This window comes from Gobio gobio (assembly GCF_949357685.1).
Source record: "Gobio gobio genome assembly, chromosome: 2".
Lineage (NCBI taxonomy): Eukaryota > Metazoa > Chordata > Actinopteri > Cypriniformes > Gobionidae > Gobio > Gobio gobio.
Window position 1 is genome coordinate 44,989,610 of NC_137098.1, and position 72,089 is coordinate 45,061,698.

General features: G+C 39.5%; 1 protein-coding gene across 3 annotated transcripts; it reads left to right on the top strand.

Annotated features, from left to right (window-relative positions):
- The first annotated feature begins 6,172 nt into the window (after positions 1-6,172).
- smad3a (SMAD family member 3a) lies at positions 6,173-47,885 on the top strand. 3 transcript variants are annotated; one of them, XM_079844130.1, is made up of 9 exons: positions 6,173-6,643; positions 27,307-27,500; positions 30,961-31,095; positions 32,623-32,697; positions 33,079-33,129; positions 34,420-34,632; positions 34,733-34,870; positions 35,011-35,155; positions 45,406-47,885. In XM_079844130.1, the coding sequence occupies exons 1-9, from the start codon at positions 6,441-6,443 to the stop codon at positions 45,527-45,529; spliced, it is 1,278 nt and encodes a 425-aa protein (XP_079700256.1). In that variant the 5' UTR covers positions 6,173-6,440; the 3' UTR covers positions 45,530-47,885. The 3 variants fall into 3 exon arrangements, with proteins under 3 accessions (XP_079700256.1, XP_079700258.1, XP_079700257.1); XM_079844132.1 differs by lacking the exon at positions 6,173-6,643 and adding an exon at positions 27,052-27,166; XM_079844131.1 differs by lacking the exon at positions 6,173-6,643 and adding an exon at positions 27,053-27,184.
- The last annotated feature ends 24,204 nt before the right edge of the window (positions 47,886-72,089 follow it).

Here is a 72,089-nt window from a genome sequence, read left to right on the forward strand (position 1 = left end):
CAGCAGTTTGGCGGTTTGACACGCGATCCGAATCATGATTCGACTCGCTGATTCATAACGCTTCGAAGCTTCATAATGCAGTGTTTTGAAATCGGTCATCACTATATAAGTCGTTATTTAGTTTTTTTTTGCGCACACAAAAACTATTCTCGTTGATTCATAAAATTATTGTAGAACCACTGTAGTGAGATAGACTTTGTAACAAAGTCTTTAGTACTTTTTATGAGTCTTGAGTGTGTAAAAGTACATTGTGCCAATGGAGGCCTTTCTGAGCCATCGGATTTGATGGTCTTACGGGTGTCGAACGACATGAGGGTAAGTAATTAATGACAGAATTTTAATTTTTGGGTGAACTAACCCTTTAACTACTGTAAAGCTGGATTTTCCAGCTTGAAACAAAAATGCATTCTGAGTAGCAACTTCAACAGAACATCTTTGCCACCAGGTGGCGCTCAGGCGCTGACATGCTTGTGAATCTTCAAAGAACAGCTGGCTCTACTAAATACCATCTGTACAATTAAGTATAAATGTTGTACGACCAGCTGAGTTGTTGAAAAAAACAAACAATTGGGGGACAAGCTAAAAAGAAAGACTTTTAGTTGTGTGGTAACGTCCCCCAAGATAAGCAAATTAGATTATTTTATGTCTAACCCAAATGACAGGCCAAAATGACACGGGATAGTGGCATCATCACCATTTATAGTCTCTGGTGGATTTTAGTCAGCGCTTGCTGATCCATGTCATTCTGCCCTCAGTCTTTCCAACACACAGTTGGCTATTCGCTCTGACTCATTGGTGCTAAGACCAGTATGCATCACACTCAGCACAATAGAGGAGTCAGATCTCCAGCCTTGTGCACACATCAGCACGCGAATCACGATAATCCGCACAAGGGTGTGGAGTACTTTGGGCCCATATCAGCCACAAAATATATGCCCTCCATGCTGGGTCTGCAACTCTTTTAGTCCCTGTTACTCACATAGACAAATAAAACAGAAACAAACACTCGGGGAGTCACTGGTGATTTTGCAACGCAGCACACTCCTTCAATAATAAAAATCCAGAGCGTCATATTATGTAACGCCGAAGTGTGGGCTGGTGTTGACTAAGTGGTGGTGACCAGATTTATCACAGCCCTCAGAGCTTATCTGTGTCTTTCCATGATGAGTGACTACAGCATGCAAAATAACTCAGCTTAATCATATGTTTGAGGTTTTCTTGTTTATCTTTTTATTCCAATGATGAATTTTGCTCACAATGAATGCTTCAGAACAGCATTTCCTCATTGTTTACTTGAAACGGGATGAAACCGCTTTAATTTAATAGATGCAAGAGGTGTTGATAGGCTTTTGGTTTCCGTGTGCAGACAATCAGGTAACAATTATAGTTTGGGTATTTATGACTTTAAATAGCCGTAGCCTATGTGCTTTGGAACTATAATGAATCAAACTCTTAGAGCTGAAAGCAGCATAAACGAGTCTGAGTTTGACCTTCCCCGCACCTTTAGCATTCAATACACTTCAAAGAAATAAGTGACCTTCATTCTTGTGCAGTGCATAGGGACTAAAATATGTGTCTATATGACAACAGAGGATGGGTCTTTGGAGGTGACCGAAAAGGGACTTCTGCCTGAGGAGGTGTATGTGTGTTTGTTTGCACATGCCTGTTGTTCTGTTTTGAAGTCTGTGGACAGATTGATGGATTTAGAAGAGCAAAAACTTTTGTATTATGCTTTGCTGCCTGGAATCTTTATGCTGTCGTGGTGTGACGGCTCTCAACATAACACCCTATTTGAGTCTGCCATAAAACTTGCCTTAATCACACCCTATGGAGTTGGAAATTTCTCAAGTACACTCGTAAACATGCACGCACCCACACACACACACACACACACACACACACACACACACACACACACATACACGCACTCACTATGTACAGCTTATTATAAATAACCCAAACCCACATGCTAAATCTAACAGAAACATGTTTTGCCTTTTCATAATTAAAACAAAAACTTCATTCAAAAACTTGTACACTGTCATTCAAAAGTTTGGTGGAAATTGATACTTTATTCAGAAATGATGTATTACTGTACATTGATTGACATATTATTGATTGAAAAGTGAACAATAAAGACATTTATGTTAATTTTGTTTTGTTTTGTTACAAAATATATATATATTTTTTAAACTTTCTATTCATCAAAGAACCCTGAAACATTGTATCATAGTCTGCACAAAAATAGTAAGCAGCAAAACTGTTTTCAACAAGAATAATAAAATTGGTTTCTTGAGCACCAACATAAGTAATTTATTTTAAAAACATTAAACCATTTCCTGACCCCTACCTTTTTTGACGGGTATCATATCAATGAAGATCACGATGTCTCTAGATGTCTCCAAATGCAGGTTTGGTCAGATTTAGCTCACTTCCAGGAACAAACTTGAAGTAGCTATGTCCACACACAAATTTAGGCGATGCCTTTCATGCAGAAGTTTTGCATTCTGCATGGGACCAGACTGGGATAATGGTTGCTGGCTTTCTGGTCCCCAGCAAGGGAAGTGAGACTCTGTGGGAGTGCTGATGGACCTGCTAGTTTTCATAATTCAGTTTTGCTTGAGAACAGCATGATTATGTTGGTCTACCAGTTAGACAAGCACTATTCTAACCAACTTAAATCAGCCTAGACCAATATGGAATCCATGATTGTTTATGCTGGATTTTTCAGCAGGGTTGCTATCATAAACAACATGAATGTGTGCATGTACACATGCTAACCCTTCACACAAATATACATATACAGACACATACATTGAATAAAAGCACAAAAAACTAAACACAGATGGATGCATGTAAACAGATCCCGTCACACACAAACACAGTTAATCAGAGCATTTGCCAGCAATATTTGTTTATCTCTCCGTACCTGTCACTCACATGATAAGTCATCACGCCTGAATTGTTTACCAAAATGATTTAGTAACATTTATATCCAGATGTATCCTTCAGCAATAGAATTTATACTCTTTTATACACAGTATATATAAAATTATCTTGTGAGAACACTGAGTAAATAAAACACAGCAAAACACGCTACTCTAAAGAAATATTCAAATATATATACAGTAATATAAAATAAATTGTATCAGTATATAGTTACAGTACAGTTCATGTGCAATTTGCAACATTGCAGGGTTTTTACTTGATATAAATATATAAAAATAACTTCATCAGATGGTCTGACAATGATGCTGTCGTACTGAGATGCTCAACTGTTTTCAGTTCTGACGAATGTACATATGAAGCTGAAATCATTGCTATCGCCCACCTGTTCTTTATCACACTGATTCCAGTATTGTGTTAAACACTGTTGATTAGACATAAGCTTCATCTTATCACTCTAACACATGTCTTCCACTGGGACATAGTTCAGCCCCCTCAGACCCTCTTTACCACCTTGTAGCTCCCCAGGGTCTCTTGAGTCCAAGTATGCACAATAGCCTCATCATCCATCAGATTGTATAGGGCCATTACTCATTCACGCAGCCTTGCCTTTTGTGTGAGGCAATTCTTCAGACAAACACACACACACACACACACATATATCCTCAAATCCCCCCACTTCGCTGTTCTAGATCCCATCTGCCCCCTGCCCCCATACATCCTAAACTACAAGCCCCCCTAGGCCCTGGACTTCATCCCTTCCTATACCCCTAAACCAGCTGTCCGGGAGCTGAAACCCCTCAGGGAATAAACAGGTGCTGAGCTTGTGCTGGCCATTGCAGTCAAGCTGCACATTTTTACACACACAACCTCCATCCTTCCACACGCTGTCACACAGATGACAAAAACACACTTTTAGCTATAACTGAGGATATACATCCCATTCAAAAGTTTAGGGTCAGTAAGAATTTGTAATATTTTTTTTAAAGTAGTCTCTGCTCACCAAGGCTGCATTTATATGATAAAAATACAGTAAAGACAGATATATTTTGAAATATTATTACAAATTAAAAATTATTACACCAGTCTACAGTCACATGATCCTTATGAAATCATTCTAATATGCTGGTTTGCTGCTCAATATATTTTTCTTATTATCCATGTTTGAAAACAGGATTTCTTCAGGATTATTTAATGAATACAATGTTCAAAACAACAGCATTTAGTTCTTATTGTCACTTTTAATCAGTTTAATGTGACCTTGCAGAAACTACATTTAATGAACAAATGTGCAGTTTTTTTATCTTCTGTATTCCTGAGATGTGTCATGCTGTGCACAGAAGGGTCTGTTTATACAGTTTTGAGTATGTATCGACCATAACCGTGTGGGAGGACAAGAGAACAAAGGAAATGCTATAAAAATATACATCAGATGTTCTTTAAAATAGATAAAAGGAAGAAGCAGTGCAACATTGAGCTGAGGTCCAGGGTATTTTTAGCACAGCTAGTGAACTGTTTTAAAAGTGTACCAAGGGTTACCATACACAAATTTAACTAAATGTGTGTAGCTTTAATGACCTCCAATGTAAAACTTTAGTTTGAAGCTGTTAAAAATTCATGAAAATTGTCTTGATGTCGAACAGCTGAGAAAATCGAGAAATTGGCATAAAACGGCACACTTATTACTTATTGCTTCCTTCTTGCGTAAGGCCTTGTGTAGAGGGACAAAAATCTTGGGCTCAATCTGATAAGGATAAATCAAATCTGACTAGTGCACTCTCCCTTGTGTTTGCATTTTGTATGTAACAGCTGGCCCTTGGCTGCACACACTTCTTTTGACACTTATGACCTAAACTCCCTCTGGCATAGGCCTGTGTGTGTGTGTGTGTGTGTGTGTGTGTGTGTGTGTGTGTGTGTGTGTGTGTGTGTGTGTGTGTGTGTGTGTGTGTGTGTGTGTGTGTGTGTGTGTGTGTGTGTGTGTGTGTGTGTGTGTGTGTGTGTGTGTGTGTGTGTGTGTGTGTGTGTGTGTGTGTGTTCCCACAAGACAATGGTTAGTACTGACAATATACAACAAACAAACAAAAACCATTCAGGTTAAAAAGTTAGTGTAAAAACAAAAAATCAAGACAACATAAATAATAATGTTAAAATATCATCACAAGTCCACACAAGAACTAAAAGGTGGATCCGGATCGTGTACATTTTTATCTCCTCTATTTGCTAACACAGTTAATAAAGTGCAATAAAATTTCCTCAATCTTCCCCTCAAAATAAGCAGCTTGTTAAAACTTGTTTATTGTGCTCCAAATGAGTCTTGTACAATGTTTGTGTGTGAGTTTACTACTAGCCTACATTAGCTAGGGATGGATGTGTATGATTGCATGTTGTTGTCATGCTGAGGCAAGGCATTTGCATACTCAGCCATATTCACTCCCAAAGCAGCCCATGCTCAGTATAAGATTAATTAAACTCTGTATAGGCCTACTCCGTTTGGTGGGATAACCCCCATACTCACAGACAGTCTTATGGTGAGAGAAAGAGTGGGGGGTAGGAGAGGTAAAGGGAGTAAAAGGGAATGTCACTATTTTTGTCTTTTGAGACTTAAACTGTAATTGCTTTTACTGTGAATGATAAGAAAGCTCTTGTATGAATTGTTTCCTGTGTGTCACTGTCTAATAGTGGTTATCAGGCGGGTTTTATGAGCGTTTACAATAGCTCAAGAGGAAGGGAGCAATAAAACTGTTCAGTGTGACTGTTTCAATTGTGTGACATTGCGCCTAAATCTATGGCATACTGTATATTTTGGGAATTTAACAGCGTAATTTGGCCATATATGATGTCAACATGCCACCCTACCAGAAAAAAACCCCACTTTATTAAGATATTGATATGACTGAATCCTCCTCTCATGTGATTTTACCTCATTTTAAATATATTTCCGAAAGTACTACTAATTTCTTTAGGGGTAAAACTTTTTAATGAGGAAAAAATCACTGAGTGCATCTTTAAATGCAGACACATAACAGAGAGCCGCACCACACAGCACAGCGGATGACTTTAATCTTGAGTAAATCTGACTTTTTAAACGGTGCACAGAAACGTAAGCTATATTACAAACAGACGAGGTAATGCATTATTTAAATAAATATATCTGTTTTCTTTTCTTTACAACTTGTCCAGACGGAATGGAGGGGACTATTTTCCTGCGCGGAGTGATATGAATGGCCTGGCAGTTAGTAGTGTGTGTGTGTGGCGCGCGCTATGCTTGATGATCTCGGGAGACACAGACGGAGCTGAGCTGAGCGCTGAACTTGAGACCGTGTCTCAGTCCCGCCTTAAGTCCTTCTCACTTTCCTCCATATTATTATTAAGCTCTAAGAATTTTATTTTGATTTACCGCCTTCGGATTACACTGAAGATTAAAAAGTATCCCGCATTTCTCTCCGAGTTGCGTGAGAGACTGCGCAATAGAGGAACGTTGAATTGAATTCAACATGTCAATTTTGCCGTTTACTCCGCCGATCGTGAAGAGGTTGCTGGGCTGGAAGAAGGGAGAGCAGAACGGACAGGAGGAGAAATGGTGCGAAAAAGCCGTCAAGAGTCTGGTGAAGAAGCTGAAGAAGACGGGACAGCTGGACGAGCTGGAGAAAGCCATCGCAACTCAGAATGTCAACACCAAGTGTATCACCATACCACGGTGAGTGTTAAAAACATCCTCGACTTTACTGGGGGATAACATCGGGTTGTGGTGAAATGGGGCACTTTTACTGTCGTGATGTTTGCTGAACCAGCCCAGACTGAAGCTATAACACTGCACACATTCAAACAGCACAGTAAAGTTAAAGAAAGCAGAGCCCCTTCTGTTTAGAAATCAACTCTTGTGTTTCCTACATGGATCATTAACAGCATCCCATACTATGAGTGCAGCAGCTCGTATCTGTTTATATGATCAAATTCCGACACTCCTGTTGATTTATTATAACTTAATACTCTTCTGGCCTTTCACAAACCCACGTTTGCCTTGCCTGGGGTTGTCATTTACTCTCTGGTGAGGTTATATAACCCGACCTTAATCTGGGGAACGCTGTAGCTGCTGTATCTGGGCTAAACGACGTGTTAGGAATCCCGTGCTTATATGTTGGATGGCGGATCCATTTGGCGCAGGACGTTCAGCTCTTATTCTTCACAAGTGCGTGTGTGCATCGGTGGATATAGGATGGACGTTGCAGAACGAAGTTGTGGTTTTTCTCCTCAGTTTTGCAATGGTTAATCTTGTTATGTCACAGTCCTATGCTGGCAAACTGAACTGCTCACAGGTCTTGGCCGCATGAGCCACACTATAGGGCTGCCCGCAAGCAAGCAAGCCCCTACACTCAGCAGATCTTCAGTACAGAGAAACATAGCATTTTCACTGGTTCTGTCATCTTGTTTTGTCGATGTATACAAACATTGTACGAAATTAGAGCTCATTTACAGAGGCCATCGAAGATTTTTGTAAATTATGCTTTTTTGTTGTTGCTGTAAGACATTTTCATTTATTTGTTTATGCAATATCCATATGTCGACTTCTGAAACAGTTATATTTGTTATAGTATTTAGAAGGTCAGAAGGTTTTTCCTCAAAAATGTTAAGCAGCACGACTGTTTTCAACATTGATGATAATAAGAAATGTTTCTTAGAATGATTTCTGAAGGATCATGTGACACTGAAGACTGGAGTAATGATGCCGAATATTCAGCTTTGCCATCACAGGAATAAATCACATGGACTTTGGATTTTAATTCGACAAGGTTACTTCTAGTTAAATCTTTTTACAGACACAAATACTGTAAAGGTAAAGACAACAAAATCTCACCTCTCTGTAATCCTCTGTCTGAAATGGGACCAGATTCTTCAGAATTAGTACACTGGAGAACCTCACAAGAGAGTTTATTTATGAGCTATTTGCAAAGTCATTGTCTTGACACATTTAGGTTGCTTGACTAAATTTACTATATTTGCTAAATTGGGTTAGCTAACGGAATTTAATTAAAGAAGACACTATGAAGGAGTATGTAACCTTATAGTCATAACATTTACATTTATAGTCCCTTAGAGATTTCCTTTCCAAATTTGAAGTTTGCATAATGTTGTGGTGTTACAGGGCCGAGCAGCTGCGGTCCAAGCCTGCAGCGCTGTTGTATTGGTTGTTATTTCCAAACAACAGATCACTCAGTGAAAGCAGGGCTCCCAGCCAGAGATCTGAGCTGAGTCACCCCGGAGGGAGAGTGAGTTTGAGCCTGTGGCTTTGTGGTGTGACCCACTGGTGCTTCCCTGGTTGAGGTTGGTGGTGACAGAAACCATAGCAAGTGAATACTACAACTATTGGGATGTGAGTACTGGTTCTTGATTAACTGGGATTGACTGGGTTTGTGTCAGTTAAGTGCATAAAAACAGTTTCAGCTTAGACTTCAGTCCTTGTTGTTAGAGTAGTGTAACCTGAATCAGCACAGTGTCCAGTCCAAGGCTCTATTCTTGGCTAGATCTGTAGACGGTAGCCTTCGCATCTGAGATACAACACTCTGCCTCACCCTGCTGGAGGATCCAGATTCCTCAGACACACTCGACTCACCTCAGGCCACACAAACCTGTCTTGTCCTCACATGCAGCTCATGCTGGAAACCTGTCCCGGCCTGCTGGAGATCCAGAGAAAGAGTGATAAAGAGATAGTAGAAATCGAGTAGAATAGGACATCAAGTTCAAAAGAAGCAACGGAAAGAGGAGATTGAAGACAGATTGAAATTGTCCAAGACAGGATACCAAAAACATAATTATACCATAGTCACACTTCCTTCGCCTGCCATACACCTGTCGAGGACCTATCGGAGTCTCCACATAGACTTCCTGAGAGGATGTCTGTTCCACAGCTTGCCTATGTTCTGAGATGCCTGCTATATCTCAACCCCGCAGTCTTTGTTTGCTTTTGCACTTTTCGCACAATGACTTCAAAGGTGTCTGAACTGTGAATAAAACCTGTGGTCCATTGTGTGGGCGCATTCAACGGAATTCTCAAACAAGTCGCCTATCAGCTAAGAAATTGTTTGTGCTCTGCCACGGCGATAGAGTTTATTGTTGGCATTTGAAACTGAAAGTGTCTACGCCTTGAAGAGATGTCTGGCTTTAAGTCTGACATCCTGAAACTCTATACATATACAGTGATTCAAAGGCGCTTTTGATAAAACGTGGAGATTGGATGTCATTGGCTTGTAATTGATGTGCCGAGGGTTGTTTTGTTTCAACCAGGGTAATGCCTTCAAAGCGCCGCTCGTCTGAGGGAAGTGCATCTGTCTGATGATTCAGAGTTATTGTGTGGCAGCTGATAGAAAGAGAGTGAAAGACAGCGTGACAAAATTTCACAACCCTTTGAAGTGATGGCTGAAACTAACAGTAAAGGCTGGCCACAGACTTGTCGTAGTTTTATCTAAAGCACCTTACTGTACACTTATTACTGTGACTGTCCTGGAGAAGTCTGCGGTTAGGTGTAATAGTGATGATTGGTAGGGTGATGTAAAACATATTTTTAGTATTGTTTAGTTTGTGAGTTGACTGAACAAATAGTAGTATAATGGGCCTCAAAGAAACCTGGGGCTGATTTTGGGGTTCACCTGATCCTGATCGAATGTTTCATAGGGTGCAGAGTGCAGCTGAATGTAACAGTAGTGTGCAGAAGAGCGGACACACTTTTTAAAATTTGGACTATTTTTAACATCACCATCTTAAAACGCAACTTTCGTGGTGGGTCTCTGAGACGCAAAACGCAACACAATGGCCAAAGATGTCTGTCTAAATGTGTATGGTTGTAGCAGCGGTGCTCAAACAGCATTCGTGCTGCTCAAACAGTAAAATGTGGTGCTAGCAATGCCAAGGTCATGGTTTTGTCTCTCAGGGAATGCATAAACAGAAAATGTATACCTTAAATGCACACCTTAAAGTCCCCATTAATTTTTTTTTAACTTTTAGTATGAATATGTTAGCCTTAACAGGGCTCGAAATAAACTTTTTTATTTGGTAGCACTGGCGCTCCCAACTTCAAAAAGTTAGGGGCACCATCAAAAATTTAAGAGCACCACAACTATAATGTTGTATACTTAAAGGATTAGTTCACTTTGAAACAAATGAAAAATTACCCCATAATTTACTACCCTCAAACCATCCTAGGTGTATATTATTTCTTCTCTCTGATGAACACAATTGGAGTTATATTACAAAATATCCTTACGCTTCTAAGCTCTATAATGGAAGTGAATGGGGCCCACGAGTTTGAAGCTCAAAAAGTGCATCTATCCATCATAAGTGTACTCCACGCGGCTCCTTGAGGTTAATAAAGACCTTCTGAAGAAAATCGATGGGTTTTTGTAAGAAAAATATCTATATTTAAAACTAGGGCTGAACGATTTTGGAAAATAATAATTTTTATCATCGCGATTATTTTTATTAATATTGCAATTGTGATTTAATATGCAATAATTTTTTAAGCTCTTTATCTTCTGTATTATTCAACAAGGACAAGCAATAAATCATAAATTGTATAGTGGTGGGAATCTTCAGGCACCTCACCTAAATTTAATTATAAATGTAATTATAAGTAATTACACATTATAACATTTTATTAAAACAATTGTATGTCAAGAATTTAAATATATAAACTAATACAAAGTAAACCATAAAACATAAAAGCTAGTAAATAATAAAGAGGAACAAAAAAACAAAACATGAACAAAGAGTGCTTTCAGTATTTAAGAGTATCTGAACTGTGAGTGATTTTTCTCTTTCTCAGCTTTACTGTTGCTTGATCATTAATGATGACATCATAGACAGCGGGAGATCTGCATTCACACAAATGCACAGATCTCTTTTGAATTATAAGATGTGGTTTGTCCTGTCTGTTTAATTCCTTAAGGCATTACTGGCTTGTGTTTGCATTCATTTTGCGTCATAAAAGCATTTTGAGCACAGCCGCATGCGCGAGCACTCTTCATAAAGCGTCGCGCGAGGATTTAAAACTGAAAGCCTTCTGTCAGTGAGTTTCCTATTTTTAATATATCAGCAGTTAAGCACACTGCATTCCAAACGACATAAATGTGACAAACAACATGGGACCTTTAAAATAGAAAACAGCTATTTTAAACTGTGATAATATTTTGCAATATTGCTGTTTTTACTGTATTTTTTATCAAATAAATGCAGCCTTGATGAGCATAAGACTTCTTTCAAAACCAATAAAAAATCTTTGAGACCCCAAACTTTTGAATGGTGGTGTAGGTATACTAGTCATTAGTCAACTCGCTAATCAGCAGCAAGTTGGTTGTTGGAGGAGTAAACGACTATCGTGACCCCCCTCCCCAGCCCACCCCAGCTTTTGAATCTTTCAAGAACCTTTCAGTTTCCAAAGGATTTGTATGGAAAATACTGGTGGGCATAACATCAAGCAAAGTGCACGTTTCTCACAGCGCATATCCTGTGCAATGAAGCCTGTGAATGTCATTGTAATTCGCTTCAGCATTCCCGAACTTTATGAAATATTATTTTATGGTTCGAGTGGTGTGTGTGTGTGTGTGTGTGTGAGAGAGAGAGGAAATGGAAGCAAGCAGAATACGAGTGTTTCTAAGGCTGCGTTCACACTGCAGGCTGAAACGACCCAATTCCGATTTTTTTGCCCTTATGCGACCTGTATCTGATCTTTTCATGACAGTCTGAACGACACAGATCCGATCTTTTCAAATGCGACCCAGGCCACTTGGGTATGTGGTCCAAATCCGATACATATCCGATCTTTTGAAATGCGTCTTCAGTCTGAACTGCCAGGTCACATGTATCCGACCCGCACGTCGTTGATACGCGACAAACGTCATCATTGTAACTCCCGTTCCTTACTCCAGTCCAGTGGTGGCGGTAATGCACAAGAAATAGTTGCTAACCACCAATAAAAGAAGAAGTACGCACCTGTTCTGTTGCTAGCCAATACACTCCAACTCCAACGCGTTTCTGCACTGTTATGGGCCGCCGCAGACGTGTCTCTTCCCGTGACAAAGTTAGTTGAAGGCGCTCGCAAACATAATTGAAGGTGGATCTGGTCATTCTGAAGTTACTGACGAATTCGGTATCAGTAAAGCCACTCACATCAGTATCCCACCACTCCTGGCTGCGACTCCGCACACACACGTTTCTCTGTACCGACGTTGCTACCACTGCTCCACAAAACGCCATGGCCAAAAACCTTGCTCTCCTTCTCTTTTTTAATTTTCTTCTTAACATGAGAAGGTTGTAATGGTGCTGGCTCCGTTGCGAAAATAACTTTAATAAAGCTGAACGAACTCCAATGCTGACACCCATATTTGGCTACTTCCGTAAACAACAAGTGACGTCGTTGACCGTTGAGTACTCTTCTGCGCATGCGGGTCACTTCTGGGTCATTTCACGTTCACACAGGAGATCACAAAAGGTCGCATTTAATTGGAAATGTGAACGGCCTTGCAAAAAAATCGCATTTTTTCAAAAAATCGGAATTGAGCATTAAGCCCTGCAGTGTGAACACAGCCTAAAACACACGCAGCGCCATCGCACGCCTGCAGTTAAAAATTAAATCTAAGCTCAGAATCGACCCAGAATCGACCCAGAATCATTGGAGAGAGAATATTTACTCCCACCCCTATTGTATAGTATGACCAACTCAATATTTGATAGTTTAAACACAAACTGTTCTTTCCTGTAGGCCAGGCCTGTAGGCGTAACGTGCCAAGTTGATGCTCCTTCTGCAGTAGGCTTTACTTACTCTCGCGTGTCACATGACCAGACTGTAATCGCTGCTTTCCGGTTAAAAAATTGTGTTTTATCATATTGCAATATTATCGTTCAGCCCTATTTAAAACTTTATAAAGTACAATATCTATAATAAGTAAGTAAAATATCTTCAGCCAGACCGCCTTCCGCATTCAACTTGCGAAGAAAAATGTAACGTCTCTTGCAGTTAAAAATGCTTACACTAATTCATGCGTTGCCCCAGTTACGCTTTTTCCATAAGTTGAATGCATAAGTTAAGTCACTCACTCATTTAATTTGTCCTGGATGAATATTGTTGGTGTTACAGGGCTTGAATTTTGGTGTGGGATTGCGCGTATTGTGAATAATTTGACTAATTCCCGTAGATTCGCCCTTGAGTATGATTCCGCTGCTTATTGCGCCTAAACAGTCAAATACAGACAAAAAAAAGTCTTTGTGAAGTCTTTGTGAGTATTCAAGTAAACACTGTCAGTTATGTTTTAAGTGAACGTTAACAATTAAGAAAGAAAATGCATGTGTAACAGTATAATTAATCCGTTTGTCAGGTTCTTCAAGTGACAGCAGCCTAGAATACTTGCTGCCAAATTATGAGAGAATATTAAAAATATCTATATGTCAGTTTTCCCCCATGGTATTGATGTCAAAATTATGGGCAGTTAAAACTCTAAATGGCTAATGTCCAATATTATGTTAAAAATATTGGTAACACTTTACAATAAGGTTGTATTAGTTAACATTAGTTAATGCATTAGTTAACATGAACTAACCATGAACAACACCTCTGTTCAGCTTTAGTTCATCTTTGTTAACGTTAGTTCATAAAAATCCAGCTGTTCATGGTTTGTTCATGTTAGTTCACAGTGCATTAACTAATGTTAGCAAAATTTTAATAATGCATTAGTAAATGTCGAAATTAACATTAACAAAGATAAATAAATGCTTTATAAGTGCAGTTCATTATTAGTTCATGTTAACTAATGTAGTTAATTATTGTTAACTAATGAACCTTATTGTAAAGTGTTACCAAAATATTAAATGTTTTTTTCGTCAGGCTCTAATTTGCAGACTCTCATTGAGTTAAGCAGTTGCAGGGTCTACTTGTTTAAGCAGCAATGGAGGCAAAACAGATCCGAGAGGAATTTCACAAAGGAGAATTAGAAACAAAACAAAAGGAGGGAAAGAAAAGTACTGTGTTGAAGCGTTTTAGTGAAGTAGTTAACCAAGATGAATCAAGATAATAATAAGACATTTGTCACCAAATCAGCATATTCTCTCCATCTCACTCATCTCGCGTATATTTTGTCTTCATCTTTGCCGTCACAGGGCCAGCATATTAGAATGATTTCTGGAAGATCATGTGAAGACTGGTGTAATGATGCTGAAAATTCAGCTTTGACATTGCAGGAATAAAATAAATTTTAAAATATATTAAAGGTCCCATGATGTGGATTTTTTAATTATTATATAATGTTTCCTGAGGTGTACTTATATTGTTAGTATGATTTTTACATCATAACATTTTTATAATTTAGAGCTTACCTCTCTGCGCCCTGCACAAGCGTAGATAGTGAGCGTTTGTTCAGCTCAGCTTCTCACGTGTTGGATCGGATGAGAACGAAACAGACTAACTTGTGACAAAGCCGAAATACTTCTTTTTGTAGCCTAAAGAAGAACATGCATGCACTTTTGAAATGAAATACTATCAGTTCTGTAGCCAATAGGATGATCATTTTTATTTTACCTTAAAATTACATTGACTTAATTTGATTTAAAAAGCACCTGCTGTAGCATCTTAGTTTTTTTCGTTGCACTAAACATAATTTGATTTAACATTTTGGAACAATTATATACTTTGGTTTTATTTAATTTCACTGGTAAAGACTTTTTTTCTTTACACTGAATTTAAAAACAAATGCTGATTTAAGTAACATATTTGTTGGGATTGCACAATATGCAGTTGCCTTTAATTTCACCTTTCAGCCTTTTCATTTCCAATTAAATTTCCTGTTAATTTCAGATTGCGGACTTGTTTTCATTAGACAAAAGCTAATTTAGCCTGTTAAATACCAAATAAACATCTTGTTCATGTATACTTTCATTCTTTTATTGTGTAAAAATATATATTAAAAAATTGGAAATCGGTATCGGAATCGGCCAGTTTTCTAGAAAAAAATCGGTATCGGAATCGGCCATGTAATATCATGATCGGTGCATCACTAATATGAATATAGTAAGAGGGATCGTTGTGCAGCATAACAGCATCATTCATTATAACGGCAGTTTGGGCAAATGTGCAGATACACTCGCAACATGTGATTGACAGCTTCAAACATTATAAAGAGAGAGTTCTTTGATCTCGCTCTGTAGTTTAATCAGAATTTAGCAGATAGTGTTCTTATTTGTGTCCTGTTCGACTGATAGTGTGTCTGTAGGTGTTTGTGGATTCCCTGAGGGTGTTATGATGGTTGTAACACCCAAGTGATGGAGAAGGCCAAGTGTGCCAAGTCTGACTGCGGTTGTGTGTCGTCTGTGAGTTTGTGTATCACAATGTGTTCTGGAAATGTGTGCATTCATTGTGTACTGTACACACACACTGTTGTTGTGTCTAAGGAAGTCTGTGCATTGAGAGCAGGTATTTGAGCGTTAGTCTCATGTGCTCGTGTGCGTCTCTCCTGTGTGTGTGTTGTTCAAGGCAGGGTTAGTCAGCCTTCAGGAATGCTCTGTCTGCCCAGGGGAGGGCGTGGGCCGCTTCTGGGTTTGCGGCTCCTGCAGGGGTTGAAGGTTTAGAAAAGCTCTGTGCCGCCTCCATATCTGTTGGAATAATAGACACTCTGTACAGCAGACAACAAGACTGCTTTGTGCTACTCTGTCATCACTAACCCTACCGCTGACCCTCAGACTGCTTCTGACCACCCTGAGAAAATAACTGTCCTTCAGTCGTGAACTCTGTGTGTGTGTGTGTGTTTTAGAAGAGTGCCAGTGAAGACTTTGCGCAGGATGTTTTGATGTTTGTCTGAGAGTTTTGAGAGACTTACTTTAAAGTCTGCCACGAATGTACACTGACACTGATCCAAGTTAATCACTGTAGTCTTTAATTTTAAGACTGTTTTATCTGAGGTGGCTCTGTGGTATTGCAGGTAGGTACCCTGAAAGTTAATGTCTGATCATTATATTATATTATATTATATTATATTATATTATATTATATTATATTATATTATATTATATTATATTATATTATATTATATTATATTATATTATATTATATTATATTATATTATATTATATTATATTATATTATATTATATTATTATATTATATTAATTATATTATATTATGGGGAGGGGGATGCCATACATGAATTCTGACCTGTATATGACTACAAAGCCCAAAGTGTGGGCAGGGCGATAAACAATATCTTATCGAGGTCACGATAACGATGATAAGCTCTGGACATTTTTACTTGATATGGATTAATCTAACATGCACTAAAACAAGAAAACGTTTTATCCATCGCACCACAACAGCTAAAATCGGTCCTCACTGGACGCAACAAAATGACTGTTGCAAATCCATTTGTCTTCTGTGTCTGACGTCAGAAATAGAATGGGGCATCAGTTTACTGTCTGAGATTTGTTGTGTCGCATCACAATGCGGCCATCTATTGTTGCCGTCTCAAGTAGTTTGTTGTTCCGTCTCCTCCATTTTTTTTTCGACTGTTAAACAATATCTTGGGCTAGTGTTTTGTTTTCACCTTGTGGATGAACTAATAAGAGCAAAAAAAATTAATTACATCGAGTATTCATTACAAAGTACATACGGTTAGAAAAATCTGGCTATATGCATATGTGCTGTATGCATAACCTACACTGTAAAAAAGGTCCGTAAAAATAGGGCCCAATGGACTGTGTATAAATGTATACAATGTATGAATATGAAGGAATTTTCCGTATTGGTTTTTTACAGGTGTTTTACCTGTATTTTGAGGGTTAACGTAAATTTCTGTAAAATTACTGGATAATGTACTGGCAGAAAATTACCTGTACATTTTCCGTTTTTATTTTTTACAGTGTAGTGTTTATGTAAAACTGAAGTATACTTTGGTCTTAAGTTCACAACGCTAGTTTCTCGGATTACAGTGCCTAAGTGCCTGAAATGCAATGCCGCTCATGACAACGTGTCGTGAACAATGTTTGGTTGGATCTTTGTTCAAAGTTGTCTTGCCTGTTTTCTGGGGCACAATTCATGATGTATCTGTAATATCTAAGATGGTCTATGATGTATCTAACCAGCTTTAGCTGTGTTTTCAGCATGGGTCTGTTTTCATTACAATTTTGAAAAGGTGTGATGGGAGGATGTGAAGGGCAAACCATGCAATGGAATTTTTGCAATAAATGTACCTGTCAAAGAAATAATGGTAAAGAATAATAATATGGTCATGTACTCAGACACTGCCAAACTTTTTATCAAATTACCTTGACTCAGTATGTCCCCTTGAATATTAATGTCGCAATGAAACCGACGTAGAGAAGTAGTAGCTATTTTCTTCTATCTTGTGACATACAACTGAGTTAAATGGATCATCAAAAAATAAACAAAAAATTAGGTCTGGGTCTTGGTTCTATTCATCGCTTTGATTGGATGGAGAAAGATCTGAATGCGAGCTTGCAGTAGTTGATTGTAAGAAAGGGGCAGGGTTTAAACCAACTAAATGATTGGATAAATATGGCATAAATCAGTGGTTCCCAACTTTTTGTACATGAAGCCACCCCTCCTTACATATAAGAAAACCTGAGACCCCCCCATCCCCCCCCCCCCCCCCCCCCCTCGGTCAAAAATAAAGAAAAACATGCAATTTCAAAAACAGCAGCAATATAGTTTCCTCGATAAACAAAGCAGCGCTTATAAACACTACTAATTTAATAGGCATCATACGGAGGTAAGATGAAAAGAAAATATCATTGAAACTTTTGTGAAGTCAGTCAGTTCCCTTCAGAAATGCATTCATATAAACCCCCACCCCAATTTAATGTGTAGAGTTTACTTCCCGTATTCTGAGCATTGCAAGTGAGCTTGCTCTTGGTACAGTATTTTCTCTGCTCTCCTCTTTGCATCCGTCTTTAGTATGTCCCGTCTCTGGCCTCTGTTAACGTCAGCCTTCCTAATATTTCCACACAAATGACATTTTGGGAAATTATTGCAATGCATTTTGCATGCAAGTCCAGAAGAGAGATCGGACGAAATAAAACAGAAAACAGAACTGGCCAGTTCTGATTGATGATCGATTGACCGGTGCATTGGTCTCTAGCCTACTGGCAACCCTTCACCTGGAGATCTAATGAGGAAAATATGCTCTTGTGTGAGGGATAGACTGAGTTCAGAAGAGAGTGGAAGAAGAACAGCACATGTATGCAGATGTAGAGCAGCTACAGTTAAAGGAACACTCCACTTTTTAAAAAAAATAGGCTCATTTTACAAGTCCCCTAGAGTTAAATAGTTGAGTTTTACCGTTTTTGAATCAATTCAGCCGATCTTTGTAACTGGCGGTAGCACTTTTAGCATAGCTTAGCATACATCATTGATTCTGATCAGTCCATTAGCATCTCATTCAAAAAATGACCAAAGACACTTTTCAATATTTTTCCTATTTAAAAAAATTCCTATTTTAAACTCTTCTACAGTTACATTGTGTGCTAAGACCAACTGAAAATGAAAAGTTGCGATTTTCTACACCTATATGGCTAGGAACTACTTTCTCATTCCTGCGTAATAGACGCGGTTCTTCGCGGCCGTACCATGGCTGCAGCGGCGCAATGATTCGTTGGTATTCTGTGAAACATGGTGGTAGTATACACCTTCGACTTACTATCACAGCCCTTTACAACACACAGAACCATGGCTAATCACACAGGTAAATCCACGACACAATTTGTCGGCTGCAAGCCTGAAACTCTCTCTGCAACTACACGAACTTAGTGCCGGTCACATTGAAAGTTACCTAGCTAGGGGCTACTTTCAGGCGCTGTAATATCATTGCGCTGCTGCAGCCATGGTACGGCCGCGAAGATCTGCGACTATTACGCAGGAATGAGAAAGTAGTTCCTAGCCATATAGGTGTAGAAAATCGCAACTTTTCATTTTCAGTTGGTCTTAACACACGATGTAACTGTAGAAGAGTCAAGTTTTAAATAGGAAAAATATTGAAAGTGTCTTTGGTAATTTTTTGAATGAGATGCTAATGGACTGATCAGAATCAATGATGTATGCTAAGCTATGCTAAAAGTGCTACCGCCAGATACAAAGATCGGCTGAATGGATGCAAAAACGGTAAAACTCAACTATTTAACTCCAGGGGACTTGTAAAATGAGCCTATTTTCAAAAAAAGTGGAGTGTTCCTTTAATGGCGATTTGGTGGGATTTTTTTAAATAAAGTAGTTTGAATTATACACACCATTTAACTGTTATTATTGTACTCTAGCTCGGTGGAGACTGAGACGCTGCTGCCACTGATCTTTTCATATTTACTGCACCTTTCACGGCTGGTGTGAGCAAGCTTGTGTCTTTTGTGTCGTAAAAATGTGATCGGCAAGCTGAGAAACCATGTATAGAATCAAAAGAAGTAATTATCTACAGGCTCCGATCATTCAGGCGATCATTTGGAGCATTTCTAGAAACTATAACTATGAAAAGGTTTTTCATTTCCATATTTGACCTCAAAGCATATGAGCTCCCGTGCCCCCCTGCAAACTCTGGACCCCAGGTTGGGAAACATTGGCATACATCACCTGTCTGTTGTTCCACCTGAAGATCGAGTTATGGCATTTTGATGAAAGGTTACAAGGTCAAAAAATAAAAATCGCAATAAGATCAATATCTTGCCTAGGATGAGATGCATAAGGATGAGTTTTCTTTTCATGCCGACTTTAGAACCTTCTGTGGATGTGGAAATGTTTTCACAATTTAATGCTATGCTACAGAACCTGAGGTTCTGAAGTCCTTTGACATTGTGCTCACTTTTTAGTTTTATGAACAAGGTATAAAACAAGGTTTTAAATGATAAAAACAGATACATGTCCAAATAATTTTTCTTCTTCTGGCAGGTACATTGTCACTTGCTGCAGCATCATATACTGGCCAGTCTTATTGAAATGCCACTATCACAAAGACCGTTGGCTTCCCTTGCCTATTCTCATTATTTTCCACTTACTGTTACTGACCATTTTTTTCAGTAAGCCATCTGTATCTGCAACCCTCTACACACACCTTGGCAATATAATCGGCATTGACTAGCAGTAACTTGAGTTACGTAATAATATTACTTTTTCCAAGTAACTAGTAAAGTAACGCATTACTTTTCAAATTTACAAAAAAATATCTGAGTTACTTTTTCAAAAAAGTAATGCTAGTTACTTTTTCACATTTATTTAAAATCAGTCAAATGCAAAATCAGAGTACTATGCAAACCTCCAATGATTAAATGTTAAATAAAACAACTATTTTTATGCATAATCTACCTTTATATGTAATTTACCAATGTCTTGCTGCTGACCTTTGATGATGAAAATTATTAGATTTTTTTGTTTTTATTGGTAAATTTTTTCTCCTGCATCCTCTTCTACTATTATCCAGAATGGCAGCAGAGCTGCGCCCTCTACTGTTCATGCGTGAGTTTGCATTTTTACCTCTGCCTGGGGCTTATTATTTATATTTTGGTATGAAGAGGTCTTTACCGTTGCACATATAACTTTTATATAACTTTTTTTATAAACAAAAACAAGCCCAGCCCAGGTGAGAAAAAGTAACGCAAAAGTAACGTAACGCATTACTTTTCTTAAAAAGTAACTAAGTAACTCAATTAGTTACTTTTTAAGGGAGTAACGCAATATTGTAATGCATTACTTTTCAAAGTAACTTTCCCCAACACTGTTGGCTAGTACATTTTTTAGTTTACTCGCCAGACTGATTACTATTTTATTTATATTAGTGCTGTCAAATCGATTAATCACGATTAAGCACATCCCAAAAAAAGTTTGTGTTTACATAATATATGTGTGTAATGTGTATAATTATTATGCTTATATAAATACGCTCAAATATATGTATATATTTAAGAAATGTTTTTTATATTTATATATATATAACATATATTAAATATATATACAGCAAATATTTCTTAAATATATACATTAGTATGCATTTAACAAACTTTTATATATCGCGATTAATCGTTGGACAGCCCTAATATAAATAGTAGTTGTATATAGAATAAATACTATAGTAGATAATAGTAATTATTAATTACATAATACTACTACTACTAATTCTACTACTAATAACAATATACAACGCACTAAGGATTGATGAGCTGCGGGGTTCATGAATATTAATCACGTTGTCTGCGTTCGCTCAATCTGATTTGCTGAATTCAAAACAGGCTTGGTAATATATGAGCACCAGCCAATGAGATTGCCGTTTGTGCATTAGTCCCGCCCACTACCGGAGAGAACGCATATATTCTGCTTGTTCTTAAAAGCCGAATAATTCCAAATGAACTCCGTTGTTTTGACAAATATACAACAAAGAATATGGTTTACATGTAGCATGTCGATTCTGAATGGTATTTAAGACTCTCTCTTTGCGTGTGTGTGTGTGTGTGAGAAACACAACGCTCTCAGCAAAGCGACGGCGAGTTGTGCGCCTTCACACTAGAGTTTACGGTACGTCAAATACAGGTATGCTGCGCATCCGTGGAGCTGAACTGAAATTTTTCAAGACAGAACTGAAGAACTGAAAGACAGATTTTCTCTGAGTGTTCAGCGAGTGAAAATATATCTACGATAAACTTATTCTTAGCCTCTAACACACACACTGGCGAGTAAAATCTGAGCATTTATTAGCCATTGGCTAATGATAGATATTATTTAGTCGCCCAGAGTAAAGATTTACTCAAATTGTAGAGAGCTGATCTGTGTAATTTGATTCGCTCATTTTACATTGCGATTCAAACTGTGCAGTATTTTGCGACTGCTAAAAAAAGTGGCTAACTGAAGTGTTACTTTTGGCCCCTGCTGTATTTGTATGATGGTTGTAGTGTTTCTGCTATAGTCCTGTTCCCCTGCTGAGAATGGGCCCCCGTAACCACATCCAACCACCTGCACATGAGACCCCTGCAGGGCTCTGTTTACTTAAGGAAGGCCTTAATGACTTTAGCAGAGGGAGGAAAACCAAAACCTTTCAAAAATAATACAAGTTAAACGTGATATTTTCCCCACACTCACATTATGAAATAAAGGATACGCAGGTATATAAGCCTTGAATTGGAAAAAAATATTCGACTAAGAGTTTCCATATGAGTTGGGTTTCCCTCAGATATTGCCGTACTTTTCACGGTCAGATTTTATATTTTATCAGCTTCCAGCTGTTATTCCAATACAAATACCAGTTCCAAAGTAACTGTATGTATTAAGACGTTGGTTTGGCTTTTTATCTTCAGTAGTAACTGAACGATCAGGAATGTGTCCTTCATCACTGCACTGTGTTGTGTAGTATTAGGTCTGTTGTACTGCTACATGCTGTCTGGGTTTAGGCTGGGGGGATGGGGGAATAGCAGTGGTCTTAAAGTGTTTTTAAAGGGGGGCTGTGGGGGCTGGGTCAGGGTATGTTCCACAGGGTGAAATGGTCCCACAGACGGTCTGGTCTGACGTCAAAGTTGCTTTTGTCCTTCTCTACCTCTGCTTCAAATTTGCATCTATCAGAGTTCACGGAGTTTGTGTTTTGTTAAACTCAGTGATTTCAAAAAGAGACATGCAAGTTCAGCTCTAAAAACATAAACACTAAAGGCTCAGCACAGCATGAAAAAGTGAAAAAAAAAGTCAAAAATTACTAGGGTAAAGATGTTTGTCTTGTTGTCTGTCAAACAAATGTGTATTAGTGTATAAGTGCAAATATCAGCTGTAGTTTCCCTATTTTTGTTGCTTTGTCTACATTTGTTTTTTAGAAAAACTTTGTATAAAATTTATGTAGAGTTGCATGTAAACATCTGGAGAAATTTACCTGATCCTGATTCCTTGTGAGCATTGCGTTGAGTATGATAATGCGCTCTGTGGAAGTGTCAGTGTCATGGTCAAGTCAAGGATGCCTGGGCTGATACAGAAATTGTCTACTTCAGCCCACGGCGTCTGTGTTTTTACCCTCTAGATTACATCTGCCCAGCGTGGTTCAGCCTGTGTCAGACCCCTCCATCCCTCCGGCTCACCCCCTCAACTCTCTTTCTCTTCCTCACCCCCACCCTGTTCAAATCTCACCCGGTTCTACTCAAGTGACAGCCGGCATGCGGGTGGGGGGAGAGCAGGCTAGACCCGCCCTCCAGGCTGTGTGTGTGTGTGTGTGTGTGTGTGTGTGTGTGTGTGTGTGTGTGTGTGCGTTTATGTTGGTTTGATGTGCTTTACTGCTGACCTAATTTGCCCTCTGCAGCTCAATCAATAGTCATTCAGTGCTTCCTTTTCACATGAGGTCTGCCCACGCGGCAACAAGCTCAGACTCTCTCTCCACTGAGCACTGGAATGTAAGGGGGCTTTCACACTGGTACGTTTGCTACGCTCCGAGTCCGGTCACGATTGTTCCCGGTGCCCCCTGCAGCGTTGGTCTGGTTTCACACTCAACTTGATTCTTTCGAACCCTGGGGCCATGGGCATCGGAAGCAAAAAAAAAAAGTGGGTGGATCCTCTCAGAAAAATGTTACTGGGTTAGATGCCATTTATATTGAGTACAAATATACTGCCTTGTTTGCTAAACGTCTGGTTGGGCAAGACAAAATTACAGAAATCATGTAAAGCGGCAATAGTGTAGGGGTAAGACGCATGGCTTCAAGGTTTGACGCAAATAGACCCGAGGTTCGCATCCGCCTTTTGCCGAACTCACTCTACTCGATTTTCCCAACCACATATCAGATTGGAAAGGGTAAATAAGTGTTTATCGGTTAGGGGTTGGTAAACAGACATGTCCTGAATTAGAGATGATAAAAGTAAGTGGGTCCAATATCATTGATCGTAAAAAGTGGGTGGGTCTTGTCCCACCCACATACAATGGTTCCGATGCTAGTAACTAGTAACTACCGTAAATCCTCTAATATTGGCCTGTATTCCATTAGCGGCCAGGTCTCCAACATTGGCCGGTCTCGCTGTCACCGAAGGTAAATAAAGGCCGGTCTCTAATAGCGGCCGGGGCTATTATTAGAACCAACGTTTTTCTGGGCAGGCCTCAACATTATGCTTGTGATAGTAACATGCAAGTACCACAGGGTACTGGTCATGTCAATCACCTCACTCTTGCACGTGAGACTTCAGTCACCGGGTCCTGTAGGCTAACGTTTACGGCGCGAGGATGAGAACAGACGCGCAGCGGAACATGAGGAGGACGAAGAGGAGCTGTACAATAATGAACTTGTTGTAGAGGCTGGCGCGAGTGATGAGGAGTTTACAGGGAGAGATGAAAAGGAGGAGGAAACTGAGGAGGACGAGGATTAAACAGAATTGGAGGATTTGTTTTTATAACTTCAAAACAAACGAGACAGGAATGGTTAAACTTTGGTGCGGTAAGGTGTCTGTTGCCTTTTGTTATGAATCAATAACCTAATTATCACCGTGTATGGTTAAGTGTTTACAATGCACTTCCGGTAGCCTATGTTTGCTACGTTTTTGTTACCATATTTCTACACTGGAATTTAGCCTGAATTACTGGTATTTGTTGTTAATGTTCTGTATGCATACCATAATGTTATGGTAACTGTACGTTTTCAATAAATGAACCTAGTATTTTATAGGTTGAAATAGACGCAAAATCTCATTTTTAGTCATTCTACTGGTAGTTTGATTTGCTCAAATAGAAATTGAGGCCTGCCTCTAATACTGGCCTCCTTCCAATAAAGGCCTGGACCGCGATACGCTTTAGTAAAATAAAGGCCCGGGCCTATATTAGAGGATTTACGGTATAACTAATTACTTTTTTTAAAGTAACGTGCCCAACACTGCTAGTCAGTGACAGAGTGCAAGCATATTTGTGTAAACTAATTCTTCATTTTCTGCTTTCAGCTAATATTTTTATTCTGGTGTCACCATTATCCTGTGCATTGTGTTACCAGCACCAAGTCCAAGCCTATTAATTTCCACTATTCCAATGTAATACCAAATTTAGCATTTTAATCAACAGTACATTTTTGTAATAAATGTTGTTCTTTTGAACTTTTTATCCATCAAATTATCCTGAAAAAAAAAAAAAACCCATAATGTGCTTTCCACAAATATTAAGCAGCACGACTGTTTTCAATATTTATATAAAACATGTTTTTTGAGCACTAAATCAGCATTTTAGAATGATTTCTGAAGGATCATGTGACACTGAAGACTGGAGCAATTAAAAAATTCAGTTTTGACATCACAGTTAATTACATTTTCAAATATATTAAAATTCAAATCAGTTATTTTTAATTGTAATAATATTTCCCAATATTACTGTTTTTACTGTATTTCTGATCAAACAAATGCCCTGGTGAGCACAAAAGACACCTTTCCTGTTTTTTGGCAAAAACATGTATAGGAAGGAACAAAAATAAAATGTGAAATGTATTATATGACCCCTTTTAGAGGGCTTCGGTAAGGAAAGTTCACACCTCTTTCCTCCTTTCTTTTCATATCTCTGCTTTTATGGCGTGTGTGTGTGTGTATAAAGAATGAATAGAGTGTCATGAATTGTATCTGTGGCCTGGATTCCTCAAAGGGGTGCTAACCTAGTGCATAGCTCTCCTCTCTCTCTCTCTCTCTCTCTCTCTCTCTCTCTCTCTCTCTCTCTCTCTCTCTCTCTCTCTCTCTCTCTCTCTCTCTCTCTCTCTCTCTCTCTCTCTCACTCTCTCTCTCTCTCTCTCTCTCTCTCTCACTCTCTCTCTCACTCTCTCTCTCAGCACTATGGCTGCTGTTGCATATTTCAAACACACAATGTAGCAGTCATGTATAATACATGGTCTGAGAGGTTTGGCCCATACTGTACGGCCCCGTTTCAGCACACCGTAGCAGTGCATGCATTGCGTTGGTGTATTTAATCTGATCTCGACCACGAGTGTGCCGTTATAGGAGTCCGCTACACCGATAGGCATCATAAAAATGTTTTAGTCCCAGCCCTTGACTGTAAAGATAAGCACTGTAGGCGTACAGAATGGGGTTAGTGTGAAAATGTGTTTTGATATGATGGTGTGCTCGATTGTGTCTGCAAAAGTCCTCTTTGTCTGAGACCGGACCGGTGAATAACTCTCCTCAGACATGAAAAGTTCACTGTGTGGTTGTTCTCAATTGCTCAAGGCCTTCACCGCATTATTCTGGGATGATTATGCCTTTTTCCTTTTCCACATGGGGCCATCCAAAGAAAAGTCTGAGTTTATTTGCCTGCAGTTAAAAAGCGAAGCAGGTAGAAATGTGTACTGGAATATATATACAGCTCTGGAAAAAATTAATAGAGTGGTCACTTGGAGTGGTCTCTTAATTTTTTCCAGAGCTGTATATAGATATATTGTTTTTTGTTGTTCATCTCTCCTCTTCCTTCCCTCGCTCTTGTCTCCATTAGACTTAATGTGCCTTTGACTGGTTGGGCGTGCATGTGTGAACTGAAGGAAGTGGCTATGTTTACAACTCTGTTGCTATACTCTGCCTGTGTTGCAACCATAAAGTGAATTGTTTGTGCCTAAATATTCTTGTTTACTCTTCAGATTGCGTAATATTCTCTTTTCATTCTCTCCATGGGGCGTCTGGATTTTACATCATTATGTTTTTCTTCTCGCAATCTCTCTGTGAAGCGAAAGCTATGCTATGAAAAATTAAAAGCCTATTTAGCTGCTGGGAGAGCCAGAGAAGCCTCAGGGTGGCCAGGCAGGCCCGTGCCATTGTCTGGGCCAGGCTCGGTGGGTGTAAAAGTGGGAGGAGGGGGGTCTGACAGACATGCTTTAAAGAGCTTTTGGGATTTGCATTATTTGGCCCACACTACATGTGTGTGTGTGTGTGTGTGTGTGTGTGTGTGTGTGTGTGTGTGTGTGTGTGTGTGTGTGTGTGTGTGTGTGTGTGTGTGTGTGTGTGTGTGTGTGTGTGTGAGTGTGTGAGGAGTCTACTGTTGCTTTCATATGGCTTTAAGAGATGAAGCTGTTGTTAAACTAGAGCACAATCAACCTTCTAAACGCACACACACATCGTTCTGAAACACAACCGTTTTTTTTTTACTTCCTCTTCCTTTTTCTTCACCTCATTCACATCACATGTGATGTTTAACCGAAAGCACCACATTAACAGGAAATTGGGCCACTTTTACTTCATCTGCGGTCTCGCATAATACCGTGGCGTGGTGCCTGCAAGCCTAGGAGCAGTGAGTGTTTATACTGTGGTAATTTAGGATTTTATACAAGCCATAATAACATTTCCGCTTTCTTAATTTTAGAGAATGAGCTGCTGGGATTGTTTCTGCTACAGAGATCATCATTAATGCCTTTTCTTTTTCTCTTTTAGATCACTAGATGGTCGGTTGCAAGTATCTCATAGGAAAGGACTCCCTCATGTGATCTACTGTCGTCTATGGCGCTGGCCTGACCTGCAGTCTCATCATGAGCTCAGAGCCATTGAACTCTGCGAGTTTGCCTTTCACATGAAAAAGGACGAGGTCTGCGTCAACCCCTACCACTACCAGCGGGTCGAGACACCAGGTAATGCACACTGATATTTGATGTCAGCCAGTATCATTTGTTTAGACCTGGGGCCTTTTTTAAAGGTGAGGGGTTTAATACTATTTCTTTAACAGACTTATTGACACTGTTAAAGAGTTGGATTCTCATGCTAAACATGGCCAAAATAAAAAACAAACGAGTTGGACGTATGACTAGGTATTTATGTGCCAAATACTCCGTTTTTTTTCCGAGTATGGCTAGAGCTGCACGATTATGGATAAATTGAGAATCACAATTTTCTTTTTTGTAAAATGGAGATCTCGATTCTTCTACAATTCTGAAAGGGGAAAAACTAACAAAATAACATTCAAACTAGAGGTTCTGACAAAATTGCTTTAGTCCATTTAAAAAATACATTATACATACATGATCACAACCGAAGACATTAGTGTTTATACCCGAACTATAATGAACTATTAATATTAGTTTGTGCTAATCGCTCATTGTGCTAAATGTACTATTATAAAAATAAACTATTATAATATGAAAGGCTCCAATACAGAGTGACACAAAGTGCTTATGCGCATCCCATGTGCAGAACGATGCGCTTGAAGCAACAAAGTCAAAGTGCGCAGCGCTCCTATGCAGCAGTTTATTTAGAATTTTCCTTTTACAGGTTTAAATTTCAGTTACTGTCTGTGTGAAGAACGATTCATAGCGCTCTATTCTCCTTTTATACAAAACCATAGATCTTTATCCACTGAAGCACAAAAATAAGTAAAAGAAGACTCAATTCAGTGGCCTATTTGTGCGCTGTTTGCGCTGCTTTTTGCAAGCGGATTATAAACTTTTGTGAAGATTCAGCACTGGCCCGAGCGTCTTTCACAAGCTCTGAAAGGTAATTTAAACGAGAATGCACGCGTTGGCGATAATACATAGACTGACATTGTGTGGAAATGTGGAGAGTGTTGAAACAAATGTGCCTCTTAAATATATAAGTAGCCTACAGGTATCGATTTTTAATGCGTTGCATCAATACATGTTTATTCCCGGTCATGAGTCGAAACCGCGGGGGGTGAGTGAAACTGCATCTAATGTCTGTGTTTTGTTGGCAATTGCATGTAAGTGCATGTAGTGTAAACAACACGAATGTATAGTGAATCGAAAGTTATCCAGGGATAATGCCATGCTGTATTGTGTGTGTGTCATAGGTGTGTGTGTGATCGTGACTCTTTAGCTCCGCCCACTGCTCGCTTCCATGAGCTCGGCTGTTTTCGGAGAGAATCGGTACAGCGTATTTGTCTTTTATAAATATGATAAAACTAAAGAGATATGAAGGATGCAATACTACTCTATAAGTACTCAAGATTTGCATGAGATTGACAGAAACTGTGTGTGTTATGTTATGTACCCAAAAATTTGTGCGTACGAGCGATTTTAAGAACAAATCACAATTTACCAAAGATTTCGTAATAATTTTTTTCTAAATTTACGAAAAAATATAGGAACAAATGAAACCACACATACGCAAAAAGAACTTACTCTGTATGGCTTTATAATCGTGTTAAGAAGTTATATTTCATCCTAACATGACTATAATTACATTGTATTATATTGCATTAATTGTATTATATAATCCATATATGAAATTATTAAATAATACAATTTTATTTAATCTTAAATGCATTCGATCATATACAGTTAAAGAGTAGGAAAAGCTGTGTTATAGCTTCAACTGCGAGGTTTCTCTGAATAACGCACATGTACAGCTGGCTAATAATCTGGGTCTGTATAAAAGATTATTGTGAGAACTGGTAAAAATGGCACACTTGGTATTGCTCGAGGATCCAGGTGACAGCGCGTCTGCGAACAGAGGCAAGTTTGACGAGAGTGACGAAAGGCTGTAAGGAAAGCGTGTGCGGAAAGCCCTTATATTGAGATGTTTGGGCGTGTTTTATGCAAATTACTAACCTTGTGCACACGGCCGCTCATTTAGAATACTCCACATTCACTAACATCAGAACGAGGTTAAGAACAAATTATACAAACGTTTTGTGAATCAGGCGGAGATTTTTCGCGAGAAGTTTTCCTGTGCATACAAATAGGAAAGAATACAAGCAATTTTTAGTGAATGAGACCCAATGAGAGTATCAGGGCTCTGTCACTAAACTATAATAAACAAAAACAATAAACTTGGCCAAAGTGACCCTGACATTAGAGCTGCACGGTTCTGGATAAATTGAGAATTATGATTTTTATTGTTTCAAATAGATCACGATTCTGAACAGACAACTAAACAAAATAACATGTAATTTACTAGAGGTTCTGACAAATGTTAATTGCTGCAGTCTATTGAAAATGTTTAATGAATCTTAGGCCCTGTTTAAACCTGGTATTAAGATGCGTTTTGGTCGAGTGGACGACACTAAATACAGGTGTTAACAGGGTGTAACACGTTTTGAGCTTGTCCACTTAAGACCACTTCCAGAGGTAGTCAAAAATGCATTCCACCGGATTGCTTTCGTAGACACTCAAGTGGTCGAATGCGTTCGAACAGCTGCAAAAGACCCCCTGCTCTCTGCCTACTGACCTAACGTGTAAACATTATGGGAAGCTCGCTAGCCAGACAGGATTTAAACTTTGGCTGGGAGACCCAAGTCTGGTTTGAAGATGATAAACGTACCAAGCACAATGTTCTCTCACCATTCCAGATTTTTAACACGCACTCACCGCATTCGGCGTTGTCTTGCGGCTGTCAGAGCAGAAACGGAAGATTCTGCCCTCTGTATGTTTTTATATTTTCTCCAGTCATATTTATATGTAAATTGAGTGAGCTTATTTTGTCCATATTGTCCACCACCTACTGACCTGTGTGCTAGCCAGATGGGAAAAGTGGTTGAAAGTGGACAAAAGAGATGGATTAAAACACCAGGTGTAAATGGGTATGTGTCTCCCTCATCTACTTGTGATCTGATGGACCAAAACACATCTTAATACCAGGTGTAAACAGGGCCCTAATTAATTATTTTAAAAAAATGGTTTGAATGAATGATTCTATGACTTGCTCATAAAGACTTCGCTTGTTTCATTACTGGATGAATCAGCATTTTTTGAACAAATCTCTTGAATGAATGATTCAATGAAAAATAAAATTTTAAAAAGTCACTTGTGATGACTTTTGTCATGTCATGGCGTTACGATGTAAAGATACAATTGTTTTTCAGCGGCAGCGCCAACGCACATTTGAATGTCCCGGTGTGATTTCGAGTGGTGAATCGTCATTTAGGAATGAGATTGTGTGGGAGTTTGAATAGAGATCACGATCTTTTAACGATTAATCGTTCAGCTCAACCTGACATTAGTATTAGTTGGTAATACTCAGTAAATAGTAATATATGTAGTATATGCACAAGTATATATTGTGCAAGTTGTGAATCAAAACAAATGTTTTTTCTCTTCTTTCTCATTATTTTTTTACTTTCTCTCTCTCTCTCTGAAGTTCTTCCTCCAGTGCTGGTGCCTCGTCACACTGAAATCCCCAGTGAGTTTCCTCCTCTAGATGACTACAGTCACTCCATCCCAGAAAACACAATTTTTCCTGCCGGCATCGAACCCCAGAGCAACTATATACCAGGTAGAAGACAAATAAACACTATAGAAAGTATTGATGAAGACTCTTGGAATTGAGTTTCATAGTGTTATAAACAGAGTTTAGCCCTGAGATAATAGCCCTGAGCAACAGAACATTAAATGCATGAAAAAAAAAAATAGTTCATCCAAAAAAACAGCAACAGAAATTATTTCAAGCAGAATTCTCAGTCATTTTATATATTTATACCTGTATTTATATATTTTAACTGTAACTGAACTTCAGACGTGCTTCTGCATGTTGAAGTTTTGCATTTTTATCTACTTGCTGTTCCCAATTTTATGATTGAATGATTATTGTGATTTAAGCTGCTGCGAAACTAAACATAGTTTAAAACCCTTGTTTTAGTGCAGTTGTTGATTGACAGGTGAGTAGGCAGCCATTTTTGTCCAGGACACATTTACATTATAAATATATAATGTAATGCGTTTCTGACCTCTTACATTACCATTCAAAAGTTTGGGGTCAATATGATTTTCTTTTTTATGAAATAATTTTTTTTTCATCAATGATGCATGTGACAAAGACATTTATATATAAAACATTCTTAATGTTTAAAATGCTATTCATTTAAACCTTCTATTAATCAAAGAATTGATTGAACATTGATGATAAGAGGAAATTTTCATGAGCACCAAATCAGCATATTAGAATAAGTTCTGAAGGATCGTGTGACACTGAAGACTGTAATGGCACACAAGCAAAAAGAGTACATGTGAAGCCTTAACTGTTCACACAAGCAACACATAAGAGAAAAAACGGAGCATAGGTAACCAATCACAGTCATTTACCTTAAACTATTTACACATTAATCCAACCTACAGGCCTGTTTTCTTATTTTTTGACCAGTAAACAAATGTCTGCATGAATAATGGGCTATGGCCCTGTTACTTATTATATTTGTAGGACTACTCAAGAGACGTTTAAACGTTTTACAATTTAACAATTTACTCTGAAGTGATTTTAGAGACTACTTTTGTCAACATAGGGGGAAGATTATCCCATGGAGTTTGTATGGAGTGGCTTTGGCTGGGATTAGTTCCATCTGAATGGTATTGGCTTCAGAGAGGCAGTCTGTAACTGTAATAGGGCGGTGTGTGTGTGTGTGTGTGTGTGTGTGTGTGTGTGTGTGTGTGTGTGTGTGTGTGTGTGTGTGTGTGTGTGTGTGTGTGTGTGTGTGTGTGTGTGTGTGTGTGTGTGTGTGTGTGTGTGTGTGTGTGTGTGTGTGTGTGTGTGTGTGTGTGTGTGTGTGTGTGTGTGTGTGTGTGTGTGTGTGTGTGTGTGTGTGTTGTTTCATATCCTGCCGCTGAAACTGAGCTGACCCCAGCTTTCTAAATCAGGTGTCTTAATGTGAAGGGGGGAAATAAAACCCTTGTGACACATTGTCTCTGCTGCACCTGCCGGATGTGTTTGCTGATGTGCCTAATTTTTCATCCATCAGCTGGGTCACTGTGTTACGGTTGTGTACAATTTGTATGCATGCAGGCTAACCTGTGTGTTTGTGTGTTACAGAGACGCCCCCTCCAGGCTACATCAGTGAGGATGGAGAGACCAGTGACCATCAGATGAACCGCAGCATGGACACAGGTGACGACAGTTATACCACCGCATTTGTTGCATTCTTTGATTGGTTGACACATTGAATTTTCTGTAACTGCACGGCTATGAAGCAGTTCCAGGTTTGTTATTTGGTGGCATTTCAGTTGCATATCACTTCTCCATTTTCTTTCTGACATTTAATTCAGTGGTGTAAGACAGCAGGTCTACACTCAACAACATTTAGGGACGAAAACCTGAAAAACTTCTGAAGACAAACACATGCCTGTGAAGGAACAGAAGTGGAATAATTGACTTTGCACTCTTGAACTTTTGGAAATGTAATCATAAGTGTTTTAATCAAAATGTGTTTGTCCTGTTTACTGTACATTCTTATACCATTCAGTTATTAATCTGTCCTTTTCTTTTCAGGGTCTCCAAACCTGTCACCGAACCCTGTATCTCCTGCCCACAACAACTTAGGTAACTCTAATTGCTTGTGTGTGTATATTTTGGACCATTTTGGACTCTTAAAATGTGAATTTCATTGCAAAAACCAATATACAAATCCAAGTGTCATCTGAAAATGTGATAAATCTGAGTGAACAGGACGTGAACAGCACCAAGTACAAATGTCACGGGTTGGCATCCCTTAATTATGGTAATTACGAGATGTCGTGAAGTCAGCATAAGTTCATTGTTACTCAGTTACTGTCAGTCTACAACTCTGCATAGCCTCATTGAACACGCTGATGACATGCGATGTCTGCGTTAGCAGGTATGCAAATACATGCGTTGACAGGCAGGTAGGGCATCCTATCATTGCATTCAGACTGAATGTAATGATTGGACTTCCACAGAAGGTATATTTTTTAAATATTTAGACCACTTCTTTTATTGATTGCTATCAGGATGTGAAGACAGTTTCAACCAGTATAACAAAAAGTGTTTATGAAAAACATTGCCTACCCTGACTTGTGAACTAATGACTCTAATGAGTTGGTCAAAATAGTATTCAACTCAGTTAATGGTTTGAAACAGTCTAATGACTCACTCACTGACTGAGTCAGTCGAAGCAGTTCTTATTCTCTCATTTAAGCCATTGTTTTCCTCATGTCATGGTCAAATGAATCAAGAACTGTTACTGTGTTATGGTTGTTTAAGGGCTTGTGAGATCTAAATCAGTGCAAGCACGGGCTGATTGTCCATATAACAGTGTGTTATTAAAAATACACGTTTAGAACATTTGCACAAACTGAGTGTTTGTAGAAATGTGTTTTCAGCCTCTCAGAGGAAATGGACTTCTAAATGGATTATTTGGATGTCCCCAAAACAACTTCCCACTCCAAACATCCTGTCAGTTCCCATCTTAGCAAGGGAGGGCCCACAATTCCTTTTGTATCAGATTGCTTTTGCAGACACGGCTCAGATCTCACAGCGATTTCTCCTCTCCACAGCACTGGTGTATGAGCGTGCGTCAGAGAGAAAGGCTAGAGCCATGAGCCTGTAATTTTCTATAGTTTTGTGTCCAAGTGATGATGGTATTTCCTGATTCAGCCTTATTTCTGGGAAGTAACATTTGCTCTTGACATCACAGTGCCGTCAGTTCCCAGCCCCCGTGCTCTGTCTCTTCGGATATTCTGTATCCCCACCCATTTGTTTGTTTTCTTTTTACTGTCTTTTTTCTTTCTATTTCTTTTCCACCGCCTCTTTCTGTGAATGTCTGTGCCTCTCCAATTCTCTCCTTTTATTGTTTTTTTCTCTCTCTCTCAGATCTACAGCCAGTGACATATTGTGAACCAGCGTTCTGGTGCTCCATCTCCTACTATGAGCTGAACCAGAGAGTCGGTGAAACTTTCCATGCCTCCCAGCCCTCTTTAACGGTAGACGGCTTCACGGACCCGTCCAACTCTGAGCGCTTCTGCCTGGGCCTGCTGTCCAATGTGAACCGCAACTCTGCTGTGGAGCTCACGCGCAGGCACATTGGTACGCACACATTTGTCTCAATCACTCATAAGACAACAATATTTTATATTATATTTGATTATTTTATATTATATTTTTGTGGCAACCTTTTTTTTTGCAGGCCGAGGTGTGCGTTTGTACTACATTGGTGGTGAAGTGTTTGCAGAGTGCCTAAGTGACAGCGCCATCTTTGTTCAGAGTCCCAACTGTAACCAACGTTACGGCTGGCACCCCGCCACTGTTTGCAAGATCCCACCTGGTAAGATAAAACGAGAGACCCTCAACAAGTAGCCCTCATCAACAAGAGAGTTCAACTACTATGTTACTGAATAGCTGTTCTGAACAGGATGAAACAGAGCTCCCTTTTTGATAGTTTTTAACTGCTTTGCATCCTTCCAGGCTGTAATCTGAAGATCTTTAATAACCAGGAGTTTGCAGCTCTGTTGGCCCAGTCTGTGAATCAGGGCTTTGAGGCTGTGTATCAGCTCACCCGCATGTGCACCATTCGCATGAGCTTCGTGAAGGGCTGGGGAGCCGAGTACAGGTACGATTACTGCAATCACTTCACCCCCTTTATATCTATCCACGTGCTTGCCACTGCTGGAATGTGGCCTTGTTTTGTCTTGTTCGAAGACGTTTGCATCATTTGTGAAGTGGTGTTACCCAAACCACAGAAGCCAACCATGCTTCCTGTTAATCTTTGAATTTGATTGATTTGATGTTTTTTGTAGAAACGGGATTATGAGTATTGAATGACTGAAACACTACAACTGCTTATTTTCTTTTACATTTACATTCATTAATTATAAAGTAACTAATTATAGCTTTATAATTATAAGACTATAATTATAAAGTTAAATATAAAAATTCTGGCAATACCGATCATTCTCATGTTACGGCTGATAAACTGCTGATATTAATAATCTTTTCTATTTTGTCAAAAAACAATATAATTTTAAAAACACCAAAAAATCTGTAGTTTAGTTGCTTGTGAACAGTGTTGGGAATAACGGCGTTATAGATAAACGCCGTTACTAACGGAATTACTTTTTTCAGTAACGAGTAATCAAACGAATTACTGTTTCTTCCGTTACAACGCCGTTAGCGTTACTGAGGAAAAAAATGCGGCGTTACTATAATTGAGCTCATTGAAGCGGTTTTCATCCGAACAGGCTCTCTGTCAGTCGGACCTGCAACGTGTGTGTGTGTGTGTGTGTGTGCGCGCCAGCCATGCGTGTTGGGGGTTGGGTTGGGTGGTGCACATAACTGATGATGATTGGTGGGTGGGAGACAAGGTTGAGGTTGATAGGTTGAGTTCACACACACACCTATGACGCACACGCATATGCACAGTCCAACGACTTCAAAAAAGGTAGCTTTCGCAAACTGAAAGTATAAACGCTACTTTTCCCTCGTTGAGGTGAAAGGTAAGATATGTTTATGTAACGTGCAGCTTATGCCCAGGAAGAAAGAGTCTATCCACGTCGGTGGCAAGTAATTCTATTTCTAATCTAATGAAGCCTCACGTCATCACAGCCACAACATTAGTGGCTAAAAACCCAGGTGATAACGTGAGCACCACTACCAGAGGAGTAGTAAAGAAGTACTGATACTATTTACACTATATTTACACTATAGTAGGTCTACTGATAATATTTACAATAATATAGTGAATTTGATAGGTGTCTTGTCCCACAGCAACATTACAATAGTGTACATTAATGTGCAATGTTTTATTATAATAATTTATTCTATTTGGTGTCCAATTCATTCATTTAACATATTTAATATTGGGGGCATCCAAGTTATTTGACATATTTGAACATTTGAAGAAAAAAAAAAGTAACACATTAGTTACTTTCCCTGGTAATTAGTTACTTTTATAATGATGTAACTCAGTTACTAACTCAGTTACTATTTGTAAGAAGTAACTAGTAACTATAACTAATTACTTTTTTAAAGTAACGTGCCCAACACTGCTTGTGAATGTAGGTATCACAAATTTATAATGTACAGTTTAAAAAAATGGATAATCATTTTAAAATTGACCAAAGAAGTTAAAGAACTTTTAACAGCATTATTAAAATAAATTTGTTTTTAAAGATTAACTTCAAGTGAATTTTAGATGATGGCAAAGGTGTGGTCTAAATGTAAAAATAGGTTAAGTGAGAATGCACAATTAAATATTCACTAGTGGTTGATATAGATTTAATAGGGATGCATGATATATTAACATTTCGGTCTTCAGTCTGATATTGATGCCCTTGATTTTAGTATCAGCTGATGTTGGAAATGTTATTATACATGCTTGGTAGGGGTGTAACGATTCATCTACTACATCGATGTATCGATTTATTTTCCTACGATCTAACTACATCGATCTGTGCTCGGCAAGTTGGCCTTCCGGACGACATATATCGATCTAACATCGTTTTAAAAGGTAATCAATCGATTGTATCGATCATAGGAAATAAAGCATTGGATTTAAGCACGTCAGACTTTAAATGGATGTTTTTTCTTAGCACTTTTAATGATAAAGGCGTTAAACGTTACTCGATTCAGTCTGCCTATCTGTGACATCATCGCAACGCACGCACCAGCAGCAGCGCTAAGAAAACAAAACATAGCGAACATGGCGGATGGCAGAGGAGAAGCCAACGAGCGAGAAATGATCAAGCCACCAGGAGAAAGAGCTAAGTTAGTAACGTGTTACCTGTACTTTCAACCCTTGCTAAATGTTACCTGTGCATTCCTGGGACCAGTGTGCCAGCAGAGCGAGTTTTTAATACTGCTGGCAACATAGTGAATGCACAGAGAAGTGTTCTGCGGTCAGATCATGTTGATATTTTTGAAAAAGAAATCTGTAGAGTCATTGAAGTGTAGTTGGTTACATTTTATCTTTTGTTAAATATTGTTTGTTTATTAAACTGAGAGTTTTAGCAGGTTCAGCCAGTTTATTCAAACTGAAGAAATGTTGGTTGCACTTTATTTTTGATATTAATATTGTATTTGTATTATTTTAATGTTGAAAAACAACAGCAAAAGTAACAGGTACACCTACTATTAATTAAACCTGAAGAGAAGTTAGTTGCACTTTATTTTTGATATTAATATTGTAATATTATTATGTTGGATAACAAAAGCAGAAGTAGCAGGTTAACCTACTGTTGAAATTTTGGTTGCACTTACTGTGCTTTTATTGAAAATGTATTGAATATTGAAAATGAGAGCAGAAAAGGTTAACTTCCTGTTAATTCAACCTAAACTGTTGGTTGCACTTTATTCAAATAAAATTTGAATGCATTTGCCATTAATTGTTGTTTACTTGTTTGTTTATATCCATAATATATGGATATGGATACCTGATTCCCTTACAAGAAACAACAGGAATCTAGGAAACTTCACCTGCACTGACCAGTATCCAGATATTTATTTCAGTCACACAATTTTTGGCTAAAAAGTTACTGAATCGATTTCAAGTCACTGAATCGTTTCGGATCGTATCGTTCTAAATGAACCAAAATCGTCCTTGAATCGTATCGACAACCTCAAATCGTGATACGAATCGAATCGTTGTTAAAACGAATCGTTACACCCCTAATGCTTGGTTTAGTTTAGTCTAGTCATTTAGAAAAAAATATATATAATTAAATCATCCATAACATAGTAAATTCAGAAAATGTATCAACTGAAATAATTATCAGCTTATTAGTATCAGACAGAATTTTAAGAATATTTGCATCCCTAATATCCAGCATCGACTGATAATGATAAAGTAGAAAATCTCTAATATCAGCAGATATAATTAGAAATGACAGAAGTTGGTAAAACCAAACCATTTTACTGCTCTGCAGGACAATAGGTATACAGACAATGACGCTTTACAGCTATTTTAGTATGGACAGTCCTGCGGGGTCATGGCATGGTCTGACAGGCGCCGGTAACTGTTTTTCCCAGTCTGGCTCGCTCTGGTGAAGAGCTCTGACGTAGCAAGGCAACCCGGTGTCCACCAGCATAGCGTGTCCGTCATATAAACTGTTAGGTCTGCGCTGGCAAATCATTCCACACCAAACAAACTCACACATGGTGTGCCTCAAAATGACTCAGAGTTTCCTGGTCTTTCTTTTTTCTCTTCCCCTTTTTCTCTTGTGATTAACTTCATTGTTTGAGCCCATGGAACCAAGACCCTAATTAGAGGCAGTTGTGGGTTTTGACCATGGACATCTGTAGAGAAAGCTTGAGAAGAGAGTGGGAAAGAGTAGGACTGGTGTGTGAGAGAGAGAGAGTGAGACTGTGGTTTCTAGACAGCTTGGCATGTGGAGACACAATCTGAGCTGTGTCAGGTTTCAGCAGACACCCACTCTTTCTCTCTCACGCCCCTCCACGTCTCCCCACCTTCAGATCCACCACTTCAAGTGCTGACAAACTCTCCTTGTTGCAGTTTAAAAATGCCATTTGAGCACTTTATGGTTGGACCCTGTATTTTACCATCGCTTCAGCGAATATCATGACGTAGAACAGCTCAGTGCCATTGTCTGAATTCACCTTCATATTCTCTCAGTCTGTCACCTGAGCTGCCCAAGATTACTTGGTCAATGACTACAGTAGATTTCACCTCTCCTCATTTTTGCTTGAATTTATTCAATTCTTTTCTAAAACGTATCTAGTATCTACATGGAAGAGGAAACTCCTGAATTTAGGAAGAGCCTTCCTCTTTTACTTCCTCACTCCTGCTCTACTACTTTCTCTCCTTCCACTACTTCATCTCTTTTTTTAACTCTTTGACTAACGGAGGCTGCGACCTCCACTTATGCTGTATTTCAGCGCTGCCCTTATGAACAGTCAGGGGTTTGTTCATAGATGCCTGAAATATTTACTGAGAAACTTGTGTCGAAGAATGAGAAACAGTCAAACAATCAATGAAAGAAGATGCTAGGAGACAGAAACAGTGGGCAGACACATCATTGTTGGATGAAACTGTAATGAAAAGGGTCTAAAAATGTAATGGTTACATTATGAAGTGATTCGAAACACAATGTGAAAGCTGCAGAACAGTTTAAATAACCGAAGTAATTAAAAACTGTCAAGTGTTAAGAGGCAGAATATTCTCCAGGAACACACTCAACATGCTACTTTTTAATAATTTTTTAATTAGTCTTATTTAAAAACACCATAACATGAGCTATATATTCATTACTCTTCAATACTGTTTAAAAGTAAGATTTAAAAATATTATAATACTTTTATTCAGAAATTATGCATTGAATTGATCAAAAGTGACAGCAATCGTTTGTAACATAAATGTCTTTACTATGCCAAACAGTGTTCATTTGAACTACTATTCTATACAACAAAGAAGCGTGAATCTTTTTTTGTTGAAAACTAATGGTTAAGCAGCACAACTGTTTTCGACATTGATGATAGGAAATGTTTCTTGAGGGGCAAATCAGCATATTAGAATGATTTCTGAATTATCATGTGACACTGAAGACTAGATGTAAATATTTTTCACTACTTCAAAGTTTTTCTCTTCTTCACTCTTCACAGTGTAAAGATTTGACTAATTAATACAATTGGTGCCTGTTTTCATTGTTAATTATTATAGAATTATAATATTTTATCATTTGTCTATAATTATTTTCTGAATTATTCTCTGAGTGCTGAAGTGACCGTAAGTTATGTAGTAGGTGAGGGACTGAGATTCAGGAGAGACTTGCGCGCGCGTGTGTGTGTGTGTGTGTGTGTGTGTGTGTGTGTGTGTGTGTGTGTGTGTGTGTGTGTGTGTGTGTGTGTGTGTGTGTGTGTGTGTGTGTGTGTGTGTGTGTGTGTGTGTGTGTGTGTGTGTGTGTGTGTGTGTGTGTGTGTGTTTGTGTGTTTGTGTGTGTGTGTGTGTGTGTGCGTGTGTGCGTGCGCATGTGTGTGTGCGTGTGCGTGCGTGTGTGCGTGTGGGTGGGATTAGAGGAAGTCCCAGTGAGGAGTGGAACGTGAACAGTGTAAGGTGTAATGAACAGCAGTTCCAGGACAAAGTCTGTTAACGTGTGTGTGTGAGCACATGCGATGGAAACGAGTGTTGTGTAAGCATTGTGGAATGTAAAAGAAGGGTGTTTGGCAGTAAGTACGTCCCTATGAGGGACCAAAGTAAAGAACAGCAGAGCAGAGTTTATATCACAGTTCATATCCAGACAATCCAGTCATTCACAGTAAATAATGTTAGTGGACGATTTATTAACAATCTGTTCATGCTTGAAAAAATCGTCTCGGTTACGACTGTAACCTTAGTTCCCTGATAGGGAACGAGACGCTGCGTCACAGCTTTGGGAACGCCTCTGCGTGATTGCGTCGTGAAGCACGTATGTCATCAGTCCAATAGAGAGACGGAACGTCATAGGCGGGTGACGTCATAGACCCGGAAACTATAAAGCACACCGGCAAACACACGCCGTTAGCTTCTGAAGAAGGCCTGAAACAAGGCGCTTGCGGGCATGCAAGGAGCATGGCAGGGTGACGCAGCGTCTCGTTCCCTATTCAGGGAACTAAGGTTACAGTCGTAACCGAGACGTTCCCTTTCAAGGGAACTCGCGCTGCGTCACCGCTTTGGGAACGAGAATACCCACGTCCCCGTGCGAGTCTGAATGCCCGCCTGTGGCACGAGTTAAGAGGCGAGCACCCGAGACATCAAGAGCATTGACATCAAGTTCATAGAATCTGATGAACGTATGCGGCGAGGACCACCCCAGGGAGGCCCCTGCTAAAAGAGCTTGAGAGGCAGCCATACTCCTAGTGGAGTGGGACCAAACAGCTAGAGGGGAGGGCTGTCCGGCCGCCACATAAGCAAGTGAGATAGCCTCAACCACCCACTTGCTCATTCTCTGCTTTGAAACTGGACCTCCTCTCGAGGGAGGCCCGTAACAGACAAACAGTTGATCAGTTTTCCTCCACAGGGCAGCTCTGTGGACATAAGCGTCTAGTGCGCGAACAGGACAAAGCAGATTTAATTTTTCCTGGTCTGACGTCGTGAAGGAAGGAGGACAGAAGGCCTGGAGACCAATAGGTCTCACTGGGTTAGTGAGGACCTTAGGAATATACCCGGGCCTCGGAGAGAGAAAGGCCTTAGCCATGCCCGGGGAAAACTCCAAGCACGAGGGTGCAACAGAGAGGGCTTGCAAGTCCCCTATTCTTTTAAGGGAAGATATAGCAAGGAGAAATAAGGTTTTTAAAGTGAGAAACTTCTCAGGAACATCCTCGAGCGGCTCGAAGGGAGCCTCGGACAGGCCTTGAAGGACGATGGATAAGTCCCAGGCCGGCACCCTGGTGCGTGTCACAGGTCTCAGTCTCAAAGTTCCACGGAGGAAACGGGTTACTAGCGGGTGTCGCCCTAAAGAAACTCCACTCAAAGGAGTGTGGTAAGCTGCTATGGCCGCCACGTACACCTTCAGTGTGGAGGGAGCTAACCCAGCAGAGAATCTCTCCTGCAGGAACTCCAGCACCACGCTCGCAGGGCAGTTAACTGGATCCCGCAGGCGATCTCGACACCATAAGGTGAAGAGTCTCCACTTTAGAAAGTAAAGTTTCCTCGTAGAGGGAGCTCTGGAGTGAAGAATGGTCTCAACAACCTCGGTTGAGAGACCGGAACTTATGAGCTGGGCCCCCTCAGAGGCCAAGCCCACAGTTTCCACAACTCCGGGCGGGGGTGTACGAAGATTCCGCCCGCCTGAGAGAGAAGGCCCCTCCTGATAGGAATCTCCAGGGGAGAGCCGTCGAGGAGAGACACTAAGTCCGAGAACCATACCCGGCCCGGCCAGAACGGGGCTACTAGCAGAAGATGGGCCCCGTCCCGACGCACTCTCTCTAGAACTCCCGGAAGCAGAGCAATCGGGGGAAAAGCGTACAGGGGCAGCCTCAGCCACTCCTGTACCATCGCGTCCAGTCCGAGAGGAGCTGGGGGCGACAGGGAGAACCACAGACGACAATGCGAATTGTCGTGAGTGGCGAACAGGTCCACTTGAGCCCTGCCGAACTTCTCCCAAAGGAGCTCCACTACCTTTGTGTGAAGCCTCCACTCCCCGGGCCTCGGCCCCTGTCTCGACAGGGCGTCTGCTTCCACATTCAACCGCCCTGGAATGTACATTGCCCTGACTGACAGCAACTTTCCCTGGGCCCAGAGGAGAATAAGGCGCGCCAACTTGTATAAGCGACGGGACCTCAAACCCCCCTGATGGTTGATGTAGGAGACCACCGTCTCATGTGCTGTCTGTGCGAACAAGCACATGATGGCCCCTGAGATGTGGCAGGAAGTGTTTCAGGGCCTGAAACACCGCCAACATTTCCAGGCAATTTATGTGCCACGAACGCTGGTGTTCCTGCCACAGACCCTGGGCTGAACGACCACTCATGGTCGCCCCCCAGCCCGTCAGGGAGGCATCCGTGGTCAGAGACGCACGCTGACACGGTGCCCCCAGGGACGGGCCCTGGGTCAGGAACCAAGGGTCCTTCCACATAACCAAGGTGCGGAGACACCGCCGCGTTGCCTTGATTACGCGAAAGGGGTTTCCCCTCGGGGAAAAGCCCCTGGTCTTGAGCCACCACTGTAACGGTCTCATGAACAGCAGGCCCGAAGGAATCACGTTGGACGCGGCTGCCATCAGACCTAACAGTCTCTGGAACTGTTTTACAGTGAGCGGCTGGTCTAGCTTCACCCCTTTCACGGCTGAGAGGATCGACCCTACGCGAGGCTCTGACAGACGAGCCTGCATAGAGACCGAATCCCAACTCACACCGAGATAAGTGATCTTTTGCACAGGAGAACAGCGTCACAGAACAGGCCTCCCGGAGACAGCGGCGCATCAAGCAAAAAGCTTTTATCACGTTCCTTAATCTCCGTAAGATTGAGCCATAAGTGCCTCTCCATGGCCACCAGGGCTGCCATAGAACGGCCAACGCATCGGGCCGTCTCCTTGGTGGCACGGAGAGCGAGATCAGCTGTAGATCGGAGTTCATTGATGGTATCAACTCCGATCTCGTGGCTCTCACCTGCTGCCGAGTACGCTTTGCCCACCAAAGATGATGTCACTTTTAACGGTTTTGTGGGCAAAGTCGGAGCCTTTATGGCAGACGCAGACTCGGGTGAGAGATGGCTCGCGAGCGTCTACTCAACCCGGGGCATCTGACCATAACCGTGTCTTTTCAACCCCGCAATATTACTGTACACGGAAGTGTGCGGGGTGAAAATGCGTGCAGACACGGGCCGCTTCCAAGACCTCGACACCTCGGTGTGGAGGTCCGGGAAAAACGGCAGACTCCTACGTGGAGGCTGAACAGAGCGCGCGGGGAGAAAACGCTCGTCGAGTCTGCTTTTTACGGCAGCTCGCTCATGTTGTTCAGGTGGCCAGTCAATATGTAATCTGGCCACCGCTCTGCTCAGCACATCCATCAGCTCCTCACCAGCAGGGGAATGAAGTGGCGAGTCCTCACCCCCTGCGTCGATGCTACAGACATCGACCTCCTCGGAGGAAGATATCTGTAACACCGCGGCCGCTCCCCGGGCGGGAGAATCCGCAGAGCGGGCTCCCGAACCCAGAGAGGTGGCACTGGATCTGCCGGGTGAAGGATGAGATAGGGCGGGGCCCGTCTCCATCCCCTCCGACAGATCCTTTTGCGAACCCCACGACATAAGTCGTCGCTGAGCCTCAGCAGCAGCGGGACCCGTGCCGTGGGGAGCGCGAACCGGGACGCCCTCCTCAAAGAGCGCCCGGCGAGATCGCAGCACGCGAAGAGGCAGCGCCTCACAATGCTCGCAGCCGGCACCCTCGAGAGCCGACTGCGCGTGCTGCTCACCATAGCTTTTTTTTTCTCTCTACAAACGTGAGTGTGAGTGTGACTTGAAAACAAAAAAGTCTGAACTCAGACACAACACAGAATGACAGGGACAGTGACAGAGAGCGCTTGTTGAAGGCAACAGAAGCTAACGGCGTGTGTTTGCCGGTGTGCTTTATAGTTTCCGGGTCTATGACGTCACCCGCCTATGACGTTCCGTCTCTCTATTGGACTGATGACATACGTGCTTCACGACGCAATCACGCAGGGGCGTTCCCAAAGCGGTGACGCAGCGCGAGTTCCCTTGAAAGGGAACTGTATATTATTAGTTTGAAAACCTTAATGTATATTTTAGATACATTAAAATTCAATTTCTGTTATGATTAACCCACCCTGATATCATTCCAAAGCTGTATGACTTTCTTTCTTCCGCAGAACAAAATAATATTTTATTAGATATTTTGAAGAATGTCGGCCGTTTGGTGACCAAACCGTTTTGGTGACCATTGACTTCCATTGTATGAGACATATCTCAGAATATGTTCTTTTGTGTTCCACAGAAGAATGAAAGCCATACAGGTTTTGAACAACATGAGTAAACCACACTTAATGTCCCAAATATCATTGCATTAGAATATAATAAAATATAACCAAGTAATAATAATAATAATAAAAAATATAAATAATATAATAAAAAAACAATTGACAATTATTTTTATGTTATTGTTATTAAGAAAGATAAGCAAAATATTTCAAAAAGAGGTTTGGTAGGTTTTAAATTTTCCTGGTTGTGATCAGTTACAGATGAAAATGTGCAATGATATTCATTTGTTAATCACTGAAATCTCTCATTGCAATCACTGATCCAATGCAGTTAAATGGATATATTTAAGTGTGGCTTAAGTGTATGAATATTTTTGGCCACTGTGTGTTTCTGCTTTGTGACCTCTCTCTTTATTTCTCTCTCTGTAATGCTGCCAGGCGGCAGACAGTGACTAGCACCCCCTGCTGGATAGAACTGCACCTGAACGGTCCTCTGCAGTGGCTGGACAAAGTGCTCACTCAGATGGGCTCCCCCTCCATCCGCTGCTCGAGTGTGTCATAGGAAAAACGCTCCCTGCACGAACACAACATATACAAACCACAAGATCGGGGAAAAAAACAGTTCCTTCAGGAGTCGAAGGCTGAAGACCTTTATACCTGCCAACTAATTGGGTTCCACAGACTCGGTAGCACTTTCACACGTGTTTGTCTCATGTTGGAGGAGTGTATCACAGAATGTGTATATACTTATTTTTATGTCATTATTAGCCATTTTTATTGCCATTATTGATATAAAATATTGCCATTTATGATACATTTTGTTATATAATGTAGCATGTGTATGTAAGTTCTCTCCTCTGTTGTGTCTGTTGTGATGCTGTTATGTTAGGTACATTTTTACCATAACAGAGGCTTTTTTAGAGACACTTTTTTGTAAAGTGAAGATATTAAGTTTTTCAAATATCAGTTAAACTGTATTTTTCATCATTTTTTGGTTTGATCAAAATAATGGAAACTTGTCCCATGTCCTAATGTTATGTAGTACATATCAAGAGGTCTTGTCCTTGTTAATGAGAAGGAAACAGGATGTCTCTGACTTCCTGTGTCTAACATGACACTTTTTAGCAGTGTGTTCAGATATTGAAAACTCAAATTAATATTGTTTTTCGGGTTTCCTGAAACCATTACATTTCCACATCACGTTTTGTCCTAGCCAGTGAAATATGCTGGACTGCACTTTAAAAAATATTCACTCAACAGAATACTATATAACAAACTTCATAGCAGTTTATGTAACATTTGTGGAAGTGTTATCTAGGCTTCACAGTATATCTGTTATGTTTGTTGAAATGTTAGGGGCTTTTTTCATTGTACAGGTGCTGAGAGCCTGATACTCCTCCTACAGCAGATTTCAAGTTGTAGTGTTTTGTTTTTCATCTCTCATCACAGACCGCATGCTAAGCATGTATGTATGTATGTATGTGTGTTGAGGGTTATATGAGGCTGTTTTACCTGTTCCAGCCGCCCTCTGTGAGTGTTTTGTAGTATCTGGTCTGGTGTTGATTTCAACTTTGTCTGCAGTGAGCCGGCTGTCTGTTCTGTGGGACTGGAGTGAATGAATGTGAATTGTTATTGAGTTTTATAGGATTAATCACTCATAATTCCATGTGTTGAGCCGCGCTTTCGTTTGTTATTCTTTAGAGAGCGGGTAAGGAGCTGTTCAAGGTCTCTCAGAAACTTCATCTTCATGTTGTGGTAGTTTTTGAAAACTGGGCATTACATAATTTTGCGTGCTAAGCATTTAATGCTTCATATCTCACAGTGTTGGTGGTGTCTGTATACATTTATGGACATGCACACTTACCTGTGAGCCCTTGTGTCCTCACATCCTCTAGAAATGAGTGAGTGTGCCTTCGCATCAACTTTCACAACAGAGTTTGTAAATAGTATATTTGAGACTTCTTCATTCATCCATATTGATCAAGTGGGTTGTCCAGTGTTGGACAACTCAGAGTGTGTGATCTTTTCTCAGCTGAACTTGTAAATATATCTGATAAATTGAGTATGCATGCCTATTTTCTGAAATTCATGCCATTTGTACTGTAGGACTCTATTTTGCTACCAAATATTTTTTCAGAAGTGGGACGGGAAAGTAAATGCTCTTACCTCTGTGTCTGTAACCGTCGAAAGGGGGGTGTACTGCTGGCAGGTTTTTGTAAGGTTAACCCTATTTTTTATATATGTCAGATACTCATAGGATATGGAGAAGGGCTTGAAGAAGGGAAATGTCAGATCATGTACAGTACTTTCAGTTAGCAGCAGATCAGTGTGATGTGCTTGCAATGAGGAGCTCTTTGCATGCCTTTTGAAATCTCTGGTCTCCCAATGTGTTATAAAGGAATCATGGAGGTTTAAGGAATCAATGTACTTCACAGATAGGAGAAAAGATGTGTAACATCTGTGTGCTTACATTTTTAATAAGGACTGCTGTGCGATTTAGATGCTCTAAGACTGTACTTTGATAAAGTCAGCGTGTTATTGTACGAATAGGATTCCTTGAAATGTATTTAAAACCTCTTGATGTCATCCGGCAAGACAAAACAGAAGGTACTGATATTATTCAGGAAATGATTAATTGTCCATCTAAGCAAACATGTTTTCTTTGAGAGGAAGAAAATCAAATCTCATATTCTCAACAAATTGTTGAATATATTTTAAGTAATGTGCATTTATTGTGCTTGTGTTAAACTTTCACATTCAGTGACGTTGTGGCTTAGTGGTGATTGTTGTGCTTGACATGTGTTAGATTTCTCTGTATAAGTATATAATCTTTATTATTTCTCTCCATCTTTTAAAGTTTGTCAGGAGAAAAAAAACAATTGTTTGTTATTGTTGTACTTTTAATAAATATGTAAATGAAAAAAAAAAGTATCATCTGATTTGTGTCTTGTACAAACATTCTCCTATACGTGCAGTCAAGGTCTTTTATCATGACAATGGCATAAAAGGTGCATTGGTAAGGATACAGGTAACAAACCTGGCCTGTTGCCTAGATTAGAACACACTTTTTCTTTGCTGAAATATGAAAGCTGTCTTTGTTCAAAGGACCCTAAGGGCAGGGAGGCACAGGAATTCTTTTGAACCGTGATTACATATGTAAATCATTTCAGGCAAAACACCTATACCTTATCGATGGATCAGACAGACACCAGACTAGGAGTTTAGCTGCTTAAACTCTCAACCCAGCTCTGCTGCTGAAAAATTTACACTGAGGTTTGAGAGTCAAAACCTACTAACACTGAGGCTCATGAATGATTTACAGCTTCTCGAATGTGTAGGGCACTGTGTCAAGGTTTGTTTCAGGTTCATGAGGCAGCCTAGTTTGTTTCCATAACTTTTTTCCCTTCCAAATTCCAGGTTAGGTGTAGTAGTCTACAGTAGTCCGATGGATTATTTCCTTCGTGCTGGCGCTCTCTGTGGGCAGATGAGAGAAACGCATCGCCACATTTCGCTGTCACAAATGTATGTGTTGACTGAAGCAGTGAGACGGGGAAGTTTGTTTGCTCTGTTGAATTACCATCACTCATCGTTAAATGCCTCCGATTCTTTCTTTTTTCATTCAACCAAAACACTTCACACCTGGTCTTTATTGCAGAGTAAACCCTAGATTAGAGTTTCTGGGCTTCACCTATAGGCCTAGGCCGAGTTTGTATTGTAGTAAACAGACCAGCCACGTCGGAATTCACGTGGGCCTAATTTCGGAATATACACTGAATTCCATTTAGAATTTTTCAAATGCTTTACATTTTCTTTTCTTTTTTACACTTTATAAACTGAGATTCCCGAATATTCGTAGCCTAGCTATATGATGACTGAAATCTTTACTATTCCATAAGGTCACGGGAGCTGAGGTCAGACGTCTGGGTTTAGGTTTAAACAAGAGTAATGGCGGAAAACTCAACGGACGGTTCAGGTGAGAAAAAAAAGGACAGCTAAAGCTGTGTAAATACATCTATTGATGCTACTGGAGATGCATTTACACATTTATCTTTTTAATCTGTTACGTTTTATTTGTTTAACATCCATTAGCCTATTTTCGCGTTTTTTTTCACTTATGTCTTAGACACGTGTAAGACATTCCTCAAGAGGCTTAAGGAATGTCTTACACAGGTTTTATGGAATATTAATCTACTAGGCCTAACTAACTTTCTATTAGGTAAACTGAGTATAGACTACACACTGCATAGATAAATATAGGGTAGGCCTATTTTCAACAATGCCTAAAAACAATATTCAGTTTGAAAATTAAGAAAGGCAAGTTAAAGTTAAAATCAGACGACAAAACAACTGCTCTTCTCTTCTGCTCCTTTGAATAGTGAAAATGACAACAAATAGGCCTAATAATATTAAACATAAAAACATTGGTGCAAAAAAAACCCAAACAGTTAAAGGTGCAGGGTAAACAAACTAATCAAACTAGCCTATGCATAATAGCACTAAAGTTAGATGAAAAATGAAATGGATGAAAAGGAGGACCCTGTTATAATCATAAGTAGGCCTGTAATACAGACTGGACGTCTTTATTAGTAGCTACTGTTGAATAGTGCTTTAGCATCACTGGACTGTAAAAGATGTCCTTACAACTTTTGATGAAAGACTGACAGAGATAAACTGAACAGATGACTCACTCTCTCTCTCTCTCTCTCTCTCTCTCTCTCTCTCTCTCATCCGGCTTACAGCATCATGCAGACAGCCACTACCTATGTTGGTAAACAAATTAATCTTCTTAAAGGTCACAATTTGCTGTAGCGCGTCGCTGTCTGTCGGTCTCTCTCCCCGTCCTCTCGTGATGAGCGCGGGAGAGGCTGTCAGATTCTCCCGCTATCAGCATTCCGCTCAGGTGACTCACACCTGATTGTGGCTTTACGCACTGCTGCGTCACAGCTGTCTCCGGACAGAAGATAAGACAGGGCCGCGCTTCTCCAACTGCCGCGCACTGGAACTCTGCCCAACGGGCGATGCGTATCTGTGTTACTGGCCAGCATTTCTCCATTCAAGCCTTCTGTCGGCGACAAAGATGTACTCTCCGTTTCTCTTTTAAATCGTGAACACCTGTTCTACTTAAGACCTCGGCTCGGTCTCCAGAGAGCTGAGGCTCAGCGCAAAGCAAAATGATCAGGATCGTAGAACTAGGCCGCGTGTGTTAGATGTGGGCATATTTACTGTTAAAAGAAAAGGGCTTTGCACACCAAATTGAGTGGAAGTCACAGGACTGATGCTAAGTTGTCTGCTGTTTCATGTAGATATGAAGTGAATGGCTGTTCTTTTTGTATGTGATCACAGACAATAAACACACAAAGTGTGCTATCAAATTGTAGCCCAAGACTGTTGCCCACTGCCACTGAAGCTAAGCAGGGTTGAGCCTGGTCAGTACCTGGATGGGAGACCTCCATGGGAAAACTAGGTTGCTGCTGGAAGAGGTGTTAGTGAGGCCAGCAGAGGGTGCTCACCCTGTGGTCTGTGTGGGTCCTAACACACCAGTATAGTGATGAGGACACTGTATAGGGGTCTCCAAACTCGGTCCTGGAGGGCCACTGTCCTACAGAGTTTAGCTCCAACCCCAATTAAACACACCTGGACACGCTAATCGGTGTCTAACTAGGCCTAGGGCCTTGTAAGACACTGGCTGAATCCAAAATCGCCCCCTAAACCCTCATTCACTATTCCCTATGTTAGTTCACTAAAACAGTTCACTTGAAGGAGTGAATGAAAACGAGGGAGTGAATTCGGACAGCCGTTGTGTGTACATCAGCTGTACACTCGTTATTGCGGTGCAATGTGGGATTGAATGAGTGCACTCAATAACGTCCACTATGGTTCTGGACACCACTACAAATGGCTGTTCCATTCCATGGCTGTCCCCTCAAATAATGCCCTATTTGAGGGTCTAGGGGGCGATTTCGGATTCAGCCACTGATTAGCTGGTTCAGGTGTGTTTATTTGCAGTTGGAGCTAAACTCTGCAGGACAGCGGCCCTCCAGAACCGAGTTTGGAGATCCCTGCTGTATACTGTCAAAAAGCACCATCCTTTGGATGAGGGCCATGAGGCGTTAAACCGAGGACCTGACTCTCCATGGTCATTAAAAATCCCAGGATGTCATTAGAAAAAGAGTAGGGGTGTAACCCCGGCATCCTGGCCAAATTTGCCCATTGGCCTCTGTCCATCATCATGGCCTCCTAATCATCCCCATATATAATGATTGGCCTCATCATTCCATCTCCTCTCCACCAATGAGCTGGTGTGTGTTCTGGCACACTATGGCTGCCATCGCATCAACCGGGTGGATGCTGCACATTTATGGTGGTTGAGGAGATTCCCCCTTCCATGTAAAACGGTTTGAGTGCTGAGAAAATAGCTATATAGCCTAACTGTAACTATTATAAATTAATTAATTAAGTCCACATAGTAGTCTAAGTAGCCATTCACACTGCCTGACTGTTACACTAGCATAAATACAATACAGTCAGCAGTATAGTATCTTAAAGGGGTCATGAATTAAGAAATCAACTTTCCCTTGAGCTTTTGATATATAAGGTCATGGTAGTATAAGAATATCCTGTACATTTCGGAGCTGAAAACTTCCTTGTTAGACAAAAAAAAGCTTTTATTGACACCAGACCCAGAAAACGATCAATCTCAGAATGTGCCAAGCTGTGACGTCAGAGTGTGGTGAAACACCGCCTCAACAGAAGAAGACTCGCGCCTGATTCTGTAGCCCCGCCCACTGACTCACGCCTGGCATGTTAGATAAATAACAGGCCTACGTGGAGCTAAACTGGATCGAACTTCCAAGCAATAAAGCTTATGGCATGTTTCAAACATGAATTAAGTTTCCTTCAGATTCCAAAATGCATGGTTGAACTTTATTTTTAATGAAGATCCAGCTCACGTGGGGATGACATTGCGTTTGTTCAACACAGTCTCACTCCCACTTGTCACATATTGACGCTTGGTCAGGACCCCTCGTCGTCACTTTTTTACGTACAGGGTACCCCTTGAAAGGCATTTTTCGACGTTAAGGGTACTGCAGTGATTCCAATGAGACACCTTTGGCGTCATACACAGACGTGTTGGGCATGTGAATGTTATCATGATGTAACTATTTATTGGGTTATAATTTTTCCATTATGACATGTTGGAGTATGATTCTCAATTTAATCAGCCAGCATTATTTTATTTACATTTATTGATTTGTATTTACGCTATTCAGACACGTTTGAAAGTAGCCCAACCCCGCCCCTTAACCTACCCATTTGCGTTATATGATATAAAACACAGAATATAACAGACAACATGCACACTTTATTGAAAAATGTCAAGTATTCCAACTGTTCCGAGGCCAAACGATTGATTTGTGTGAAGAAAAGACCCAAAAGCGATCTGCGTTTCCCTCCGCACCCCGGCGTCATATTGAAGACGCCACAGGTACGGCCATACCCCTCGGCGTCAGTCTATAGACGAACTGGGAACTCCATTGCTTTCAATGGGAAACCTTTGCCGGTATTCTATCGGTATGAAATCTCGCTGAAGAAGTCTCATTCAGAATACATCGCGATGTTTGGCATCAGTGCACGTGGGCCACATGTTGGTGAGTAGCCATGAATATTTGATATAAAGTATTTTCTGTCGTTATTGATCAGATTATGTTCAGTCACTGCATTATATCTTTCATTTCCACTCAGGCTTCGCTTTTCTTTGCTTTCTAAATCAACACACCTTGCTAATAGGGCGATTAAACACTGTCACGTGACGTGCTATAGACCTTTTAAACAGTTATTCATATTTAATAATAACAACTAGTGTAGTTCCAACGTGGCATTTGTAGTAGAAGCACAATAAAAACAACCTTAGTTGTAATGTGATGATTGTTGTAAATAGACAGTATCCACAACACTTACCATGCTTTTTAATGCCTTTTAATGTAAAATCCAAATATTGTGATGTAAATAGTACTTTGTCCTGTATATAATGTATCTGTTATATATTATGACTTTTTCTCTTTTTTTTTTTAACCTGAAACGACCAAAAGGGCCTTTCGGACTCAGTCAGCCCATTCTTGTTCATGGAAAAGTAATGGAGAAGACCGAAAGCAGCAACAGCAAATATTTGCAATGGTAAGTATGTGTTGGTTTGAACTCTTTATGTGGTAAAGTGTTTTTATGTGGTAACCCAGTGGGCATTTGATGTCAATTTAACATCAAATTGACATCGACACTTTGACGTCAAAATGACTTTCATTTTTGACCTATTTCGTGACGTAATTTTGACATCAATGTTTGATGTCATTTTGATGTTAAATTGACATCAAATGCCCACTGGGTTACCACACTGTCACAGGCTTTGTATTTGAGTTGGTTCATTGACTCCTGCGATTTCTGATCAGAGCAGACTTGCCAGGGCTCTAGGGCTGTAACGATTTCACCAAAAATAAAAACCTCGATTAATTGAACATTTGACCTCGATTACGATTAATGAACGATTATTTTGCTTTGTTTTGTTTTTTTTTGCCCTCATAAGGTTTTGAGTAAGTTCACTGATAAGGTTTGTACTGTAAATATTTTCTACTATTAAAAGGTGGAATTTTTTTTTCTAATGAAAAAGTACATTTCTTTGTGATTTTAAAATACTTGAAGGAAACGGTTCACTTTCAGCAGTTATTGTCTATGGGGCAGATTTCTGTTTGTTGTACATCAGATACAGATAAATTAACACAGTAGACCTACATTACATGTATTTGAATTGTATCAATGAGAGAGTGATTGTGTGTGAATTACTCATACCGTCTCTATTCATTATTAAGCTGTGGTTTGTACTTACTGCAAAGGTATTAAAATGTATGCCTATAACGGTTGAGTTTCTGAGCTACTTTAGTGACTTTACTTCAGTCACAGGACAGCGTTGACACTGCGTTACTGTGCTCCTCCCCGCGCGATCTTCACGTGATGTGCGAGCTTCTGTCTTAGTGTTCGTTTGTCACAATATATCAGGCATTAGTTCAACATAATACACATCTGATGGTCGAAACTCGCTTTAATGTTCAAACTGGCAGGGCTTAAACCACATACAAATGACAAGCTTTGTGAGGACGCAGGTGATAGATCTGCCTTCAGGGCGCGCGTGCGCGTTATTAGAGACGCGACACGGCTCTGTGTCACAGAAAGAAGCTGAGCACTGAACGGAGAAGTTTTCCGTATTGTTGTTTCTGAATAGTGCACAATCACTTTAAATGTTGAAACTGGCAAGCCTTTAAACGCATACTTGACAAACTTTATGAGCACGAAAGTGAAAGCGGCTTCGGGGCTTGCGCGCGCCGTCTGTGTGTGTGTCAGCGCGTAGGCTATAAGAACAGCAATTAACTGACCTGTATAAACTGTGTAAAACATGCAGTTACTATAGTGATTCTGGGCATCTATAAACACAGATAACTGCTCCTGCATTTCTCATGCCTGCAAACTGCACTTGACTGACGGGGCGGAGTCACGTGAAAACCGAAATAACCGACATGGGAAAAATACGTCGGTTAGAGGTTCTGAATGTCGGTTTCGGTTATTTTTCGATGAATCGTACAGCCCTACAGGGCTCTGTTTGTTTGATAAAGACATTTTGCGAGCCCTTTGGGTGAATCATACCGGTTGTCGTTTTTTCACACGTTTTCAAAACAATTCCCCATATGACGGGGGAGCAGAAGCTCATTATAATATGCAAAACTGTTATCCAATCATAGCAGTGGGCGTTTACTTCCAAGTCTTCAATGCGGCATGCCCATAAAAACAGAGCGTTTCAAGAGCTAGGCTCAAAACCAGGGTAGAAAATAGCCTGTACTTATTCATTATGATTTTTTAAAATGTAAAAACCACACGAATGTCTTAAGTTGACCTCTTTAAAAAATTTAAAAAGCCAGTTAATGACCCCTTTAAATTGCATCAGACCGAGGAAGTTACCCAGAAGCTTACTTTATGGGTGAGGATTTTACAAAATGCATGTTCATACTATTAAATGCAATAATGTTTCATATAATTTTTTTTTCCAGCTCAGAGTTTGAATAGTCAGAAACCAATGGCTTGAATGTCTTATTTTTTTATATATCATAGTTTTAGTCAACTGAGCAGTATAAATAATTATAAAATAGTTAAAACTGAAATGTCACTGTGTCTGCAAATGTATTAGGGTTGAAATATAAATTAGAGACTGCAGAAAGAGACACAAAGAAAACACGAATGTTAAATGTAAAACAAGCTTAAAAACTGGGCTTGACTTCAATAATCCGAACACGTTCATATCTCTTTTTTTTTTATGACACTTGCCCTTACAATCACTTACTGTTTACCCCGTCATATACTGTTATACAAGCTAACAACAGTTTAAAATGTGTTTATTACCAAGTTCAACTAAGATAGTTGAATTGTTTTATCAAACTTACCAACGGTCTATTGTCAAGCTATGCCATGTGACGTCATGTGGACTGTGGAAAAGGCCTATGCTTGTGAAAGCAATCACCTCCCTGTTGCACAGACTGCAAATCTAACAGTTTTAGTTTTAGTCCAGCAGCTGCCAAGCTCCTGATTAATGACCGCTCAATCCCTGCCCAATGAAGAGTAGCCATTTGAGTGGGACAGAAATCAAGACAGCGACCCATTACTAATAACATTCTACTCGAGCAATCTATTGAGCGCTCAGACCACTAGTGGTTATTGTACTGGTTGATGGCTGTGAGAACCATATGTGAGGCAGGGCAGCAGGTTAATAATCTTACATTTTAGTCTGACCATTCATATCCATGTGCACTGTATACACTTACCGTGGTCATTTACAGCAGTACCTTATTTGATTGTGGTAGAACTGAAGTGTTGATCTTGTTTAGGTCTTGTGTCAATTACATGCTCTCACAAGGTCTTGCAGTGACCTGTGGTCTTTGACTCTTTAGATTCTCATGGCTTTTTATTATTTAAGAATGCTTCAGGTTATCTAGTACCTTATATACCAGAAAAGAAAAAAAAACTTGGATTGCTTATTACATGTATACAACAATAGCCCTCTTAAATGTTTATTGGTCGTTTTGGCCAATCATTGCCATTATATTTGAATGCATAATTGCTTTCATTCTGTAGGATACTGCACAAATGTATACACAATAAGCTATATGAAGTAATACAAATATATATTATGAACTGGGTTTTATTACCTTAGTAGCTAAAATATACAGACAAACAAATCGACAGTGCTGGTTTCAATATATATTTTAAAAAAACAACCACCCCAAAATTATAGTTTTCTCATCATTCACCCTCACCCTCATGCCTTCCAAGATGTATGAGCGAATTTAATTTTTCAATCCTTTTAAAATTGTTGGCATTGGATTGATAGATTAAGGGTAGATCCAGTTAGGGCAGCTGTAGGGTCTAATCTCAGTGCTGGTTTCAGTTTTGAGGGTCTTTGTTTGGGTCATGGTATAATGTGCAGACTTAATGTAGACAGATGGATTTCAATCAAAGCAACAGTTGTTGAAGTGGAGACAAAATAATGTCTTCTCTGTTATTAACTTACCAAATGTTGACAACGAAGTCTCAAGCCAATTTGTTCATTCCAAATTTGTGTGGTATCTCTCTGTCAAAGCAGTTTAGCTGCAGGGAGGAGAGGAGCAGCATCTGCATACTAATGAAGCACTGAGGAGATTGTGCTGTTCCGAGTTGTGCTGTCATGTCATGTTGTCCTCTTGTCAGCATCACACAGACGTTTTTATGTTCCAGTGTTCAAAAAGAAGTAAAATAGCCCATTTGGTGTCATGTAATTTTATTAATGTAATTGATCAGTCTAGACCCTATATATCACGCAACGTATCACACATATAATATTCATATCTAATGTTAAATCTCCTCTTTATGAACAACTTTGACTCAAGAACCACTGCTGTCAATCAAATCATTTGTTAAATATTTGAGATTATTTGACAAACTTTTCTAACTCCTCATTGGCCGTTTGTCCGATTTCCACAAAAAACTTGATATGCATCACCTCTCGACCCTCATGGCAAAAAGTTATCAAAATAATTTTGATCTAACAGGTCATTTTGAAGAAACATGCTTAGTTTCATGAATGTCTGATGCTCAGAGCCATTAACTGAAAGATGAAGGCTGTAATACTACTATTGTCCACTACAGGACCCGCAGGATAAGAAATCTTTTAAATCTTTCTATCAGTTTCCAGCATTGACTGATAAATAAATGCTTAAAACAATTTTTATTACGATGCACTGGTAATATAGTTTTATAAAAAATTGTTTAAAAAGAAAGATGTGAAATGTATAGACCATTAAAATATATTTTCACAATATATCCCAATAACATTGAAAACATATTTGTCTTTGTGTGTGTGTGTGTGTGTGTGCACTGGTTTGACCTACAAAGTCTGTATATCAGGTTTCGGGACATGCAAAAATAATGCCTTGCTTTAGTGGAGATTACTGTTGGAAACAGACACTTTTAAAATGAAAGTGAGCCAATGAGTGGTCCTCTGCTGCCATCTGTTGGTTATAGGCTAATTGTAATTTTGTCATGCTACTCAATAGTTCTTTTCACAGGTTTTGCTTTTGCATTCATATTTAGACGTTATACAATCACATCACTATTATAACACAATCACATTTCGTCAGAGTTTATGCCTTCATTTGTACTGAGCTCTCAGTTTTGATAATTGTGCCAGTGAGTAAAACCTGAAAAGGGTGTTATACAGAATAGACTTGAAGTTACCCAACATTTATTAAAATCTGTATCTACAACAAAAATGTATGTGTGCGTGTGTGTATGTGTGTGTGTGTGTGTGTGTGTGTGTGTGTGTGTATGTGTGTGTGTGTGTGTGTGTGTGTGTGTAAGCATGCTTATTGTGTATCAAATATTATTGTTTGTGCCTTTCTTTTCTGTGTGTGTTTTAGTGTATACTTTCTGTGCATATTTTATAGTGGCAGCCCTACACTGTAAAATCTAATTAGTTAGACTTACTTGAAAAAAGCATGCAAACTGATTGCCTTAAAAAACTAAGTATAAAATTAATTTCTGACTAAAGCATGGTCAACTGCAAGATATTGTTACAAGTATAGAGGGATTATGTCAACCCAATTAAAAGATTTTTTTTTACAGTGTAGATTTTTACAATTAAGTTAAGACACTAAGTAAAGCTAACTAAAACGTGTCATTTAGAATCCCTGTTGGATTTTACAGGTCTATATAAACCCTAACAGCAATATTAATTGCTGTTTGCAGTTATATTTTTGGTTGCTGTTATTATTATTTAAATAAAGTTCACCTGCACCTGGATCTTGCCTTTACTCGTCTCTGAGAGCACTCAGCATTGCAGCCAGAACTTTCAATCTGAAACTATAAAGATAATAATATCTGATTGCAAAAATATTAATTATCGCATATGCAATAATTATGGTAACACTTTATTTTGTGTACTTACTACAGTAATAACAGTAAATGATACATAATTACAAGCAACTAATCCTAAATCAAACCCTACTCCAACCCTACTGTATAGTAATGTTGTTAATTAAAATTACTCAGTACTTAAATGTATATTACATTAAATTTAAAAGACATCTTAAAATAAAGTCTAACCAAAATCCACCACAAAATGTTTTGTACCATCAAATAGTTTGTAAAGTTGGGAAGGACAACAATGACATAATTCCCCCGGTATTGCCACTGTTAATTAATAAATTAAATAAACTATAGAGAGAGTCTAAAAAGTGTTTTAGAGTTTAAGTTCACAGAGCAAAAAGTGCCCATATTTGAGGAAACACACAATATTATACAAATATATGGTGCAAACATGTTTGTGTCAAATATGTATTTATTTACTCTTATATATGTGAATTTCTGACGAAAAAAGGGAGTGCGAGAGTTTTGTCTCATTTACACATTAATACGTTGTTAATTACACCCATAATGTCCCCCTGCTAGCTACACCATGTTGCTGACTAATTGAATATATGAGTCGAAGATGTTTGAAAGCCTGTAACTGATTTAATTAATGCAGATTTTGCTTTAAGCATTGCCCGTTAAAAGATCTCTGTACGTCGGTGTGTTGAGGTGTGTATGTCTGTGCGTAGCTGTGTTAATCCTCCTGTCAATGATCAGTGTTTGTCTTGATTTCTGGCAGCTGGCAGCCAACTGGAAACACATCAGGTCTTCCAGGAGGGCAATTCCCCAGCATCCCTCATTATGGATCTCTCTCTTTTTCTCTCTCTCGCCTGCAGGTCCATCACACACGCACACACAGCCATCGCAGATTTGAAGCAGCCTTCTCGTCTTATTCAAATTGGTCTCGGCAGGAAAATGGGTTCATGATGATGGGGGTAATAACAGTGTAGAAAAGAGAGCGTCTTCAGCTTCAAACACCATTTAATTTGGAGATTAAGCTAATAAAAAGCCATTAAGGCCAATGCCTTGCTGTTGTAGCAGGCCGTAGTGATACACAGTAATTCCTTCTCATTTAACGCAAATGAGCTATAAAAGATTAGGACTGGGCGTGTTATTCCTTTTATGTTTATATGTTTCCCAAGGTTTATGGAAAAGAATAATCAGTCTGTTTTAATGCGTTGCTTTTTCCCCGACTATGGTTTCACAACACATGGACCCTTTGTGCAGAAAAACAAAAAAACAGCCAGATTTATACACAGGTTTTAATCAAATTTGCAGTCAAAATGATTAGCTATAATGTCTGATATTATTTAGCTCTAATTACCAGCAGATGGTGTCTTTATCTGCACTTAGGGCGCGCGAGTCTTGGAAATGCTGCATGCACAAGAATAATTAAGAAGTTGACTTGAGCTGTTTTTTTTTCTTTTCTGGTCTACTTTTGTGAGCTTTAATAGTCAGACTCAGCACCCTCATGTTAATTAGTGCTAATTTGATAATTTGATTACATTTATTCCTTTAAATCCAAGCATTCTCGATTGTTGCTCAATGCGCTTTATTGGCATAACAAATAATGGTATGTTTGTATTTCAGTAGCAGCAGTAGCTTCCTCTCTCTCTCTCTCTCTCGCTCCTCTAAATGCAATTATATTTATTATTCATGCAGGAGATCATCTTGTAAGATCATTTGCAGATCGTACAATTCCTCCTCACCTCTGGAGATAGATGGACACTTATGTCTGTCTGTGATGTTGTTGGGAATGGGAACACAGCGCTCACCTGTGGAGAGAGAAGCAGACCAGCTCACTGGGGTATTGATGGAGTCATGCAGAGTTAATCAGACTCAATGCCAGCAATGATTCCTTCATTTCCTGCAATGCAGAATTAGAGGGTAATACAGACCCTGTTGGAACTTTGTCAGCATATGCTCTTGTGTAATGTGCCTGTTCCACTGGGTATAGATGCATTCCATAGGACAGAATCGCATTACCCGAAATGTAGTTGTATAACAGGATGTGGTGTTTGACAGTGCCCACTATGCCTATCTACACAACAAATCTGACATTATATTTATATTAGGATTGTTAGGATTACGTGCAATTGGCCTCTGTCTTGAATAATGGCTTTGAATTTGTGTTGACTTGAATCTATGACAAAATAATACTGCTGGTGATGCATTTTAGTGAAGTAACTAATCACATCTCCGTGAAGTGTATTGCTGGAAGGTGTGTGGAGCTGATAAAAAAACATTTTTGGGGATAGTCACTTGATTGGCAAGCTTGGAGGAGATCTTATTTTTACCTTTTTTGGGGAAGAAGGCTTAAAATGCTTTTCAGTGAGTAATTTGTTATACTACAGGTAATTTGCCAACAACAACAAATATTTACAGTCCTCATAATTCCCCAAACCTTGCCTATAGGCCTTAACCCTTAAATGCATGACTGTTTTGCCTATCATTCTTATTTGCGTCTTTAGCGACCCGGATCTATATCTAACACAGATGGATCTCTACGTGTCGTAGAGATAATATATGAATAATATATGAAACTCCTTTTATTAGAGTAACAATTACAGAAGAATAAAATAAAGCATATTTCGTTAGGCTACCTTTTTGAGCTCGGAAGAGTTCAGTTTGAGCAGATGTTTTATACCATCATCACTGTCCTCGTCAGAGCTCATTTCCCAGTGCATTCAGCATCTGGCTCATATTTCGCCATCTCAAACATATTCTCAAAACTCATTTTCAACATCTTCATAATCAATATTTTGATCGCTGACAGCTTCTTGATTCACCATCAAGTGACGGTGACACTAATATTTGATTGTGTTCATTACTTGTTCTGCAGTAAATCACTGAGCCATTTCGAGTTTTGCAGATTATAATTATTATTGTTTCATTTTCTGAGGTAACTATAAGTGAAACATCACTTCATCATTGTGTTTCAGACATTGCCACCTTGTGGAATAAAGGTGAATTGCACTTATTTCGTCATTATAGATAAATTTATTGTTATACAGAAAAAAGTACACTCTTACACACCTCGGGGCGTAAGCGACCCTATACAATTTTTTACAAAAAATGAATGGAAAAACAGGCATTCTTTTATCCTTTTTTTTCTTTTTATATTGTTTAGAATGAATTGATTGAGGAATACTAAGAAGGTTGATGTCTGACTTAAAAAAATGAATGAGGAGGGGGTAGTGAATGATGTACCGGGACGCTAAAGACCTGAGGTATGCATTGAAGGGTTAAAGTCACCATGAAATCAAAATGGACAATTCCTATTTGTTTAAAGGGTTAGTTCACCCAAAAACAACATTTTTATGTTTATCTGCTTACCCCCAGGGCATCCAAGATGTAGGTGTCTTTGTTTCTTCAGTAGAACACAAAGGAAGATTTTTAACTCTAAACGTTGCAGTGTGATACTCGTATAATGCATGTCAATGGGGATATTTTTGGGGATATGAGAGCAATGAGAGTAAAAACACATAGACATACGAATCCTTATTAAACCATGCGGCTCGTGGCGACACATTGATGTCTTAAGACACGAAACTATCGGTTTCTTCGAGAGACCGAACAGTATTTATGTAATTTTTTTACCTCTTATCAGACGAATGTCATCTAGTTTTCCCAGCGCCATAACTTCCGGTGAATTTTGGCGCGATCAAAGAAATATAGGCCTATATGTAGATGCCTCATTAGACCGATCCGCGCAGACACTAATGAGGAATCTATGTATATATCTATGATTGCGTCGGTTATTTTGCATGTATTTTGACCTTATTCGCCGGAAGTGATGGCGCGGGGACGGCTGATGCAGAGCCATAGAAAATATTAAATACATTTTTAAATATGGATATCTTTCTTACACAAAGGCATCGATTCGCTTCAGAAGGAATTTATTAACACCCCGGAGCCACGTGGACACGTTATTTGACGGACAGATGCAGTTTTTATGGACTTCAAAAACAGAGCAACTATATAATATATTATAATGCTTGGATTAGCCAGAACATTTTTAAAGCTACACTGTGTAACTTTTTTAGTTTATTCTTAGCTAAAAACACTTAGTTCTTTCAAAAATATCTGTGCTCATTAATGTATATTTACTTCTTTCAAGTAATAAAGTATTCTCGTAAGTTTATAATATGCCATTGAAAATACATACGGGTGAGGGGTTCGAATGCCGGTCGCCATGTTGCCCCTCCATCTTGAAAGTACATCAGCCAAAGAGGGACATACCCGTAAATTCAAGCTTCGCCTTACGCATTTTAACACTCGATGGCACCGTGTCGAATGTGGACGAGGTTGAACTGGAAGCCATGTTAATCTTGGACTAAATCGGCCACCGTAGGAGTTAAAGCGAAATCGGAATTGAGAGGAACAGAAACTAATATTCACTGGATGGTCATATACCTTTTCACCGCTAGATGGGGGAAAATATCACACAGTGTAGCTTTAATATAACCCAGATTTTATTCGTCTGAAAAGAAGAATGTCATATACACCTCGGATGACTTGAGGGTGAGTAAATCATGGGCTAATTTTCATTTTTGGGTGAACTATCCCTTTAAGGAATATTGCGGAGTTTATTATAAATGATTCATCTGTGCTCATTATTATCATCATGATCATGTGGGACAGTAAGCTCTTGCAATCTGTCACTCACATGAGATCACAACAATAGCAAACGAAAACAAACCAATTCAAGATTAACAAAATTGAGCCCCGCCCTACATTTTTATTGAAGGTATGCACTGACGTCGCATCCCGCTGGGACACACTCCCTCAGCTGGACTGAGTGGCAAAACATCCTGCAGCATGACTGGCTTTAAGTGGGGAAACTGTGAAAACAGGAATAAAACAAATGATTATCTGCTTAAATTAAAGACATCTTGACTCGACAGCTGATCCTCACAACTCACCAAAGAACCAGTGGTCCATGGACATTGACATGTGGCCAGGAATCGGGCCTGCCTGCATGCCTAGTTCAGTGTTTTCTGCCCAATCCATTTGCTTTTCTGTATCTTTATTAATCAAGTATTCTTTTCAAATATTAAAATATTAAGTATAACAGAAAGTGTGAGCTGTTGTGTGCTCAAGTAGGCCAGCTGTCTAGATTTCACGTTTGCAATGTATTTGTTTGATGGCTTATGAGTGTCCAGATCATAAAACCTTTTAGATATGTAGTATACATTCAGAATGTTTGTAGAGAATAGATGATTCGATAGGATAATTTGAGTGGGATTTGGACGTAATTATGGAGGAATAAGCGAAGGCCTTGCTTTGATGTTATTGTCTGCAGTGAGAGAAAGTGAGGCAAGCCCTTCGTTCTGCTGCAATTATAGACCCTTCAGTGGCTTATTTGTGCTTAACAGTTGGCAGTGCATTGATTTAATATGTAATCAGTACACATAGGCCTGAAATGTAAATTTTTCTTAAACTTACAAAGATTTTCTGCCACGCTTTAATTACTATGTTTCACTGCTAGACAGGAAGCTTATGTAAACTAATTTTGAAGTAATCACGGTGTCCTGCAAGCATGTTGTTTATCACCTTTTATAAATACCCTTTTATTTATTTATTTTACTGTAGAGTCACCTACTGTATCACACAGCACAAGCTGTTAGCTCACTCTAATTCTCAGGGTGACATAGTTAGTATCCATCCCATAATTGTAGTGGTATCTGCACTGTTAATTACTGAAGTAAATGGTTGAACTGCTGCCAAGGACCCATTGTGTTGGGGCTTTGAATTGTGTTTTTACCATCTGTAGAATTGGGAAGAGGAGAGAGGGGAGCAAAGGAGCAGGGGGAGGCTGAAGAGCAAGCTCACAGCCTCGGGGTCTGAGGCCATATGGAGCCAGCACTTCGCCTGCGCTTTATTGCACACCTTGCTGTTTTAATCAATGGCAAGCCTGTTCACAGGACACATAGAACAGAGGTTATTGCACTGTGTCAGTAGGTTTTTTTTCTGCTTGATTGTTTCTTTCTCGTGTCCAGAAAACTTTTGCACTTGACTTTACATGTGCTTATATCTTGTTTGTGGACTGTGTTGTGTTTTTGTTTCTATGACATGGGCATTTATTAATATAGCCTAGTTTATTTAATATATTTATTCCGCTATGCTGTTTTTCCTTTGTTTTTCAAACTTAAGCTAAAATGTATTTTTCTCGTGCATGACACATTGTTCTAAAAATGCAGCACTTATATGTTCACTTTTTAAAATCCGCATCTCGAGACGTTGTTGTTTTTTACATACCAATGCCTGTCTCACGTTTTTTTTTTTTCAACGCTAAAACGTGTTCTGAATGTTCCCTTACATTGTCTATTTTTGTCTATTATCATTGTCTATTTTTCTGCCAATATAAGTGGTTCCAAACAAAGCCACAGCAGAATTAATTGCCCATATCCAAGCAAAATACAGTAGCTGTGTGTGTCTGAATGAATCAGTGTTGTTGAACGAATCGCTTGAGTGAATGATTCAATGATTCACTAGTAAAGATGATTATCTGTTTTCAAACGATTTGATGGAGTGAGTGATTCAAAGGACCTGTCCAAATACCCATACTTGTGGTCTTGGCCACTTGAGAGCATGTGTATGTGACAAAAAGTGAATGTACTACAAGACTATCCCAGGTTTGATAAATGCCTAATCTCAGTGTCCTTAATGCACACTAAATCTACAACGGTATAGGCTAAGCGTATATCCCATCATTTATCATGTTCAGTCTGGAACTAATGTGCCTGAAATCACAAGATGTTGAGTAAAACTTTCCAGATAAATAGTTTAAATCGATTCAATTTATATTACATTATAGTACATTATAGTGTTACACATTTCAGTGTAGAAATGTTTATTTTGAATACTGTTTGCAACGACTTTTTATCACTACTAGAAGCACCACATTTACTAAACCACAAATATTGTTTGGTAGACCCTATGTTTAGTTTAAAGTAAAAAAAGAAGAAAAAGAAAAACGAATGAGCTCTTTAAAAATACTATAAGTGGGTAATCAAAACCCTTCAGGTAATCAAAAGTTCTACACACACTTGTCATCTTCACCCACTTTAACACCAGGGCCAAATCCTGTAAATGTGTCATCTAAGTAGACAAGTGGTCATGTGCAAGGACCACAAAGACTTATTTGAGTATATTTGAACAAACTGGTAGAATATTCAATTATAAAGCATCAAATGATTCAATGACAAATACATTATTAAAATAAAATAAATTCCAAATAAAGGTTATACAAAGTCAAACAGCCACATCACAGTTTGGCTTGCTCATTCTACACTATTGGCTTAGTGCAATCATTATGCCTGGCTGGTGAAGCCTAATGTTACAGCTTGTGGTAATGGTTACACTGTGTGTAATAGTGAGTTTGTGTGTGAAACTCTTCATTGCAATGTTATAGTTTGTGTTAATGGGGCAGAGAGCGTGATGGGGCGTGTGTATGTGTGTAGGAGTGCATGGCAGGTTCAGTCAAATGTTATAGTTTGTGTTAATGGTGCATTTAGAGTGCTAACTGCTACAGTCCCAGCTGTAGACACAGCTAGGCCTCCCTTGCCCCAGTTAAACCCAACCCTCCCCCAAAGCTGTGAGTGGCTCCTGCTATTCACCAGCCTGTGTGCATATTGTTTAATTATTGGCTGTTCTGGGAGCACCACAGGAGGGAACCCACTGAAACTTACAGAGATGAACGCAAGGTTACTCCTTCTGTACTATGCAAGGTAATCAAACCACATGTTTTTTCATGGAGAGGATATCAAGTATGCCCGTTGATGAAGTGGCCGTTTTAGGGCATATTCAGGTTAATAGCCCGAGGCAAAGAGTGTGTGTTTCAACTGACTTATGACAGTAACTGTGCTGGGCAGCAGCAGTGTCCTCAATTATATTCATTCATCACACACTGACTCTGTATAGCATCAGCAGATGGAGAAATCTTTCCTTTATAAAAGTGACCAGATTTAAAGGATTAGTTCACTTTATGATGAAAATTTCCTGATAATTTACTCACCCCCATCCCATCCAAGATGTTTGTGTATTTCTTTGTTCAGTCGAAAAGAAATTACGTTTTTGAGGAAAACATTCCAGGATTTTTCTTCACATAATGTAATTCAATTGCAACCAATGGTTTGAAGGTCCAAATCAATGCAGTTTCGAAGGGCTTCAGCGGCTCTGCACGATCCCAGACGAGGAATAGGGTCTTATCTAGCGAAACCATCTGTCATTTTCAAGAAAAAATAAACATTATACTTTTCCATCTTAATTGCTCATCTTGCGGTGCTCTGCGACGTGCCACGGATTGCACAATCACGTCAGAAAGGTCATGCTAGACGTAGGCGAAAGCCCCAAGCGAACGTGCGAAGACTAATACAAACGCCCTTTACAAAAAAAACTCCATCTCCAACTTCAAAATCGTCCGACATCGTTGTTTAACCTTTTTTTGCTAAAAGATGTTTTAGCAAACATCGTCTTCGCACGAGCGCTTTGTAAACACGGGGGTGGTACTTCTGTCTACGTCTAGCGTGACCTTTCCGACGTGATTGCGCAATCCGTGGTGTGTCGCAGAGCACCGCAAGATGAGCAAATTATGTTAAAAAGAATACACTTTTTTTATTTTATTTTTTTAATGACAGATGGATTCGCTAGATAAGACCCTAGTCCTCAGCTGGGATCATGCAGAGCCTCTGAAGCCCTTCGAAGCCCTTTGAAACTGCATTGATTTGGACCTTCAACATTTTGGTTGCCATTGAAGTCCATTATATGGAGAAAAATCCTGAAATGTTTTCTCAAAAAACTTCATTTATTTTCCACTGAAGAAAGAAAGACATGAACATCTTGGATGAGATTAGGGTGAGTAAATTATCAGGACATTTTCCTTTTGAAGTGAACTAATCCTTTAAAGCTGTTCTGTTAAGATTTTAGTTGTGGTATGTTAAAAACAAATTGCATGTTTTTTCCTTGCAAATTGGTGTGTGTATTTAATTTGATTGGTTTTATTCATCAGTGTAGAAAGGATTGACAATTGCATTAAAATTTCACACCAAATAGAGTAATGGCTAATGGAAATTCAGATTTGCCATCACAAAAATAAATCACATTTAAAAATATATTACAATAGAAAACTTACAAAAGAAACTTCTTTAAAAAACATACTGACCACAAATGTTTGTTTAAAATTCGCCAATTTCAAAGTGAGTGTTAATTCTTTAAAAGCAATGTAAATACCATCTTAATCAACAACATTCTCGAGGGCATGAAATCTTTAAAAATACATTGCTTTACTAATCAAGCAATTTGCTGTAGAGAAAATCAATATTTACTATGAGAGTGGGTTAACAGTAAAGGCAGCAGCATTTGAAAACAGGTGATCATTATCGCCTGACTCAAGTTATTGAATTGTGAATAAATGCAGCATGCCTGGAGTCTGCAGGTGCGGCCACCCTCAATTACTAACCTGAGGGACCTCCTGCAGAAATCTTAACACAGCAATTAACAACATAATTAAGAGGTAAAGTCATTGTGCCATTCTCCCACGGCAGAAACAAGAGTGCCATTGACCAGATGAAAGGGGGCTGGCCTCTGATTGATCGTCCAGTTGACTTGCTTGCACAGGCATTTATCACCCTCTCCAGGATAGAGTGAGAGAGAGAGAGAGTATGGCTGTGTTTATAGGGGAGAGGATGTGCTTAGTCTTGGTAAAGTGTCAGAGGCTTTGTATTTCACGTCATTAGACAATTGTGTGTTAATGAGCTGTCACATCCATCTCTAGTTTAAATGTTTCTGATACACATACTTGTGTATTTCCACAGATGCAAGAAACAAATGGCTCTCTTATTTCACATCCTCAACTAAACTGGCTCTGTTTTTTTCCGTTCAGATCAGCTGTCATTACGCAGAAGTCCACCTTATTGAATGTCTGCTCATCTGATTGAACAGATGTAGGTGTACAGCAAAAGGTTAAGCGCTTTTCCGTCAGTGCTCCAGGAACTTAATGACTGCAGATGTGTTTTTGCCAACACCAAACTATCTACATTTAAAAGCTCAATATTCCCTACTTAAACTGCTTGTTGTAACATTGATTGATTCTCTTTGTAAGACTGCATGTCTGTTAAATGTTACATTCATATACCAAGTAACTCAACTATTCATATTTATTATTAAGGTTTTTTTTAATAATGTTCTAGTTTGCGCCTTATTCTGAGTGTCTATTCACACTAAGTGCAAATAGCGTGCCTGGGTTGGCAAGTGCTATTCGCACTAGCTCCGCCTAACAATGCCTGGTTGGGCCAAACAAGATACAATTTTTTTTTAAACACTTGTATTTTAATGTCTTCAGTGGTGCAATCAGTAAAGCATATGGGTTCTTGATTTTGATGCAATCGACCCGGGTTCGAATTCGCCTTTTGCAGAGCTCGCTCTTATCTCTTTTCTCATCACAAATCACATCGGGAAGTAGCCTGACAAGCCAGAGCCACATCAAGATGTGGGGTCTGGGAACACACCATTGGCAGGGCTCAATCCGAGGGGTGGGATAAGCGGTTGTCTTTCAAATTCCCTCTGCACGCAATAGGATAGCGCTACAACCAACCAGAGCAACGAAACTCTGGCAAACGGTCGGCAAAACTCAGAACACATCTTCCTTTTTTAAGAATGACTTCAGTGCCGTTCTTTGTTCTTTTCTCAAAGAAAAGCTTAACCCCAAGTCTTCCAGAGTCGCGGCCAAAGCCGATTCGAAATACTGCTGTTCGTCAGCTTCTTTGTTTACAAGTAGCACGCTGCACGCATAACCACCACAACTTTGCAGTCTTTATGTTAAGCCCACCCACCAACTCTATACACGATGAGATTGGCCTGGCCAGAGTTAGGTTTTTCCAGCTCGCAAGCCAACGGAGAGTTGCTACTCTGGCTGCAAATTACATGTGCTGCCGCTAGGGTGCGTCTAGATTTCTAGGCTAATCGGAAAGGCATTTACTTTCAATAAAAATTAAGAAAATGTTCTAAATGTGGAAATAAAGTGCCTAACGAAATGTTTTTAAAATAAAAGCATTTATTTGGTAGGGTTAGGTGCAGTGAGGGCTTTTATTGTCCCATTAAGGCGGCATCCATTTAATAATTTTAATAAATGTAATCATTTACACTCTGTTATTATTGCATCCTGTTAAAGTGATAGTTCACCCAAAAATGAAATTCCCCAGGAATTACTCCCAGGGCATCTAAGATGTAGGTGTCTTTGTTTCTTCAGTAGAACACAAAGGAAGATTTTTAACTCTAACCGTTGCAGTGTGATACTCGTATAATGCATGTCAATGGGGATATTTTAGAGTATGAGAGCAATGAGAGTAAAAACACATAGACATACGAATCCTTATTAAACCATGCGGCTCGTGGCGACACATTGATGTCTTAAGACACGAAACGATCAGTTTCTGTGAGAAACCGAACGGTATTTATGTAATTTTTTTACCTCTTATCAGACGAATGTCATCTAGTATTCCCAGCGCCATAACTTCCGGTGAATAAGGTCAAAATACTGGCGCGATCAAAGATATATATACGTAGATGCCTCATTCGACCGATCTGCACAGGCACTAATGAGGAATCTATGTATATATCTATGATCGCGCCGGTATTGTGCATGTATTTTGACCTTATTTGCCGGAAGTGATCGCGCGGGGACGGCTGATGCAGAGCCATAAAAAAAAAAAGAAATACATTTTCAAATATGGACATTTTTCTAACACAAACGCATCGATTCACTTCAGAAGGCCTTTATTAACACCCCGGAGCCGCGTGGAGCACGTTATTTGACGGATAGATGCATTTTTTTATGGACTTCAAAAACAGAGCAACTATTACTGCTATTATAATGCTTGGATTAGCCAGAACATTTTTAATATAACTCAGATTTTATTCGCCTGAAAGAAGAACGTCATATACTCCTCGGATGACTTGAGGGTGAGTAAATCATGGGCTAGTTTTCATTTTTGGGGGAACTATCCCTTTAATGTGCAACAATACTGAGGCGCAAATAGTATGTATCTGTCAAAATAAGTATAAATTACATGTAATTACTATTTACACAAATTGCAAAGAACTGCTGCTTTTATAGGGTTTAAATAAACTGTATCACTATTTTCACTTAGTAAATAGCATCTACAGCTATTTGCACTTTGTATAAATGTCATATATCGCTAAGAAAATATGTTATTTTCACTTAGTGTAAATAGAATCTAGTTGCTATTTACACTTGGTGTAAATAGCATCTATCACTATTTTCACTTAGTGTAAATAGCATCTAAACAGCACTTAGTGCAAATAGCTGCTGCCATATTTATATAGTGTTATACAAATGATAAACAAAAACAGTAGTCTGATAATTTAGTTTCAGTTTATTTTATGTAAACACCATATCTTTCAAATTGTGTTGAGTGGCTATAATTATACATTTTTTTGTAACATTTCAAGTAACAAGTTCTCTCCCATTACTATATGAGGTATCTTAAACAGACTAGCCACTCTGTGGACTCAAAGGATCAAGGGACCTCAAAGCGTTATAACACCTGTGATAGATTTCTCATTTATAGAGCTTCTGTTTCTCACCCTCCCGTGGGATCTGTGAAATTGAGAGGCAAACATGAGGAAGGTTGGAACACTCAGTAATGGAACATCAAATAAACTCCCAGGTCTTATTGTGTCAATAAACTAATTTCTCTTTTAGGGTTTGACCTTTGACCTCTAGTGGCTGGACCATCCGGGGTTGTGACAGGAGAGAAAATCTCTTGGTAAGGAGATGGGGGAATGAGAAACAGAGTGAGAGTGAGATTGTACCCTTCAAGGATGTGTCAACAAAATATCTCCCACACGTCGATTCCAGCTATAATAAAGTTCCTTCCTGTTTCCTCGTGTGCTGCATGTTTTACAGATGGATCCCCTGCTACAAAGCGAGCACACCTAATGAGCCATCTCCATTTCCTTCCACACAATCATGGAATAAGGTCTGCTCACAATGCCTTTGTTTGCCAAGAAGCTGTTGTCTGTTTATACAGAACTATATGGCCTCTTAGCAGATTCTTTTGAGGTATGTTTTCTTTTGTTATTTCTTTCAATGATGTGAGGCGCTCAAGTCATTTCCACCACCAGAGGGCATCATTATATGGACAGAATGGGAAGGAACTCCATCAGGATCCTTCCTTTAACTTCAAATTAGCATGTTACATCCGTTTCTTTGACTTTAAAATGACCCTCAGATTTCAAATACAAACACATATCGAGAACATTCATAAAGACCAAATGCCATTCATCAAACCTGCCGTCTCTGACCTGTGCAAGATTGAAACGTGTGGCCAGTCTCCATCACAGACAGGGGTCACAAGACCTGACAGTCCAACATTTCCTGTGTCACTGAGGGTTTTTATAGTCTGAACTTTTACTCTGTAATCACACAAAGGCTCTAGCTAGTGCTACGCACACAAAGAAGCACAAAATCACTAAATACAGAACTGCAGCTTAGTCAACAGACCATCATATGTTTATAGATGTTTTCCACACTCTGTATGATATTTACAGGCTACTTTAGACTATGTAACATTAGCTGCTTATGTGCAATGGTACTCAGAGCACTATATAAATGCACT

Excerpts from the sequence above, each read along its gene's own strand:
- smad3a (XM_079844130.1), top strand. The coding sequence starts at position 6,441 with ATGTCAATTTTGCCGTTTACTCCGCCGATCGTGAAGAGGTTGCTGGGC. Across the intron at positions 31,096-32,622 it reads CCAGAGCAACTATATACCAG|AGACGCCCCCTCCAGGCTAC; the intron begins GTAGAAGACAAA and ends TGTGTGTTACAG. Across the intron at positions 34,871-35,010 it reads TGTTTGCAAGATCCCACCTG|GCTGTAATCTGAAGATCTTT; the intron begins GTAAGATAAAAC and ends GCATCCTTCCAG.